Genomic DNA, 63,698 nt, shown 5'->3' on the forward strand with positions numbered 1-63,698 from the left:
AACGTAACACCAAGATTAAACAAGAAGAATCAAACTCAGACTAGACAAGAATCTGTTCAATGGCAATTCTTTTGGAGAGGACAAGAAATTCCATTCAAGTTCAAGCAAAACAGCACTTGGAGTAATTTGACTCATATTCCCAAAGGGCATAACAGACGAACCAAATAGGAATGAAAACTTTTTTTCCTTTTGTTATTATAACAAATGCCAGAACACAAAACATGGCAGTTACACATGGAGATATATCTGGTTTTGCAAAATCAAGAATCAGCGAACACTGTCATTTCTATCTGCTAAATGCATTCTGGAGATGGTCAACAACAAATTGTCAGAAGTCCTTCAGAGAAAACAAGACTTGTATGAAACTCTCTAGGGATTTACTATGAGGTTTCAAATGAAAGCACATTAACAAAGCGAACAATTTGATTCATATAAAAGCTTATTCACAATCGTATTGAAGAAATTGAGAATTGTATTGTACCTAAATTTACTCCAAAACAAAATCTCAAGTGTGATTAGCAGACTTGTGATCTCTGGTAATGTAAACAGTTTAATGATCCAATCCTCTGTCAATCATCATCATTTTTATTCTCTGCATGTCCTCTGATCTACCTGCATTTTCATAGATCTTCATAAGAAGCTCAAAATTATGTTCATTATCTGGCTCCAAATCAAAAAGCTTTTGAGCAGCAATCTCTCCAATAGTGACATTTCCATGAATAGAACAGGCATATAACAAAGCTCCCCACACGGTTGGACCGGCACCCAACTCTATTTTGTCAACTATGAATCCATAAGCCTCTTCAATTAGTCCCGCTCTTCCATAAAGGTTAACCATACAGCTATAATGTTCCATTGTTGGTTTTATTCTATATTTTTCACTCATCAATGAAAACAGCCTCTCTCCTTCCTTCACTAAACTTAAATGGGCACAAGCAGATAATATTGAAACAAATGTTATCTTATCAGGTCTTGCACCAGCTTCCTCCATTTGCACGAAATATGTAAGAGCTTCTTTGTGTTTGCAATGAGCAGATATTACAGAATTCCATGAAACAACGTCCCTTTCTGGCATTTGATCAAATATCCAACGTGCTTGATTCAGCTTGCCATGATTTGAGTACATTATGATCAATGAATTAGCAACCGACAAGTTCCATTCAATTCCTTGCCGAATAACCCATCCATGAACTTGAACCCCGACATCCAGTGATAGCACACCCGTAAGAATTGTTGATATAGCCACTGAATCAGGCCCATATCCTTCTAAAAGTGTTTGCTTGAATATGTTGATTGCCTCAACCTCCAAGCCATGATGTATATAAGCTGTAAGCATTGAGTTCCATGATACAGGATCTCTATGAGGCATCTTGTCAAAAATCTTTCTGGCCTTCACAATATCACCACACTTGGCATACATATCAACTAATGCATTTAGCACAAACCTATCATTCCAAAATCCAAAACGAACCACATGCCTATGCACTTCCTCACCGACTTGAATAGACCCAATTCCCCCACAAGCTTTTAAAACTCGGGGAAATGTAAACAAGTCAGGTTGAACACGCTCCTCCACCATCTGAAAGTAGAGTGCCATGGCATCATCATGGAGACCCACTTCAGCATACCCTGAGATAAGTGAATTCCACGGAAATGCAGACTCATTTCTCTTCGACATTTGATCAAACACGTCGTGTGCTTCATCCATATACCCACATGAGGCATACAGCCTCAGCAGCTTCGATGAGATACCAACGTTTCTACGCAAAAGAGAATTGGGAATGAGGCGATGAACTCGTATTCCATGATCAATGGCTTGCAAATGGTAGCAAGTTTCGAGCAAAGAAGCGTAGATTTCAGCATCGATTTTTATGCCTTTGTCAACAGATGATTCAAGGTCCCTCACAATTTCTTCTAGCGCTTGAGATTTCGTTTGGGTGTAAGGTTCGTGATTGACGAGCAGTGGGGTCGGTCTGGGTTTTGGGAAAGAGAGGGTGCTTTTGTTTTCTTGTATTCGCCATTGTTTCCGTTGTTTCTTGGCCTTCGAAGCGCAGAGGACTGTACGAGTTGGAGGGAAAGGGTGGTTTGGCAATGTGGCTATCATTTTATTGAATAATATCCACTTAGCTACGTAAATAGGCTAATATTTACATCTTGGCATTCGCATGTTGTATCAGTTTATTTATGACAGTAATTTTTTTGACAGTAATATAGAAAAATCTTTAAATTTAAGAGACAACAAAAATGTAAGAGAGAATAAAGGCCCTCCAGGGCCTTAAGCTCATCTTCAGGACCAAGGAGCTACATTTAATTCATTACAGAATTATTATAAAGAATTGGATAGAACATTTAACTACTTGCAAACTTTTTACTGGTAAACTACAAATAATTATTATGGAAAATTTGAAACAAGGACCTAATAAAACTAATATTTACTGGGAAGGATCTTAAACATTATAATTTTTTACAAGGACCAAACCAAAATATAATTTAAAAATACCAAATTAGCCCTAATTAAATCCGTACATTTTCTCTCATGATACCTCCATTTAATATTTTTTTTATGATCTTCTTAATTTATACTAAAAATCGTTATAATTTTTTCTCATCAATATTTACCAAAAACAATTATTCAAATCAAATCACAATCATTTATTATTAATCCAAAATATTTTGTATATCTAAACAAACAACGAAACCAAATTATTCGTTCGCATGGATAATGCTAGCAATAGTTAATTTTCATTTTTGCCTTTCTGCGGCTTTCAGTTGGATTTTCCTCTTTTTTTTTTTAAAATATTTATTTCTTTACTTTTTGTTTTATAAATTTTTAATCTATATTTTTATATGGTCAAAAAATATACATTTTTATAAATATATTTAAATATAAATAAACATATTTTAATTGATTTCAATTAATACAACGGAAAATGACCACAAAATACTATATGAAAATCAAAAAGACAAAATAGGCATCCAAATGAACAAAATGACCAAATGAGCATCAGGCATCAATTTGGAATTTTCACTTTTGGCATAAAGACTAAAATGCCTTGATTGTTTTTGAAAATTGAGGAGTGTATTTGTGTGATGAAGAAAGTGAGGAACTGACTTCCTCTACTTGGCAAAACAAATCCAAGTTCCTCCAGTCACTAAAAAGGATTCTCCAAAATCACATTGCCGCTGTCATAGGAGTAGATTACTGTCGCTGAAGTTGTTTACCGTTGTTGAAGTATATTCCCTGTCTAAAGTAACTCATACTCCTGGGATTGTTGTTGTCGAGAAGGTCGCTGAAGTAATACTGATTGTGATAAAAAAGTAGGAAGCTTGAATATTGTTCTTCATAAAACATTTTCGATGGGTCTCCGAAGCTTAAAATGTAATTGTCTAGCATTCCTCTTTCTAGTTCCATCTTTGTTCTTCGCATATAAGTTACCATACATCGAAAAAAGTTGTTTCCATCTTATTGCTCATGTGTTTGGTTATATACACATTTGGAAATGATTTTGTTTGATAGTTAATCCATATTGGGTGGCTTTGAATTGGAATGAAGGATGGCTTTTGTTGTGTTGATTGTTTTATTTTGATTTGAAGGAAAAGAACAAACTAGAAAGGATAGTTTTGTTGGTGTTATTTGACTTAGCTAAAAAGAGTATAGCTTTCTATGTGGACAAGGTGAGATTTTAAGGAAGTTGAATTTAGTTAAATTTTGTCTGCATGTGTGGCAATCATAGAGTTACTTTCATTTTCATTGAATAGTTTAGGCTGAAAAGTTTGTCTTTGCGTGGCTTAAATTTGCAAAGGCTATCCTATTCTAGCAATTTGGAAATCAGAAATAAATTCTATTAACCGAGTAGTAAATTTAATGAGGTAAGTAGTAAATAGTACTAGTTGGTTTCGTATTGAAATAATAACTATTGGTCGTTCTATATTTGTGTTGGTAATAACAACTTTTCTATAAAATAAAAAAAGTTGACATGTTATTACAGTTGTACAAATTCGTCAATGAAACTGACTAGATTTGTTATAGGAATGACAACATTGTTGTGATGCAAATTCAATTGATTGGGCAATGGTATTTAGGTAATATGTTAATAAAATTTGCTACATTTGTTAGTGGAACTAACTATATTTGTTAATGGAACTGATGACATTGTTATGAAAGAAATATATTATAATGAATGACTATGAAGTGGTGTCATTGCAGTAATGAAAATGGTATTAGAAGTAGAAGGAGATGGAAAGGCAAGTGGAGAAGTAAAGAATAGGTATATGTTTTTTCTCCATGAATTTAAGTCAGGAAAAGAAGTTAGGAATGTGAGACAACAAGGGAGGCAATAAAAGCATGGGGGGAGCTGCCATTAGAGGAGATGAAGAAATATAATGATAAAGTTAAGCAATCAAAGAAACAAGGGACAAAAAAGAAGCGGATGAAAAAAGTTACTTTTAGTACCCGTTGCTCAATTCGGCAATACAAGTTATTAGTAGAATTTATAAATAATGATGAAAAATTGAAAGCCAAGGTACAAAGTTTAGGATTCTCAAGTTTGCTTGACATGGGATGTGAGAGACTCCCTTGTGACCTCATAGTATGTATGCTTAGATTGTAACAGCTCCCGTAACAAGTACACAAATACTTAATTCCAAAATAATAATTAGTTCTTTAAAGATCAATATATAGAAAACAGTTAGCCAAAAACATTTAGGTAGTAACTATGGTAGGAAGAATAAATTATATAATTAAGAACTACCATAGTTATATAAAAGACTTCGCTAATCACTTCAAAAAGTCAACCATGGTAGTAAGGACAAAGCTAATCAAATAGAAATATGTCATAGTCATTAACAATTTATATCCATAATAGTGCAATAGCCACTATTCTAGAATAGCAAAGATAATTAATGTAACAAGAAATAATCAACACTTGATTTTTCACATGTGTATCAAATCCATCATGAATCTCTATGATCCCAAAAATACAACTAAAACCAATCATGAATGAGCCAGAGCATTTGAAGTCCACCAAAATAACTATTACTGCTGCCCATATCAATCGTAACCAAAAATAACATTCACATATATCCAAAAAGGGCTTTGCCCAATAGCACAAGTCTAGAATGAGTTTAACAAAAAAGCCCTAAAGTTTGGCAATATACATCAATCAAAGCATGTATAATAAAACAGAGGCTATACAGAGTAGAAAGGGAAACTCAAGCCTTAGACAACTTTTCCTTAGGACCAACACCTGAACTCTCGCCTGAAAAATATTAAATAATCATGGGGTGAGTCAAATTGACCCAGTAACCACAATTCCAATTCAATAAGTATACATGGAGTTATTACAAGATAGTTAAGCGGGCAAAGTAGTTAATTGGGCAAAGTACAATTTCAAAATAACATATAGGGTAAAAATCTTTACAGAAAACAATATATGATAATTCAAAAAGTAACTTGCATGCACAGAACTTCATCAACCATCCTTATAACCTCCTTGTAACCTCTGACAGAACTCATGGGCTATTCACACATAACAGGATTTGTCTATTTAACAAGACTGCACTAAGCTCTCCAATATGAGGTATAACTCAGCCAAAAGTTACAAAGCCCATATTGGATCATGGATTCCATTTCCTTGGAATACAGAAAGGTGTTATGTCCCTTGGGCTGACCCTTGATCCAGCCAAAGGAATGGTGATATTGAGGGTCCTAAGAATGTTAAAGCCAGTCACTGGACACCAAGCGACGACTATACCACGTGGTATAAATAATCAAACTTTTCACAATTACATTTCAACACAACCCAATACAGCCCCATAAGCATTTCAACCATCCAATTCCACACAATTCAATATTCATAAAGTATTCTCATATTCAATAATCAAATTTTGTTCAATATCAACAAGGTATTCACAAGATAAAATAATTCATGCCCTCTTAACTAATAAATTTATCAAAACATCAATTTTCATATATATATATATATATATCACTTTTTATACATAAATCATCATAACATATAATGATAGCACTTATAATATCAACACATGCTTATAATTACATCAACAACCATACAATGTAAATTAGAAAGTGGTTATCTCAAGTTCTTGACACAAAAATCACAAATGGGAGGATTCAAGACCCAAGAGCCCAAACCAAACTCACTCTACAATAATAAATTTATAAACATATATTAATAAAAAAAACTAATTAATATAACATTAAAATAGTTTATTAATTAAATCCCCATAATTGGCTCACTTAAAGAAAATATCTTTAGGAAAAATAATAATTCATCTATTCCTCCAAACATCCTTCCAAATAACAAATCCTAAAACTTCTTAACTCTATTCCACTTATCAAAATTATTAATAAGGCAATTCGTTCCAAATAACTCAAAAATTTTCCAAAAGTGTTTAGTTTAATTCTAAGAAAATAGCCATATATTAACCATTCCTCATTTCATCATTACAATCCTATTTCCTTCTTCCATTAATCACCTCTCACTCACTAGCATCATTAAATTTTAACATTATTCCCAATTTACTCTAAACACTCAACTTCCACTAGTCACAGTCTCTCCAAAAATCATCAACATTCTTATTCCAACAAAAATCCTCAAAGTTCAAGCATTGAATCTTCAATATAACCTTCAATGAACTAAACTAAGAGATCAATTTCAAAATTAATATCACTATTATCACAAATCACAATTTTCCAGCCAAACCCTAACTTATATTTCCTCAAATCAACTATTTAAGTAAAAACCTAGGTCATAAAACCCCTACTTTAACCCCATAAGCTCCACTAATATTATAAAAATAAGTTAGAAGCCTCAAATATTAAAAATTTAACAAGCCCTAACAAACTTTACTTTTCTGCCAAAAACAAAACAAAATAAGAAGAAGAAGGTAAATAGGAAGAGGTAGGGTAAAAATGGTTTACCTAGATGAGACCAAATAAGACTCCCTTTGTGACAACTGTTCTTTCAAAACCATTTTAGATTAAATTCAACAATTTATTTGAATGATTAACCATGATAGAAAAGAAGAAATCTTAAAATTTTAAATTCGCTATCATGGTTAAAAGAAATAAACTTATATTACAAGCTACATTAATCGTTAACTTGGACCTTGGACTTTCAAAGTCCAGAAATATCATTTAACTGTTAGCCCAAACCAAACTTATACTTTCAAACACACGAACTAATAAAACATTTTAATACAAGTCATGGAGCCCATTAGTCAAAAGTCAATACTATCCAAAAGTGCGTAATACGCAAAGTCTTAAATATCTCTGGCCTTCCAACGACCCCCATATCAGATAGTAGTAATTAAAAGTATTAGTTTACAGCATTAGAGTAATGTGGGCCCTATGTGGCAATATATAACAAATCAACACATATAACAAAATTCGGGAGGCTATACAAGCTATAACAGCACACTATTCCTCCGGAGTCTTCCTTAATGGGTCACCACCTGAACAATCACCTGAAGATAGTAAAAACCACGAGGTGAGACAAACGCCTCAGTAACTAACTTTCCAACTCATCATACATACTAACACGTGCTCGTGAAGTGTCAAGTGGGACAGTTATTAATTCTCGAAAACATAGATATATAATTTCAATCATCCAAACCCTCACTATGGAGGCTAACATACAAGCTACATAAGTCTATCCCTCACTATGGGGGATTAATCAGACATATAGGCCTATCCCTCACTTGGGGGATGAATAAAAAGCCACAAAGGCCTATCCCTCACTATGGGGGACGAAGGAAGAAGCCAACCAATGTGTAACAATGGCGGCCTTACCACGTGGTAGGATAGAACTCAATCCAAAATCCAAATAACAACCAATCATTCACAATATAATAAAAAATGTCTCAATCTTTTCTCAGTATAATCCATAAGATATAAATCATATATCGTTTCCAAAGTTCTCAGCCACAATTCCAAAAGTCCCACAAAACAATTTTCATAGCTCAAAAGATATAATATATCTACTTGAATTCCAAATAACAAATATTATTCAAAAATATGAAAAATACTCACAAATAACATATTAGCACATATAATAAGTGGAAAGTAGTTACCTCTCACCAAAGCAATACTAAGGATTATCACAAGGTCAATCCTTTGCTCAACCAATAATTAATCTACACAATTAATATAACCACATATTAATATAAACTAATTAATTAATTAATTAATTAAACTTCTCTATATTATTTAAATTTCTAATTTAATTAAATTTTTATTCTAAATTCCTGCAACTCTCATAACCCAAAAATTATTAAGTATTTTAGAAATAATTTAAAATTTCTAACAACCCAGATTATTTATTTACCACCTCCAAATTATTTACCTAAATAAAAAGGATTTTCCACAATTTCCAAATATAAAATTACTATGTTCTAAATTCTAAAAAATCTCATTTTCAGTTTAAACCTGAAAATCAAACTCTCAAAAATTCATTAATACTTCAAATATTTATAACTAAATAATCTAATCAAAACTTTAATGGTATAACTACCATATATATATATATATATATATTTTCCATAAATAATAAAATTTTTAGCTACAATAATTATTTTAAAACCTCCAGTCACCCAATAAATAAAACTAAACCGATTAAAATCTCAATAATATATCAAACAATCCAAATAAATTATTTAACTTAAATTTAATCGGTAAAAATATGATATATCCCATAAATAACATATTTTCAACTAAATAAATTAATTTAAATACTAAAACTACCAAATAGAGAAATCTAAACCGATTAAAATTAACCACTCATTTACTTCTAAATTTCTATAGTCATCTTTTAGCAAAACTCAATACTTATATCATATGTAAGTCTCAAAATTTTTTCCAATCACTATAATAATAATGTAAATAGAAAGCTTAAAATATACAGTAAATATTCATAAAGAAAGTTTAATAAAAAGAAGTAATTTTATGTACCTAAAATATCTTCAAAATTTGCCCGTTCCTTCACCGGTATGCTCCTCTCTCACACACACACTCTAATCTCTCTTTCTCTCTTTCCTTCTTGCGCAGGGGAATTGGGTTGTGGGGAGTGTTAAAATAACACTCCCACACATTTATTAGGTCCCCTTATAATTCTCTTCCAACTCCCAACTCCCAACTCTCATCTTTCAACCTTCACTCCTCAATTTCAACATTCACGTTCAACATTATTTTATTTTTATTTATTTATTTATTGAAATTTTTTTAAACCTAAAATAAACTTTAGGATATTACACCCTTCTTGCTGTCACTCACTAACTCCCTCTCACACACTCACTCTCTCATAGCGACGAACTAGAGGAAATGCAAAGACGAAGCAGAAAGGAAGGCTACAGGACGGAGGGAGAAGGGACAAGGGAGAAGGGAAAAGGAATTAATTGTAGTGGGTCACGTGACCCACTATTTCATTCCATTTAATTTGATTTTTTTTTATTAAGGAAGAGCGCATGGGGATCAACCCCCCTTTCCCTCACAACCAAACAGTGGGTGGCCACATGCTACCCACTGTTATAATATATATATATATTTAATAATATATGTATCTTTTTGTTTTTAACAAAATGGAATGCTACATCGATCATATGATCCGCCTACCCATCAATTTATAATAAGGGCAAAAGTCAAGGAAATAGAAGTGATAGATGTTGTAGAATTGTTGGGTTATACTCCACACAGGGAAAAAGGTAAGAACGGATGTGGATGATGATAGTAAAACATATAAGAGGTTGAAGAATGAATATGGTAAAGTCTATTTTACTAAGATACTCAAAGACATTAAATCTAGGGAGAATGAAGACAACTTTGAGTTCTTATTTATGTTGTACACACTTGGGAGTTTTCTAGTTCCTACTTCACAAATAACAGTGAGTGACAAGCCAATAAGGATAATGTGTTGTACTATGAATGGATTTTACCAATTTGATTAGGCCACATACATCGTGAACAACTTGTGAAAAGAGATGGAAGATTATGTCAAAGTGTATAGAAAGGTAAAGCAAGACAATGATGAAGAGAATTGCAATGTCGGAGGATGTATCTACCTCTTATTGGTATGTATTTATTACCTTTATTTTTTTGTTGTTCGTTTGAATGGAGTGGTTGATAAAGTTAATAATTTGGTGTTGAGGATTTGACAAAGAAAGAAAGGCGAAGCTGCAGAGGCCTATTATATTAGGGGAAGGGCTCTAAAGTTAGGGTTGAGAATGAGGAGAGAACAAGTAGAAGTGTAGTTGACTTACACTTGGTATGTGCTTTACTTGGTAATTTCAATATGCATTAACAAGAAAAAGTATTTGACCTTTTTTAATAATGTGATGCAAGAGTTACAGAACTTACATCAAAAGTTGATGGCTATAATTGATTTAAGCTACAAAAGGCTTATTAGTGTAATAGAAGAGGAGCTACATAAGATATAGATAACGATGGAGAAAAATCGTACTTTCAGAGATGAGAGCCCTATTGAAGTTGGAGATGAATATAACGGAAAAGATGAACATGCAGATAATGTTAGGAGAGATGATGATACAGTTGATGATGGTGATGGTGATGATGATAATGAGGGAGATGATGATGATGATGGAGAGGACTCAGGTGACGTACATGATCATGGAGATGACTCGAATAAGGCCGACATGATTGATGTTGAGGAAGAAGGAATACAAATAGGAAATATGGACTCGCCTCAAATTTTCCCCATGGATAAGGCTACATGGCCTAGGAGATCACAAAGGGAGATGAAGTCAACTATAAATTCTCCATGGATTTTGATAAGGCTTGTTAAGAGAAAAAAGAGGACTATGGAGCTTATGGACAAGTTCTTTAACATGATTTCCTGCATTTGTTCAAGTGAGGAGGGTGACAAGTAAGTTATTATTTGATGCACTCTGAACGATATTATTTATAGTTTGTTTACTGATTAACTACACATATAATGATATTAAGAACACATTTTTAGGCCTTTAGTTAAAATATCTGATGAGGGTATCGCTCGAGATCAGTTAAGGAAACTTGGTGGAATTGAGAAAATAGATAACCAGGTAAATTAGCATTGTGCTCTTGGGTTGAGTAGTATAGCTTTTATATTTGATGCTGTGTTTTAGTTTGGGAAAAACTAAAATTTATTTGCATACAGCTCATGTCAGTTATGTGCAAGATTTTAATGGCTGATATGAAGAGCAAAGGAGAAGTGAAGCGACACATTTTTTATGCTGACTTTATGGTAAGGTTGCTGAGATGTTTACAAAACTGTTACTGGTAGGTTGCAAACCCATATCGGTGGGATGCTACAAAAACGACAGAAGCAATTTTTGCTTGAATATGTTGGCTACAACATGGGAGATTGTGACTTGATATTTGAACCTACACTTGTTAGTGCTCATTGATTTTGTCTTGTGCTTGAACCCAAGACAATGAATTTCTATGTGTTGCACTCAATGAAGCCAAATATTCATGCTAAGAAGAGTAACGATAAGGGTACAACTGATGATGATATTATGACTGTAGTCAATGGATGTGTAAGGATATTGTTACTCTTCTTGTGTAAGATGCTGTTTATTTACCAATTTATTTACAAATACAACTGTGTGTTGTGCAGAAGAATCGATTTTATGACATGATTAACATAGTAAAGCCTCATACTATTGGAAAGAAGAAAATGAGTGATATTATTTAGGCCCCTGTATGAATGCTAGTTTATTTTTTACTCATAGACATTGTTGCTATGTGCAGGCGAGACAATGGCATTTATGTATTAATATGGTTGAGTAAATGGGAGCCCGGTGTGATGCTTGACCACAGTAAAGAACATGTTGATGATTTTTGACAAAACCTAATGTGGTAGCTAGTTAATCATGACCTCAATTCAAGGCGTGAAGAAGCATTGACATTGGTTTCATCTAAAGAACCCATAACCAGGAAAAAGCAGCGTGTGTGATAGCAGTAAATTAGTTAAGCATATAGCACTAGTGCAAAAAAATTGTGTTGTCTAAGTCTAATGATGTTTGATTTATAGTTATGTATGTAAGGGAATATGTAAATTGTTTTTAGGGAATGTGAGGCTGCCTGATTCTCTAGTATTGTTCAACCATTTGTCCAGAATTTTACTACACACATAACTAGATTTACAACTTGCATAGTGAATGTGACTGCTTTTTCAGTGGGTTTTACAACCTGTTTTGAGGGGTTGGGCAACTTGTTTCTAAAATCTAATAAAATTTCACATTGAATTTTACAAAACATATAGTAGGATTTACAACTTTCATAGTGAAAAATGACCACTTTGTTAATGGGTTTTGCAACCTATTTTTAGGGGATAGACAACTTGTTTCTAAAAAGTAATAAAATTCTTGAATTTTACAAAATACATAGTGAGATTTACAACTTTAATAGTGAAAGTGACTACTTTGTCAATGGGTTTTGCAACCTCTTTCCAGGGGCTGGACAATCTGTTTTTGACCACCAATAAAATTGAATGCTGAATTTTACAAAACACATACTGGGAGTTACAACTTTCATAGTGAAAGTGATCATTTTGTCAATAAGTTTTGCAACCTATTTTCAAGGGATGGTGTAACATCCAGACTTTTGGGCCTAGAAGTATCAAAAGTAGTCTGAATTGAATAGGCTACCAGACCCTTTTTGAGCAGAAGTCTCAAAAATGAGAAAGGAAGTCAAAGCAGTTTCAGGGACTAAATTGCAAAATAAAAGTTTTTCAAGGGTTTCAGTATAATCAAGGTCAGAGACTCCAGTAAAGTCTCGAAGGCCTAGAGAGAGAAAAGAGACTAGATATAGGCCAAAGGTTAAGTTAGAAGCCTCAAAGAGAGGATTATATGCAGTTAAGTCCAAGCAGGGACTAAACTGTAAATTTAAAAAGTTATGACCAGCAAGAGCAAAAATGGAAGAGTGTACAGAAAATTCCAAGAAAATCCCAAAAAATGAGAAATAATATTCTAAGACTCTTCTATGAAGAGAAAAGACAAAAATACCCTTGAGATAGCTTAAATAGAATTTATGAGGTTATGACCAATAAAAAGTATACTGTTTGAGGTAATTATTTAAAATAGTAAGAGACCTAAAAAATGTAAGTAAAAATAAGGATTAATTGGTTGAAAGATTATACTAATTTATAAAATTAGTCTCACAACCAAAAGGCCAGTGAAATGGCTTTAATAAATTAAAGAGCAGATTATACCGATAAAAGGGTATTTTAGTAAATGGTTTTTATACAAGGCTTAGAGGAAGTGTTATGGCCTGAGAAAATTTATAGATACTCTCTAGAATGAAGGGAAATTTATGGAGTAGACAGAAAAATTTTCTAAACCCTGGAAGGCCATAAAGAAAGTCAGAGAAATGTGAGCCAAGTAAAATAGGAAGAAACTTAAGGGCTAAGTTTAGATCTGACGGTTATGATCTAATCTTCCTTCTCCTCCACCATTTTTGTGACATGTGGCCTCTTCTAGAAGCATGATGCAAGGATGATGTAATAAGGTGATGCAATGATGATGCAAAAGTCCACTTGAACTTCCAAAATTACCCTTACTCCTTCTTCTAGCTACCAAGGGCATTTTGGTCCATTCAAGCCAACTTTTTTGCTATAAATAGGCACTCTTCTCCCCCCCCAATTCAGCCAAGCTGATGAACACTAGGGGAAACTCTGCTGTCCTTGCATCTAGAGAGAGAAATAGCTAATTCTAGTGAGAGAAAGTCAACCTAAGTTTAAGCTTCAAGATCAAGGTATGTGGTGGCTGTAGCATCTGATTTGATACCTTTTTCAAATTAGTTTCTGTGTGTATCTGATTCTGAAATTTTTCATGCTTAAAGTACACTCTGTAAGTTTTAAATCTATGGATAGAACACTTCATTTGGATATGTGTACGATTTATGGTGATTTTTCAAAGTTAGGGTTTGAAATCTGGAAACAGTGTTGAACTTTTGGAAGAGTTTCGAGTTCCGTACAATTCCGATACTGTTCAGCATAGAATCGGTTCCTGAAACTATTTTTAATTTAAATTTAACTTAAGGATCTTTCAGTGAGACTTGGAAGCACTCAATTTTGATTTTTCTAGATTTAATTATAAATTTTCAAAGTTGAGAAAAAATTCTGGAGTTTCTGCGTGAACAGTACCCGCAAATCAAAATTTCTAGATTTGGTATTCTTGAATCTAAGGCCATCTAAAGTGGTCCTAATTGATAAGAAATGGATCTTAAGGATGGGAAATGATAATATTTATATTAGAAAAGTTAGAAAGAAAACCCTAAGACTAAGAGAAAGGGTTGAGGTTCAAGAAAGCTAGTCTTGAACTTTATGTAATCCAATGGTCCTAATGGATTGTGTGATCATTATGGTTATGTTTAGGACCTTTGGAACATCCAAGAGGATGTTTGGTGATGTTGAACGAATGTCCACATGGTTGGAAAGTCAAGGGAGTCAAAGGAAAAGTAAGAGGAAAGCTTGAGGTGCAAGGTAGTGAACTTACCCTTTATGTGCTTGACATGGTATGCTCATGTGTTGATTTGTATTTGTTGTTTGAATGATGTTGTGACATGATGATTGTTGCTGGGAATGCTGTTTTTAATATGTTCCCATGGCCATGCATTTTTACCAAGCATAAAGCATGATGGCATGCCACTAGTTAACTTAAGTTTATGAAAAACTACATACCATACACTAGCATCCATCTTGTGCATGTATGTGGTAATATTTGCTACTGAGATTCCCCTTAATCTCACCCCTTCGTAACCAACCATTTAGGTCAATCAATGATGGGTACTAATGGCATGAGAAGCAAGGAGAAGAAGTGGAGAATTATTGATGCTAATGATTGATACTAATATTCAATGTATAATTCTCCTATGTTATAATTATGTTGTGAATGCCATGTATTTAATTATAAAGCTTATGGCATGTAGAGGAATTTATGAGCATGAATGGGAAAAAGTAAGCCCATGTTAGGTATGCCAAAGAAATAAAAAGAATTAAAGTAAAGAGATGTTAAGGGATAAAACGTAGGTCATGGAGCAGTTAGTTTCAAGCTTCAGTTTGACCTATCATATGAATGAGTTAAGCTAAAAATTTTGGTACATTTATAGTACACATCCCAAGATTTAAAATGAGTTGTGAATCACCTCATTTGGATGTGTATATGAAGATATATGAATTTTCAAAGTTAAGGCATAGAATCTGGAAAGTCCAGATTTTACCAAACGAATAGTAATCTTAATCCAATAAACTGTACGTTTTCAGTGAGGGTGAGTTCAGTTGAATATTTTTCCCTTAAAGATCATTGAAATAGCTTTTTGTAGAATTTTGGAACACCTCCATATGATTTTTCTAGAATTAGTTATGATTTTTCAAAGTTGGACTTGTAATCTGAAAATTGAACAGTGAACAGTAATTTTCCGAAAAATTAACGTCCAAATTGAAATTTTTAAGTATAAAACCATCCAACATGGTCTGGAATGGTTCTAAATGAATGCTAAGGTACTATATAAGTAAGGTGTGACAATGGGCAACCTGTTTCTAAAAACCAATAAAATTTGACCCTAATTTTACAAAACATATCGTAGGATTTACAAGTCACATAGTGAAAATGACCACTTCTTCAATAGGTTTTGAAACCTCCTTTAGTGGGATGGGCGACCTGTTTCTAAAAACTAATAACATTTGACCTCAAATTTTACAAAATATATAGTGGGATTTACAACTCACATAGTAAGAATGACCACTTCTTTAATGGGTTCTGCAACCTCCTTTTGGGGGATGGGTAACCTGTTTCTAAAAACCAATAAAATTTGATCCTAAATTTTACAAAACATATAATGAGATTTACAACTCATATAGTGAAAATGACTACTTCTTTAATAGGTTTTGCAACCTGTTTTCTGGGGCTGGGCAACCTATTTCTGACTACCAATAAAATTCCACGCTGAATTTTACAAAACACATAGTGAGATTTACAACTTTCTTAGTGAAAGTGACTACTTCTTTAATAGGTTTTACAACCTATTTTCAAGGGATTGACAACTTCTAAGCATAAATAAACCATTTAGTAGACATGTAATTGAAGTACATCACAGTAAACATTGAACCATTAACGTTCATACTAACTACATGTGTAATGGAATGTACCATTCACGTAACAGTATTTACCAAAAACCAATAGCCATATGACAGCAATTACATTACATATATTGAAATGACTGCACTTGAAGTACATCAAAGTAAGCATTGAACTATTAACTTTTTTACTAACTACATGTGTAATGGAATGTACCATTCATGTAACAATATTTGCCAAAAACCAGCAGCCATATAACTACAGTTACATTACATATATTAAAATGACTGCACCTGAAGTACATCATAGTAAATATTGAATCATTAACTTTCATACTAACTACATGTGTAATGGAATGTACCATTCACATAACAGTATTTACCAAAAACCAGCAGGCATATGACAGTAGTTACTTTGCATATGTTGAAATCGACAAGTTAACATTAAGATTAAACCAACACCTAATGTTTTCTTGTCATTCAACCCATAAAACATATGCCATTCATTAAACATTATATACAAATGGGATACCTTGTCTACTAACCCATCGCTTAAAGAAATTAAGAAGGGTTCAAAAGTCATTCCATTTACGCCAAAAAAATAACCATATCTATTGACATCTAACTTCAACTTAGATTTGGATTCTTATATGTTCTTCTTGTGTGGCCAACTTGTTGGTATGTGCGACAATGATAAATCTTTTTGTTTTGAAATTATGACTCTCATCTTTTTATTTTAGGCCTTCGTGGTAGTTGACTAGTCAAAGGTGATGCCAAGAATACTTGACTTGCTATATTTTTCACCCACTAGTTGTTAGAATTTGGCATGTCTACTGTCACTACTAGAATTATAGTCTTCCCATAAATCTTTTACTTTGATGTAATCTTGTAGCATTCGTCAACAAATTCATACACATTGCAATTGACAGCCTTAATAGCTGCACAGGTATAGGGAGATGGAATGCCTGACATTTACCAAACTGCACAAGTGTATTCACCTAAACCAAAATCAACATGTACAACTCCTTTTGCTGTATGGACACACACCTTGTCTCCTCCATAAGGTACACTCAACATGGGTACTGATCTAGTGACATGATCCACTAATTTTGCATCTATGTTTGGGCCTACACTATTTTTCCAATTACTCATTGCTATGCTTATTGTATACATCTTCTTTGCCACTTTCTCACGATGCTCATGTATAAGTTGGGCAACATTATATTGCCTATCCTTCAATATCCAAGCATTGAATGACTCACCAAGGTTTGTTATGATATTATCTCATCGTTTAAATGAGAATTTACTTAAGGCTCACCTTTCCATATCACCATGATTAAGAAGCCACTCAAATAATTGTAGATTGAACTTTCTCATGTTATCTATTACACCATCAAAGTCAGTGTCAAGCCTTGCATATGCAATAGCATCTAGGTATTGTAGACCCTCCTCCCTTGCTTTCCCACTAGTCTTCCTCTTTTCTCTATTTAATTTAATCATTTGTACACTAAAGTTTTTCTTAACATGTTTGTAACAACATGCATGCCTCTCACCGCCAAATATTGCTTGCACAGCACCTATAATTGCATTGTTTCTATATGACACAATTGTCAATTTCATCGACTAAACTATCTTCTTAATCATATATAAGAACCATGCACAATCTTTAAGTGTCTCTCCCTTTACAATCACAATCACAAAAGGTAACAATTCATTGTCAGCATCATAAGCAGAGGTTGACAATAACATCCCCTTAAACAATCCACTTAAATGACTTCCATCAATATACAGTACAGGTCGAGCACCAACTATAGAGACTTCTATACAACACCAATATGCTATGAATACACGCTCAAATGTGTTATTAGTACTAGCCACCCATTTGGCCACAGTTTTGTCAACTTCACGCCATAATCTTTTTCTAAACTCTTCCTTATATCACTTGGATGGCTGTCTATGTGATCATTTACCTCATCAATTATGATTGATAATGTCAAGTTAGCTGAACCACCATATGTCACGTGAAGATTGTCTTGAGCATTATGAACATACTCATTTATGAATTTCGACACACATAAAAAGGGAGTACTCTTTCTACCTACTCTTGCACTTATCCTCCATGGACAACCTTCAACCTTACATTTCACATACATATTTACCTTACAATTTTTCACATACTTGTACTCAAACTTGTTTGCAATATTGAACTTATGTACTTTCTTCTTGAAATCTTCTGCATGTGCAAAGGTCTGGTTCCGTCCTAACAACACTCTTCCATTTCAAAGAATTCATCCCCGACAAAGGTGTTGGCGCACTCACTACTCCATATGGTAGGTTTACACTAGGTCTTTCATTGTCTCCATAACTTGTATTTTCTGAAGCATTTTCCTCTAATGTAGGTTCATCATTCTGATGTGATAGTCCCAACATTTTTTAGATCCTGCATGTATAATTACCAATGTCATTAACAAATTTACTATAATATTATAATAATTATCAACTTTCGTAATAAAAAAATTGTCACTTACATTTTTAGATCACCTATTTTTTCCTTCACATTGTCATTACCTTTATATGCTATATAAACATGTGCATTATGGTCATTATGTTCAAATAGATTATCAACTTTACCATCATTTATAATACTCCTTTGGTCCTTAATATAGAACCTAATCGTTGAGTTAATTTTGGTCCTAAATATAAGACCTATTTTTAATATTTATCAAATTTTTCTAATTACCCATATGGATACTTCCTCAACCATAATCAAGTAGAAAAGGGAGGGAGGATATTAAATAAGATGATTATAGTGTTTTAGGAAAAACATGTTATATTTCTTATAATTAACTAACTTACCTAACTTCCTTAATCTAATCAAATTAGTTAAATATGTCTTATATGAAAGACTGGAGGAGTATCTACTAATATCTTGTCATCAAAACTCAAAGTGTATTTACTATCACGACTAGGACAATCTATGCTGAACCATTCTCCTGTCATTGCCTTGAAATCTTCAAGTCTTGCACCCTCATTTATTACTCTTACTCTAATAATCCCACCACAGTATTTAACTTCACCATTGCCATTTTTTACAAACTTCCTACTTATATGAAAATAACAAGCAAGTCTTTTTAAAGATGTTGATCCAATGTTAGAAGACATCACAACTTGCTAACCTGCAACAAACAACAATAAATAAAAAAAAATTAAGTTCACCACCAATCAATTGCCATCAACATGCATGACAACCAAAACACACACATACACACAAACTTTTCTTCTATTTGTAACTTTATTATAGGATTTCACAATTCCATTATTGATTTTAACAACACTAATCACTTGGACGCAAACTTCATGGCTTCGTAATTGCTTGCCACTTTTTCTGACTTCCGCTACGTCATTCCAAATACTGAATATAAACCCTCATCTCCAACAAACCCGTCCCCATTTTGCCATGAAGTAGCCACAAAAATGAACAACCCAACCCCACCATCAACTTCTACTCACTTATATAATACCATATGTTCACTCCCTCTCTTACTACAAGCCCTCTTACCCACAACCAAAATCTACTAAATCAGCAATGTCAACAGAACGGTGATGCGGAAGAGTAAGATAATACCATTTCCAAAGACTACCGACTTAAACTTACCTTTTTTCAGGTTAAATATGTTGCTCCAAGTTGCTCTAACATTCCTCTTTCCGTCTTCACAGGTTTCATCAATGTCTTCCTCTGTTTACTATCTTTTCACCTTCAGCTTCTTTTTCCCTCACTTATCAGGGTATTTCAATCTTTACGCCAAAAGTGAAAATTCCAGATTGGTACCTTATGTCCATTTAGTCATTTTGCTTATTTGGATGCCTGTTTTGTCTTTTTTATTTTCATATGATATTTTGTAGTCATTTTCCCTTAAAATAATTAAAAAATTTATAAATATTTTTCTTAAGTTGTTATTAATTTCAATTTCTTAAAGTTATAAATATTTAGATATATAATATTATTCAAATTTATTTTTATATCTAAAATTTTCCATTCTCTTAATTTTAATAACTTTTATTTTAATTATGATTCACTTTAACTGACATATCAAATAAAATAACAAATTATGAAAAATAATTACGGAGAAAGAAATTAAAAACATAAAAAATTTTATGAGTATCGTTGATTAATTCGACTTTTATGTTATTTGGATTTCACCCTACGTCTCCTCAAAAATGACATGGAACTGTTTTTTTTTTTTTTGGTGAAATATAAAACCAACCTGTGGAGCTCAATTTTCTACTTATTTATTGATTTACTTAAAAGCAATAAATTTTTACTTTTAATCTAATATCATTAAAATATGAAATATGATGTATATTATAGTAGTTGATCCCCCAAACATTGAGTATATGTAAGATGCGATTAGAGAAAATTGAGGAATTTAGCTAGGGATATTTTAGTATTTATAAGTTTATATTTTGATATTTGGTCCCTCTAAATACAATTTTTATGATCCTTTTCAATATTAGTTTTTTTAGGTCCTTCTCTTCAATTTTCCCTATTGATTAAGCCAAGGAAAGTTTAAAAAAAAAAAAAGTAGGCTATGTTATAAATAATGTATAAAATAAAGAGAAAACCATATTGGAGATACCTATACTTTTTTTCAATTTTCAATTTGGTACCTATGTGTTTTTTGTTTTTAACTAAATTTTTATTTTTCCTCTATTAACATCATTAATCCTTATGTAGAGACTAAAAATATCAATAAAACAGAGTTATAAGAGCTAATGTTGCTAAAAGATAAAATTAAATGTTTAATTAAAGGGAAAAAACACATAGGTACCAAATTAAAAATTGAAAGAAAGTATAAGTACTTTCAATATGGTTTTCCCTAAAATAAATGGTTAAAGGGCATATATACTCTTCAACTATTTTGCGAGCAGCGCTTGATATCCTTAACTATTTGTTAGAGCAATGCTGTCTTTCAAATGTTAAAAATGTAGCAATATCACTTTCTAACTAGCGGATGGTTAAGTTGACCATTAACTCCTAAAAAGCAAAAGGACCCTCAAAAATTTATAGAAGAGAAAATGGCACCCTAGAATTTAATAATGGTGAACAATTGGTAGGCATATTTTCTTTTTATTGAAGCATGTAGCATCATGTTTATGGTGACACATGGCTTTCCAACTAGGCATTCATCAGCGGAAAAAAAAAAAAAAAAAAAGCGGTATCAACCCGCATTAATAGTTAACTAGCAATGTTACCAAATGTTATACGTATGTCTATTTTGATTTGCTAGCTAAATACTCGGTTAAAAAATGGGGGTCTATTAGCCAGCACTAACTGTCGACTAACAGTATCCCACAGAGTGCCAAAATGTGGTCCAATACCAAATATGATTCTGAAAAACAAAATTGCAAAATTTCTGCCAATTACTATAGGATCATGCTGGAGAGGAAAACAAAAACCTCACCTCTCCCATTTTATTTAACTAGTTTCTCACTTGTTCCAGACAGTTCAGTTATACCTGCATTTCATTTCCCATGTTACATGAGGTATCTAGCCCTATGAAGAATACAAGGGAAAAGAAACATCATTCTATGCATTCAGTAATGCATATGCCAGTATATCTTCGATGTACGAGACTCAATGGTATGAGTATTGGTAAGCTGCCAAATTTCCAGAGAGATCTTTGGCTGGGAACGGCATTCAGAAAATCACCAATGTCAAAGAAGCACACCGAGGTCAACAAGAAGTTTTCCCTGCCTTTCAGTGCTCTCAAGTCTCAACTCATAGTCAGCTTTCATTTAGCTTCCGCTGCAGAGTATAATGCAAGTAATAATCAACATTATCAAACAACAATATGCACACAATCAGCGACTAATCCTACTACTTATGTCTTGGCACTTGGCAGTTATTAAGGGCAGCTTTAGGCAGAGACTCATGCTAATTTGCAAAAGCCTATAACTGGCAGGGTTAAACTTTAATGAATAAAACTGCCTTGCGGTTGAATCAAGGGGGAGGCGTAACATGGCTTTTCTAGGACTGGAGACTTGCTCGGTCCTTGAAGGCAAATGCTGGGGAGCACTTGAAAAGCTTAAAATGGTTAGTCTAAAAGATTCAGAACGATTATTCTTGAAAATGATTTCAAGCTCATTATGAAAGGTCTCACCTTTAGTGTAATCATAATACAGACCTCCACGGTATTTTTGAGAGTCCAAGGCTAGTGGTAAGCAGAGATTGGCAAGTCATAATTCAACATTGATGTAAACAAACTAAAACGTGTGCTTTATCTTCTTGCTGAATTTAGGTTTCACTCGTGATCTTGGCCAAATCATAAGTAAAAATAGCAAAATAGCATGTTCCCTTTGTTGAATTCTGATATAGTGGGAATTTGATATGCTGTGTATAGCTTCAGCCGAACCTTCTTTGAAGGCCTTTTGACTTCCATAGTTCACCACACACACACAAACATGCGCGCGTACACATAAATAAGGGGAGACAAAAAACCTAGGAAAATTTGTTTCCCTTTTCTCTCTTCCAGTCCACCCATGCAAATAAAAAGCTGGTTAAGAAAACATGGCATGCTCACAAATTAAAGTATAATAGGAGGCAACTGGAAACACAAGGACCATCTTAATACATCAAATATGAGATGATATAAAATATACCTCACATGCAGCAAAAACTGGCCGAACTTGGTCAAATATCTCATCTACTGTTCCCACTGCACTGATCTGCAGAAATTAGCTTGTGTTAACATAACTAACAGTTTTTACATAAAATTGAATCATATAGAAATGCCTACACAAAATAACCATTGCAGTTCTTTGCTGTGAGTGTACATGCAGACGAATTCTCACCCTTCTTTAAATCGAAACTAAAGCTGTAGCTTGTGAGAATCATATAAGAATCTTCATTGGAGTAATCTAACAGGAACCTCAGTGCAGCGTTGTTCCAGGAACACATAAATAATAGATCCTTAACTGTTAGCGAGACAAACTATTCTAGATCAGATTACATGTAAAAACTGCATTACCTTGTGAAGTTTCCCTCTCTTTGCATAGTGCTCTATTACTGGAAGATTTAATTCCTCAAATACTTTTAGACGTTTTCTGACTGTATCTATGTTGTCATCAATTCGACCCTACAAGAATAAAAACACTATATATCAGTAGTACTAGTTTCTAATTATTTGTTGCAATTCAAAACAAAACAATTGGATAGGAACCTGATTACGACTTAACACTCTTTTCACCATCTCTTCTTCAGGGCAGTTAAAGAATAACACTATGTCTGGTTCAGCTCCCATCTACAAATTGAACAATATACTTAATTTCCCAGAACAAAACACGTGATTAAAATATATAGCTTCAAGAAATTTCTGGGATGAAAATAATATTTCTGTCCTTGTCATGCAGGCGTTGTCATCAATTTCCTAAGTCATACATATATGACATGCAGTAATTCCTCAATTTTTCAAAGAGATTGGGATAGGATATCAATATCTATCATTAATTATCAAATTCTAACTATCTAATTAATTTCCCTGAGCATAAAAAAGTGAATAAAATGGAATTAATCATTCTTCTGAAACTGTTTCAAGAATTTTCTGGTAAGAAAATGATATTTCTGTATTCGTCCATTGACGTTGTCATCAATCAGATTAGTTATATACATAAATGCAGCAATTCCTTGTCAAATGCGTGTGTATGGAAGAACGATCACAAGGCGGAGGTAACTTGATATGATAAAATATCAATCGAGCAATACCAAGAGCTCCATGACAGGTTGTGAATTTCTACAAATCCATGAATGCAAGATCAAGAGCTAAACTCACAATTTCTTCAAAAGCTCTGCGGTTCTCCTCGCTTCTTGGGAAACCATCAATAAGAAATTTACGATTGTCACTTAATTCCATCTCTCTCCTAAGCAATTTGACAGTCACCTCTGAAGGAACAATTTTTCCTTCTCTGATTGTGTTTAGAATCATTGAACTGTTGTTTAATTACCATTATTAGAAACTTGTAGTGCCCTGAAGAAACAAAATGCAAAACAGGATAAGACGTCATCACCCATATTCGCTGTCAGAAGCTATCTCCTTTCTCAGGAGATCTCCAGCACTCAGATGTTTGAATCCAAAGGTATCAACAATTTTTGCACACTGAGTGCCTTTTCCACTGCCAGGCCCCCCTGAGAATATAAGGAACAAATTTTATCACGTACGAAAGCAAACAAATAAGCCTGGGTTCAGAATTTTTCTAAAAGTAATACTTTAACATATACAACCTTTTTCTTTTCGTTTTTTTTTTTTGAACAAAAGATAACCATAAACTTGTGGTTACTCAATATCTATTAATAAACTTCCTATAAAAGCATTAGCGTTTCAAAGAGCAAAACCAGCGGCACTCGTAGGAAGAACCACTCAAACATACTAGGAGTTCATAATGCTAATGAGTGACATGTAGAAAGCACTTCCAAGGTTTTGTGTTCATCCCCTGCCTCCCATTTCTCACTTACTGAGATAACTGTTTTCTAAAGCAACTAATATACATTGAAATTATGTTGGAACTAGGGAAAAAATCATCATATAAATTGACCCAGTATTTCTCAAAGATTTCTACTATCTCTTTTCATGGAACATGCGATGTTCCATGGTGCAAAATCAGACAGTTTTAAATGCTAATTTCTTTTTCATTTTTGGTTAATAAAGTACAGTTTCCTTTCCAGCGTCTCATTCAAATTAAATCTGCCATGAAAGCTGACATTGTCACACCTAAGCTGACGTGTTATATTCTATTAAATATTCAAATCATTCCGTATGAACTCATGCTCAGATGGGGGGTTAAAAAGTTATATAATTAAGTTCCTTGCTGGAACGAAAATATGGCCAGGTAAGAAGGACATTTATCATTATTCTACTTTTTCCAATTGACTCATCCTTTTATGAAACACTGAGTAAGCTTTTTTCTGGCAACTTAAGACTGGTTATTGATAAGTAATGTCTGAATTTCTATATGAAAGACACAACCAATTATAACTAAAATTTTATGTTCTAATTTTCATTACTTAACAGAAAGTGATTAATTTGTATAATTTCTAAATTAACAACCTAGTGCTTCAATCAATCTTGCCGAAGCTTCCACACTATTAATATATGCAGACAAGACATGATTAACATTCGGCAGTCATTGTTAGCACATGAATACTATTTCTTTTTTCAGAGCACATTTTCCACAGTCATGCACTTCAGCAATCTATGACCCAAATCTCGATAAAACTGCATATGATATGAACACCTTATTAAATTATTCCATAGAGCAGAATTGTTACCTAAAACAAACGTTATAAATGGAGCTCTATGCGTGGGGCAAATATTACCTTTTTCCTGCAGTATGGACCGAAACAGTGAAGTAAGGAGATTATTGAAGTATCATATCTAAAATATGGCATTAATAATCTGCTAATTCCCTGACTATAGAATTTCGAAACACACCAAGAGAATAAGATATGTTTTAAATAAAACAACAAACTTCTAGCACATAGCAAATAATGAATGTAGCAATAAACATCCAATTTTGACGTGCTCAACATTCTACTAAAAAGAAGTTATAATATTTCAAGCAAAATATCTGATAACAATAGCATGATAAAAATCAGGTTCGCATGGTCATACAAACAGGTTATTCGTTTAAACATCCAACAGTCATCCAGACTACAAAATTGGGAAGCAGAAATGTGATAAGGCCATCACTGCTTATTTTGGACAATCACAAGCCTGAAAGTTCAAGCATAAATCATATACGAGCTCACCATCATTCTACAAAAAGCACCATAGATTTGATGATTTCCAATCCGAACATGAACACGTTTCTTATGCAAAGTTAGACAAATGGGGTCAACCACTGGCAAGGAACACTTTGACAACTCCCCAATTTAGTCACAACAGTTTTATGTACAAAGTTAAATTCCTACCTACTAGGAAAGTACATAATGAATATTGGCCTGCCATCACATGAGATATCAGCATATTAGCGCAATATGTTCATAAAATTTAAGAAATTAGGAAGTGCATAGTACCTGGCAAGGTATCCCTGTAGTAAGCATTTCCCACATCTTGTGTTTAGAAGCTTCCTGAAGCCAACATACAAAAGAAAAGTCTAAAGTAGGTCAACAACTGGACATCCGTCAGATGAGCTGAGATAACAGAAATGCTTGTAAAACTTCAAAAGGCGATGAGGGAACAAGATTTACCAAACCTTTCAGCTTTTAGGACCATCACAAAGCCAGACTCATGAGATTACTTAAAAACTAAGCCAACCAAAAATAAAAGAAATACATATAATCACGGACAAAAAATAAATTTCCTTGACTTTAACACCTTTGCTGAATGGGTATTCAAAAATCCAAACATGGTACAACGCGGGATGTGGGTCGTTTCGCTCGTAAATCAAAGGCACAAAACAAAGTGAACAATAAACAAACAACAAACTAAGCATATTTGCAGACCGAAAGATGCTATTACCTGAATGAAAAAGGACGATTTGAATGAAGAAATCAAAGGAGAAAACGAAGTCGCACGCCTCCACATTTTTTGCAGGTATTGGTGAGCTTCTTTCTGAGTTTACGATCTATATTGCAGTTTGATTATTACTTGAGACATTGCGTTGAACAAGAAGCGTGCTGTCCAAAGCTAGAGCGGCGGGAAGGGAGCAAATGGCGCTTTCGCTGGCTGGGGGCGATGGTGGTGGCATGGTCAATTGGTCACGTGGGGTTCTCTTGCCGCTACTTCCATCTTCGTCGGAGCGGAGGTACCGCAATCTGTCTCATTTATTTATTATTTATTGGGAAAATTACACACAGATCCCAAATACTCCTCCTGTGCTTAATATAAGACCCATTTAACTAATTTGGTTAGATTAAGGAAGTTAGATAAGTTAGTTAATTATAATAAATATGACACGTTTTTCCTAAAATACCATAATCATCTTTATTAATACCCCCTCTCTCTTCTACTTGATTATAGTTGAGGGAGTATCCATAGGGGTAATTTAGAGAAAATTAATAAATATGAGAAATAAGTCTTATATTTAGGACCAAAACTAACTCAATAATTGGGTCCTATATTAAGGACCGGAGGAGTAACACAATTTATTAAATTAAGATTCCAAATCTCAAAATAAATAAGAGCTCCCATGAGACCTAACTACAGGCCGGCCCTGACGGGTTTAAAAGGACTGGCGGTCAAAATTTTAAAAATATCTCAATTTGCTAGACGTGATCCTTAAGCTGACAAACTCAGGGCCAACTCGCCGGATTTCGACCTGATTAAGAAAAAAATTTTATTTTTCATATTTATCACATTTTTTTATAAAAAAATAAAAACAAACGGATGAAATTATTAATAAAAGACATCAATATAAATAAAATTAAGTCATAAATAAAAAAAATCATCATATCTAAATATCTATTAACATTCAAAAACATCTAAAACATTCATCAACAAGACAACAACATTCAAAAATTTTATTAATAGTGTAAATGTGCAATAGACAAACACTATTATTAATTTTTTGAAACTTCATCATTATTATAATCAATTGTTCTTCTTTCGTAACAAAAATATCAAATTTTCTTCTTTATAGAAATTTCGCTTTTAAATTTTGCAGTCGAACTATTATTTTACTTTAGTGTCAAAAACATTGTTGTGGAAATTTATAGATTTCATATTCAAATTATAGAACCACAAGTTATATAAGTATAAAAGTACTTTCTTATCAAATATATATAGTTTAAAAATATCAACATGTATAATATAAATCAAATCATTATTAAAGTTTAAATCAACCCATTTCTAAAAATTTAATTGGACAAATTATTGTCTAAAACCAAATAAATCAAATCATTCTGTAAAATTTAATTTTAAAATGATAATAATAAGTAAATATTTGAAATATCATTAATAATGTCAAAGAATTAATAATATTAGAATTACATAAAAAATTAAAAAAAGTATAAAAAGGCCTAAACGAGTAGAGTTAGCTCATTTAAGCCCTCAGCTCTACAAGACCAGCCCTTTTAAGCCCATTTTTCATTTAAAGGGGAAAATTTTAAGCTCGGCCCTTACAATTTTAGGGCCTAAATGGGCTCGGCCTGTTTTCTCTACTCTTCTTGAGAATAAGATATTCTAAATAAAAAATTATGTTATTGTCCCTATCCCAATTGACAGGCTCATGGTTGTAGATTAGTAAGTTTATGAGAAGCTATTGACAAGTCCAGAGTATTAGTTGACAACTAAATTAATTGAATAATATAACATTTACATAAGATTAAATTATTATAAAAGAGTATTATATAACAACTTTTAAGTTAAAATCATGTATGACCAAAGTATACATACTAATATTAGATGAAATGATGGGTTTATATCATAATTTTGTTGTGGACAGCCATTAACAAGTTTACAGGTACAGATTAACAAGTCAATAGGGAGCTATTGACAAGTTAGGAAGTGTGAGTTCATAACTAAATTTATTGGATAATATAACTTCCATATAAGACAAAATTATGAAAAATTCTTATATTCTTTTGTTATAATTTGATCTTATATGGAGATTATATTATCCCATAAATTTAGTTGTGAACTCACACTCCCTGACTTATTAATAGCTTCTCTTCGACTTGTTAATTTGTACCCATAAACTTGTTAATGGCTGTTCATGGCAAAATTATGATATAAACCCATCATTTCATCTAATATTACTATTTATGCTTTGGTCACACTAATTTCAGCTTAAAAGCTTGTTATATAATGCTCTTTTGTACTAATTGATCTTATATAAAAGTTGTATTATTCAATTAATTTAGTTGTCAACTGATATCTTTAACTTGTTAATAGCTTCATATTGACTTGTTAATCCATAACCACGAGCTTGTCAATCGGGATAGGGACAATGATATAATTTTTTATTTAGAATATATTATTCTCATATCTCATAGGACTTCCTATTTATTTTGACATTTCAAGGGACCTTCGATTAATAAATTAGGTTACGTGAGACCTGCGTGCAATTTTTCCTTCTTTATTTATTTATAGGTTAATACAATTTTTGATCTCAAGTTTGCTCTCATTTTGATTTTGAATTCTCCAAATTTCAAACCATAGATATTGGTCCTTCAAGTTTATTTCTGTTTAAAACATTGATCCGTATAATTTAGTAAAAATATGGTCAATTTACTCTTATATGGACCAAAACCCATGATTTGAAATTTAAAGGACTAAAACCAAGATTCATGTAAACTTGAGGGTTCCAAAGATTATATCAGCTATTTATTTATTTGGCTTGTTGTTTAGTAGTCCCTGCTTTTCTTTTCTTTTCAAAAAAAGTAATTTTGAAGTAATTTAAAATTTAAAATTTGTTAATGGAAAAAAACTGTTCTATAATTTATCAAAGATATGATCGATATATAAATATATGACTTTATGAAGATTAATTATTTTGATATTGTATTTGATATCGATACTAATATTTTAAAAAGCGAGTTTTATTGGGTACTCTAAACAGTTGAGTTGTTTGTTAGAAACTGGAACTCATTAGTTGGTTGATTTGGATTTGAAAATTTTCTTATGTTTGAACTGAGTTTAATTGGAGTTGAACCGCTATTGACGCATAACCTAAAATTAAACCAAAATTCTTAACGATTTTTAAAAAATTAGACTGGTTTTGGGTTCAATGAACTAAATGCTGAACAACTAAAAAAAATCGTCAAACAGATTGACCCTCTCAAAGAGGCCAGTTGAGAATCCATGTGCAGTCATCTAGTGTTAGTTTATTGAAATTTTCATACTCCTCCGGTCCTTAATATAAGACCCATTTAACTAATTTGATTAGATTAAGAAAGTTAGGTAAGTTAGTTAATTTTAAGAAAAGTGACGCATTTTTCCTAAAACACCATAATCATCTTTCTTAATACCCCATCTCTCTCTTCTACTTGATTATGGTTGAGGGAGTATCCATAGGGATAATTTAGAGAAAATTGATAAATATGAGAAATGGGTCTTATATTTAGGACCAAAACTAACTCAAGAATTGGGTCCTATATTAAGGACCGGAGGAGTATATTACATTGTTGTTGTTGTTATTATTATATATATGCATGTATTTTGCCAGCTATTATATGTATATACTAATTGCAAAGTGATTTTATGGATGGTGTGATAGCACATCATAAAGTCTTGGTTCTTGATGTGCATGTCAAATGCATAAAATAAAGGCGGCAACAAGTTCTAAAACTAGGTGGTGGTAGTTAAAGAGGAAGCGGGAATTGTCGAGAGAAGCCATTTAGAAGAAGGGATTTGGGAGTATTATGGTGTTGTAATGTTGAAAATTTCATAGGGTATTTGTAATTGATGTGTGTATGAAATATATAAAATATAATTCTTGACAATTTTTAAAAAGGTCAGGCGGTGTTAGTTAAAGAGGGAGAAGCGGGATTATCAAGACTCTTTTACAAGAAGGGGTAGTTACAAGTAAATACTAGCTTCATGAAGAAGGAAATGATTAAGAAGGCTTAGAAGGTTCCTAAAGCAATTTTAGGAGAATCAAGAGGTCTTGGTCAATAATATAAGGAGATTTAGTGGTTGAGTGAGAATGTAAGAGAAAGTAAAAAATAAAAGATATTGTTTTAAAGCTGTATACTGTGTACTTGTGTCATAATGCTAAAAATTGAGAAAGATATTGCTTGACTAAAAAAAGACTAAGAAAACAGTGAGTAAAGCTTTTGTTCTAAAGTTAAGAAATTTTATAAGAAGTTAAGTACTAAGGTTAGGAAACGTAAAATTTGTAGGAGTACAAAGAATAAAGAGAGAAAATCAAGAGACTTGGATCCAGTGAGATATATAAAGCACGAAGAAGACAAAATTTTGGTTACCGACTATCGAGGGAGATATTAATGATAAACGGGAAGCCTATTTTTATAAGTTATTCAATTATGGGAGTGCTGGCCAAAAAAAAAAAAAATTATGGGAGTGGATGATTGACTTGTGAGTTGGAGGATTCGATCATTGGAGAAGGTGATGAGTACAATTTGTTGTTCAAGGCAGTTCTTAAAAATTGAAAATTAATAAAGTTGTTGGACCTGATAGTATCATTAATGAGATCTTACACTGTAAGAAAATGCTTGACAATTAGAAGAAAAATACTTTAATCCTTGTTTATATGAATGAAAAAGATATTCAAAATTGTGCAAGTCATAGATGGATTGAGTTTATAAGTTATGCCATTAAATTATGGGAAAATGTGATTGAACACGGTTCAAGAGTGGAGAGTTGTATTTCTGAAAACTAAGTTTAGTTCATACCAAGAAGGCGCACAACATAAGCAATATATTTACTTACTAAGGGTTAATGTAAAAATAGCATAAGAAAGAGACCGAGGTTAGATTTTCATGTCCACTGGCAATAAATTAGATGGGCTCTTCTTATAAATAGTTTTGTTTCTTAATATTAGATCCACTTTATAATTCAACTTTTTAATTACAGTGTTGGAAGTAATAAAAATAACATTTAATATCTATTAACAGGGCAATTTATTTCTTTTTTCTTTCCCCTTAAAAAATTTGCATATCTATTGTCAAGGTTTTAGTAAGACACACAAGCTCTCATTCATTTGCTGGTGTTGGGTGACGTCTGGTTTCTTAACCACTAAACTTTATGTGAGTTTAAAATGTTCTTTAGAATTAGGATAGACTGTAAAATTCGAAAGTGTTTACAAAAATGTTTATAAATGACAAAATCTTTATATTTACAATGGGATTCTGATACATATTCTTGAAGGTACGAGTCATATTATTATCAACTACACCTCTCATTAGCAAAAGATGACATCATTCCTAACACAACGCAGTCTATAATTTCAAAAACTAACTTTATCTTCCTTTTTTTTTTTTTTTTGGGAGGTTGGGAATTAACTTTTGAGAATTTCACTTGTAAAATATAGTGTTCGGAAGCAAAACAAACAATCATAACCTGAAGCTAAATTTCAGTCTAAATGACAAGCCTACTATTTCCCTTCTAAACAGTGCGAAATTGGAAGCTTAAAAGTATACATACCCTTTATTTGGGAGGCATAATATTTTCTAATACCTCAAAAATTCACACACAACAGGGAAAAAAATTCCTCCTCCAAGGAAAAAAAGTATCAAACAGCTTGAACTTAAAAGTATAATATTTGTCACTCAATTTCAAGTTATCTAACACTTTTCAATGCTAAAATGCAATGTCATCAAACTCAGAAAAGTATAATATTAGTGCATCTGCATAATGCTTAAAAAGAAACCTGAATTGTTGGCAAAAAAAAAAAAAAAAAAGAAACCTGAATTCTATTTATTTTTATAGTGAACTGCTCAAAGAATAATTATTTTCTTGTTTGAATGATCTACATGTACACACTCATTTATACTGACCTAATACATTCAATGTTTTATTTCCGAAGTATTATCAAAAGAAATTGTTAAACCCCAGGTTGCTAAGAGAAGAACATCTAATTTATGTGCGTGTGTGAAAGAAAGGATTTGCTCGCAGTTTCAACTTTCAATCTCTAATCCCTATACTGAAGCGAAGAGTGGCAGCAAACAAGAAATGTAAATTCTTGAGCCACACCAGTCACATTGCCTTTGAAATGAGACCCATATATTCAGGGAGTAACACCAAGAAATTGGAACGTGGTTCGGACCAGTGTACACTCCTAGTATGTGATTTCAAAGAACGTTTCATCTTTTTTCTCTGAGGAATCACCTGATTGAAGTCCGTTCTAAAAATCAGAAAGTTGCAAGGTGGAACTTACAACCCTCCAGATTTGTCACGGAGCAGATGGCTTGGAGTCATCGGATGATTCTTTGGCGTTCTTGATCACCAAATCATAATTGATAGATGCTAACTGAGACAAGTTCTGTAAATAGAACATAGATCAAAACAGGAAAAGAAATTCTTCGATCTAATCCGCACAGAAAAGTAAACATCATCTTCATTTATCATGACAACCAAAGAAAAAAGAATCAGTACTGTTAAATGTTTAAACAATTAAGTGAGGACTTGCAAAGAATAACATTTTCAGCAGCAACACATTGAGTATAACAAATTCAAGGTTTCAGGTGTGGCTTAGTAGTAGAAGTATGCAAACAGTTGGAAGAAATCTTGAATTCAAACATGATCTTTCCTTCAAGTAAGGATTAAAAACAAAAAAATTGAAGGGAGTAAATAACAGGGTAAAAGAAAAAGAACAGAAGGGTCTGTTTTTAGATAATTAAGCAAACAGTTCATAATAGTTGAAATTAAGTGCATGTGAACTTGCAGAGAGAGGGTCAAAAATATTCTTCTGTATTTCATTGATTTCAAACGAGGGGATATATACAGCAGAGGCTAATCAATCTGAGCCGAAAAAATAAGGACACAGAGATGCAAGGAATACAAATAGAATCCCATCAAATCTCTAATAAATGTAAATATTTACATATTAAATATCGGATTTCCATATAACTCGAGACCATAGATCCTAATGACCTAGAGAACACCAATGTCAAGCAAGTCTTACCTTAAAGGAGAAATTACTAAATGAGTACTGCACTTCAGTAGGTGGTCCGCTAAAATCTGCTAAGCTACCACATTCGTCCCCCTGGTCAGCAAGCATATTGTAAAATAAGAAAAGGGTGTTGCAACAACAAATATTCAGTTAAATGTTTTAAAAAAAAAAAAAAAATCATCCCAGACTAGCCCGACTTGGCAGGGCAAACTGCACCGTTCAGTTGTTAAACAAAACCAACACCTTGAATGATGATCTTTGAACAAACTTGCAAACTCCAATGTTTTATCTTAACTAATTTTTACATTCTCCAAAACTGAACAATAAGATACGTTCCTTCCAAAAATAACCAATCTATTTCATGTAAATTAAGTTTAACATGCAATGAGACAGAAGCTTCGTACTTCATCTACAGACAGATGGAAACACATAATATAACATCAAGAAATCGTGTCATGTCTGCTGAGTAAATATATGTTGACATGGAAGTATTAAGAACTTGGAATCTAGCCAGAACAACAATTGATTAGGGCTATAGGAAAAAGAAAGTGATCTTACATCTTCATCTACAAAGTCGCTGCCTGAACCACTGAAGCAAGAATCGGTCAGGTCATCAAAATCGCTACCTCCAGTAAGATGTTCATCCTCTGGGTTCCATATGTAGCGGCTCATGAAATAACTCGTGTCATGATTTTCAGCTGAAGGTATGAACGCAGCCTGTGACCAATTGGGATAGATTTCAGCAGTCATAATTCATAAATATAGGTAAAATCTACCAATGGATTCATCAGATAATAATTACACTAAAGGCCTTTGAAAACTAAAATCCTCTGAACTACTCAAAGCCACCACTAATGTTTTTAATTATTTCTGATGGTGCTTTCCAGGTTTACAACCTCACACAAAGATGTTTTGGATTTTTAACTATAGATAACATCAGTGGTAATTTTGAAAAGCTCCACCGGTAGCATAATCCTCCAGAAGAATTTTAATTACGAAGGTTCTTTAAAAAATTACCAACTCATATGGATCCTTAAGTAAAATTTTTCTGATAAATATTGCATAAACATATAAATTTAGTAGCAATTAAAATTATGATGACGACCTTCTGTCTTGCTAGGGTATCCCAATTAATATCCTTGAAGAAAGGGTGACTTTTAACCTGCAACAAAAGTAATTGTTGTTACATTTTTTAGCAATAGAACAGTTTGCATGTACCCATGGGTAGCAAATTGTAAGCTTGGGGTTTTAGATTCCGTTCTAATAAAGTTTTAACTAAGTTTGTAACCATTTATTATCCATTCAAAAAGCTAAATCATTAATTGCAACGTTCCATTATAATTTAACTGTTTTCTCATTATTTTAATTTTTTGAATCATTAAATTAATTAAATAAAAATGATCTTTTACCTCAAGTTGTTCATAAATTTGTTTTATGTTGAGTAAATTACATAGACCTCTTTCTTATTTTTTTTTTCCCACTTGAACTAATACAAACCTCTTCTATATTTTGCTAAAATAACACATCTCTTCTTATTTCCAAGACTTGGACTAATCTCCTTTGAAACAAACCAAAAGTTACAAAAACATCCTCTTGCATAGACCTCCTTTATATTTTTAGAAGTATATACACAAAACTTCCCAAAAGTACAAGGGAAATCTAAGTAAACTTAACAAAACTCAGAATAAGTCTGTAATTTCAACAAATATAACGGAAGTTTATTCAATTACTCTTGGTTTTCAAGAGAGATTTGTGTAATATTTCAAAACATAATAGAGCCATTTGATTTTTAGCAAAACTCGGGAAGGTCTGTGTAATTTACCATTTGTTTTCAAGAAAAGTTGTTGAGTTTGGAAAAATAAAGGGGGAAATTGATAACTACAACAAAATTCCTAAGAAGTCCATTCATATTTATTCTTTTAGATTTAATGTATTTTAGTTTCAATTTTTTATTATAAAAAATTAGATTTGTTTGGGTTATAAATGTATCATTATATTTCATAGCCATAAAGATGGTCTGATTAAAACGAATGAGGCAATATGGAGTGGGTTAATCCCTACTAGAAAATTTGTGTAATTAACCACTCCATTCATCAATTCATTGAGACGACTGGATAAGAGTGCGTCATAAAAATGTTGGGTTAGGGCAGTCCAACTGTCATGAATGATAATTGGCAACCCTAAACATATTGTTCTAGTCGGAAATGAACTTACTTCACCAGCTCCTGTTGCTCCCAATCTTTGGACTGGATTCTCAGTGAGTAATCTGAAACAGAACACACTTGTGGTCATACTCAATAAAACAAGATAGGTCATAATGTTTAAAATATAATAAGTATTCACCAGCCGATACCACAATGACCCTTAATGTTGGCTATCAGAGTACAACCAATAATAGCATACTAGAAAGCAGTACATGAGAAGAGGGGTATTCCAATGTGAAGGTGAATTGTTTAACTACAAAGCAATTAGACCTCTACTCAAAGATAGCAGAAGTTCACACAACTTTCTGAATTCAGCAATGCTCATGAAGCTGAAGCTGAATGCAAACTAGATCCAAGATACATGCAACAACTGGGTTAGCTACATGGATCATAGAATGTCATTACGTCCTATCAACAACTAACTCTTTAGAGACATGATTTACCAAAAGATCCCTTTCGATAGATTTGTTCTTGCTTCTTAGTACATGTCCAAATCACTTCAAGTGATTTTCTATGATTTTCTCCAATTGGGAAAATATGATTGATTTGGTACAGTTTGCCACATAGAGAAGATCCATGATTGATTTGCATAAGGTAATGAGTTTTATATTAAACAAGAGGAAATATAAGGTATATGGACAGGATACACTACATAGATCAGATAATTGCTTAGAAGTGTACTTTATATACTGCACGTCTCCGAACTGCTTCTTGACAAAAAGGAAGAGTTAAGGTTACAGAAACAGTGGTTAGAAATTAGATTGGAACAGCTACTATGGAGTTTCATTGATGTTCTTCAATAACCAAAAAGGTTTCAGTCTTTCCATGATTTTGATCACTCAGTCAATCTCAGGAACGAGAAATTATATGTCCCTACAAATATATGGTCCATCACAAAAAGATGCACCAAAGAAAAGTACCCTCATCAAAAAGCCTTCACCTATATCAGTTGTACCAAAAAGGGATACTAACAGCACTTATGGTCTTGTAATTGGAAGTGGAAGCATAGATATGAAAGAGGTGAAGCAGTACATGAAGCTGATATAGATGTTGTTAAGAAGGAAGAGAATAAATGGAGTCAGAAGAAATTTCTATCAAGTACGAGGGCATGAGTCTTGAACTAAATCAGGAATTAAAAACGGTGGCCAAAAATCATGAGTCATACAGTCCTACTGCACATCACCCTCTTGCTTCACTACAGGATTGTTTTTTCATTTAAGGATCACCTCTACAGCTACCTTATCCATTGGAAAGGCTTTTCAAATCAGTATGATCAGATTGCTCGTTCCCCAGATTAGATTTTACATGGAAAAATTCCCCAGATGGCGCTTCATTGGAGTTATATCAATACCTTCACTCTCTGGAGGAAAGTTCCATCAAGCAGGGGAAAATTGATAGAAAATATGGGAAAACTGACCCTAGAGAGAAATGAAATTGCTTTTTGTTTTCAGTTTTTCTAGCAAGAGGCAAAGCAAGTTGTAATCCTTCGTGATTAAGGCATCTTCTACAAATAGCCTGGTAGGATTCACTAGCAAGAGAGACTTTGGATGAATGAGAATTTGCTCCCTATGAGAATTCAGTTTGCTCTTTTCCACTCCAAGTCCTAAGCTCTGTCTTGCCCCACCGTTCTGTTCCTCCTCAATATTCTCCTCTGTTCGGATCTGTGCAAGTGTGTGAGAGTGTGTCTTACATCATTCATACTTAAGCAATGTTTTGCTTCTTAATGATTGTACCCAAAAAAAAAAAAAAGCAATGTTTTGCATGCACAGAAGTGCTTTCTAGAGGAGACGTAAGAAAGTGCATTGCCTCATGACTGCCTTATGTTCTAAGGCAATCCACTTTCCTTTAATGTTGAGAACAAATACATAATCCAAGGAAACACAACAGCATAATAGGGTTACAACTTATAAGCCAAGCAAATACCTTTTCAGATGGTAATGGTAGAACTACCAGGTGAAGCAAGGAGATGTTGTTGGAATAGGTGGTGAGTCAACATGAAATCAATGGAGTTTGCAGGAGGATCAGAGCATGTTGATGGTGATGGGTCTGAAAGGAACGAAGATGAGTGACTTTAGGGAAGCACTATAGGGAATTGGGAGAACTTCAGACATACAAATGATTAGCAACTCCAGAAGAAAAGCAAAAAGATGTCTCAAAGAATGTCATATTCTTAGAGTTAGAGTAGCATCGTGTTTGAAGCGTAGCATAAATAACTTTTTGAAGGTGAATATACACAAGGATGATACATTTGATGGACTTGACACGGAGTTTATCGTCGCCTAGGGTTAGAGCATGAACGAAACATATCCAATAAAAAAAAAAAAAGGAAGAAGAAGATGAAGAGGCTCATTTGGAAACAAAAGGGGACTAGGAATTTGATTATGTGATACAGATGAGGCACATGATTGATTAAAACAAGATGCAGTATGTATAGCATCGCTTAAAAAAAATATTGCAGGGATACATTAGACAAGGCACGACTAGCAACTCTTATTCTTAACTTCATTTTATCGTGGTTGGGTGAAGAATTTTTTGAGAAGAGTAAAATTGTTCTCTAAAATTGTTCACATTAGATATAAAGATGCCAAATTGTTTATGGCTTTAAACAGAAAAAGACTGAAAAAAGACAAAAACCTTGAAAAAAAGTTTCAACAAATAGCCAAATGCAGTTAGAATTGTCACCAATAAAAGTGACAGTGATGTGAAGGCCAGAAACCAGAAAACGAAATTGTAGTCACTTCCAATCTGATTCCAAATTCTAAAATTATAGCTAATAGACATGAGGACCTCTGCAGAACCAGAGCTTGTTACTCTGCTGCATGTTGGTGCCTTCTGCACTATCCTGACAGCATACGGTCCTACTCATTACTAAGGCTGACTCAGCAGGTTTGAACAATCCTACTTCTCAGCTAATACAACCCAAACACCACAAAGACACATAAAAATACATCAAACATAGATATAAATCTTGAAAGAAATATTATAGAAAACTAAAATAAAAATGACAACTGTTCCAAAAAACATATCACAAAGACACAAACTATTAGAAATCTAGATGAGTAGAAACACAACATAGATCCATACACCTGGGATATCTAAATGAACAAGCTCAAAAGGATAAGGTAGGAAAGGAAGGGACTACCTTCTGGAGTTTGGAAAGGTTAGGCTAGGATGAGCAACTATAAACAAGATATGAGGGGAAGAAACAATGAAGGGGAAGTAGGAGGTGGAAGGTGGTAAAGACTATAAGACTAGTGAACCACGCAAATCACCCATCCTTTACTCCAGTCTTGCACAGAGAAAAACCAATTGAAGATTTTCAGGAAGCAATGACTAAACGTTTTTATTTTATTCATGGGCGAAGGTGAAATTATATCAGGAAGCAGATGATCGCAAAACTGCAATTTAGCTTCAGAAAAGTAGCAGCAATAAAGCAACCATACAAAGGAAGCAAAGCACTAGTCTGAACATGTGAAAAAACAAAACAGAATTTGCATTAAATGACAATACGAGACAACAAAGCAAAGACTATAAAAACGAAAAAGATAGATGATAAAAGAGATCAGTGAGGTCTGATCACGATAACACAATAGGAAAATTTGTGCACGCCTAATTCTTGAATGCTTACTTGTCAATCAAATCATATGCTTCATAGCTCATCTCCTCGGGCACCTTTGGCCACTGTATGTCTCTATTAATTATTTTGTCAAAAATTTCCTGCAGTACCGAATCAATAAGAATTAGTTTTAAGCTATTCATCTATATGTTCAAATAATAAAATTTTTTTTAAAAAAAAGTCTTTAAGATCCAATAAATTAAAACACAAATTATCATAAAGAACATCAAGCATAAGTGAATTATGGTGGACAATAATCATTACCCTGATTAAAAGGTGGCTGTAAACAAGATGATTGACATTTGGTGGGGGAAGAAAACCTTAGTACAAGAATATGCAGAAGCCTACTAAACGGTTGAACTTCTTTTTGGGGCAGTCAAATTGTTGAAATTATTGACAGGCTTTCTGCTGTAGAAATATAAAATAAAAATAAAAAAGTAGGTAGTCGGCGTTTGCCTAAGGCTATAAATATATCCCCTATTCAATTGTATTTCTCAGAACTGTGAACGAACAACAGGTGCGCATTATTCAGAATTCCTCTCATCTCTCTATTGTCCTTCTCTCAAACTCCTTTCTGTGTCTCTATTCTTCTCAGTTCTCTTTTATTTTTCCTGTTCTCCTCTTTCCCTATTCCCTTTCCCCTTTTTCTTTCTGTCTGAGTGCTAATCGTCCATCACTTTACTGCTCTCTTTAGTATATTTTTCCAGTAAAATAAGTTGTTCTTATTCCCATATGGTTCTCATTTGAGTTATGCTTTAATATCCGTGATCCGTAAGAGTAACACACAAAATAAAATTTTTACTTGAAAAAAAGAGTAAGACGTTTTACCCTTGAAAGATTACAATATTATCAGCTTGGTTCTTCAAAGTGTACGCCTCTCAATTTCATCCCCAATAAAATTTTCCACCAATCTAGTTCCTCTATGTCCTAATATATTGAATTTGGGTCTCACCCAACAAAATGTTTATGCAGTCATTATGCTGATGAAATAGCGATACATGGTCCAGAAAAGCAGCTGATAATCCATGACTTTGGTGACTTTGATCCATTAAAGCTTTACTAGATGCTTGACACGGTTCCTCCATCAGTTTGATAGCCGCATAAGCATTATCCCAGACTAGTTTAGTTTAGGGATCTTAATTAAATAACTCTATGTTCAAAGATTGTCTTGAAGAATTTTTCCCTAATTTTTTTTAATTTATTTCAGTTTTTAATTTCTCTTCATGAATAGTCAATATAATGTCTTAAAGGACTTTCTTGGTCCAGCACCTCATTTATATTTCGGCACAATGCCTGAGATCCCTTAATGTGAAACCCAAGTCATCTCTCTATCCCAACATATCTACTCTGATTTTTTCAATTAAATTTCCCACACCATATCTGTACACTTGACTAGACATTGAAGATTACCTAGTTGCTGTAGCCCTTGTAAATTACCTTAAAAACTTGTCCACATCCTTATCAAAACTAGGAGTAACTGTTCATATCCCAGGACAACACCGTTATACGATTGTTTAGTACTAAATAAAATAGAAAAGAATACTATCATCTCTCATATTTTTCTTTAAACTTTTCAGAATATTACCGGTTTTTATATCAGAAACAACTACCTGTGGATGTTCTGCATTAAATGGTGGAATACCCACAAGGAGCTCATAAAGTATAATTCCCACAGACCACCAATCTGCAGTTGCACCTGCAAGAATTTAAATTAAACAACATTAATTCAAAAGAAGCAAAAATTGAAAATCACTGATTCAAAACATTTTATTTATAATAGATGTACAACTTAATCAGCCGATAATGCAAACCATGTCCCATGCCGAGAAGTATTTCAGGTGCCAAATAATCTGGGGTGCCAACAACTGACTGCTTTTGACGTTGTTCCACTTTTGAAGAATGATCTTTTTTCGGTTCATCATTTCCTACAAGATCATCAGTAGAAAATGATGAAGTTGACAAGTCATCCGTGCTGTTAATAAGACCAACCTTGGAGAGCCCAAAATCTGTCAACTGTCATGAAAGGGATTAGAATTTATAAGAAGCAGCAACTATTATTTTCATTCGTATACCGCAATATGCAAGAAAAGACAAAATTCAAAATAATAACATCAGAGCAAGAGTAAGCATGGTGCCTATCAAAGAGAAAATGATTGAACACAAATTGGAAGCATCAGTGAGTAAGGGAGATCAGTGAGCAAGGGAGATCAGCCAGTTTGAAGTCCTTTAAAAAAAAGCAGAGGAAGACCAAGGAGAATGCTCAATAAAATCATTGAATAAGACCTTACAACCTATATAAAGATTTAGTTGTTGATAGAGCACAATAGAATCACGCGATCTATGTAGCTGATCCCAGCTTGTAGGATAAGGCTGCCTGTTGTTATACAATTTTAGAGATGATCAGATATTTTATTCAGTCATGCCTTCTCGCAGCATTCATTTCTGTGTGTTGATAGTCAACCAGAGGTGTATTCTCCTTCGTAACAGTTATTTTGTACGTCACATGTTGATGACCTGTTAACTTAACTGTTGACCAAAGAATTGCTCTCTTTTTATTTTTTTTAGCATTTTTCCCCCTTTAGTCTCCCTGATTATGTTTTGATTTGGTCTCCAGTTATCTTGATATATCTTGCCGATTTTATTTCTCAAATTGGCTGAGACTTTGAATTATCAGTCGTGCATCTCTATTTGAATCAGACGCACCAACTGTTGTTTGAGCACAAGTCGCTCACCGGTTCGATGGCAAAGGAAACTAGGGGCATGTGCGAGCTCGAAGGAGAGCCTGGCAGCCACGGGAGGACATAGATGAGATGAAGGAAGAGCTAACAAGCCTTAAAAATTTGGTAACTCAGGTTGAAGCTGCGGCATCAGATTTTGGCCTCTCAACCATTAGAGACAAATTAGAATGTAGAAGAACTGTCACGAGTAGAGAGCGAGATCTCGGTGAACTTAGCTCGACTACCAGACGACACCACTTCTACCACTTCCGGTCCATTTTTGTTCCACGACGTTCAACACACTTGTGGAGTCTCAGCCACAATAGTCTGACAAAACACACCAGGTTGGACTTTCTGAAGTTTCTAGAGGTGATCATTTCAATGCAGGCAATTCTTCGACGTGGACCAAAAACAATTAGAACAGAGAACCAAAATGATTAGCATCCACTTAAATGGAAAGGCACGGCAATGGCACCAAGCATTCACCATACAAGCGGATCCCACGGCAAAGTTGAAAAGTTTAAATTAGAAGACTTCAGCAGCGGAGTTCACATAGAAGTTTGATGAACTTACATAGCTCTAATCCACATCCCTAAACCATTAACTCTCAGCTAATGCCTTGGAGGACTAAAATTGGGGGCGGTGGCTTCAATTCAGAGTTCAATCGACATCCGCTGCTACAAAGAAGCCGGCTGCAAACCCGAGGTATCTTCGAACTATTTATGCTTCACTGCAAACATGTCTTTCAGTTTCGAGTTATATCGGGCCCAAGAGTGGGTCGTTGCTCCGCTAACTGGAGTATGGGGAAGGGAGAAGTTAACCCAACTTCTGGGAAGGCCTCTAAAGTACGGTGCGACGTATCTCTAGAAACTGGGCAAGAAGGAAATGGAAGACGAGGACGAAAGGATTGTGCTTCCGGTGCCCGGAGAAGTTTGTGCCTAGTCATAAATGCCAAAACTCTGCCCAAAGCATCCTGTTCATGGCCACCCAAGAAGAGGACACTAACCTCCAGGAGTGCACCAGGGACAAGCATGTGATGGGAAATCAGTTGGTTCTTGCACAATACGTCGTTTTATCCACTATTTGGAGGAAAGGTTAATGAACGATGATTACGAGAAGGTTCATTAAGAGAGAATCAGCAGGCATACAAGATGGGAGCAAAGTCCTAAATGGCATACAATCTTCAAAAGGACGGCCAAGTTAATCCAAATGAAGAAGTCAATAACTAGAGAAAACCTTTGCCTAGCAGATTAGTTTAGGAAATCCAAGAAAAAGAGCCTATCCAAGGCGCATCGTGAGGACCACTTATTTTCAAACAGTAGTTCCCCAGAAACATAGCCACAAAAAGAAAAAAGATGTTTGTTTCTGATTGCGTTTAAATTGTATAATGCTGACCTTGATGTGACCATCTTGACCAATTAACAAGTTATCAGGCTTCAGATCTCTATGAATTACATGTAGGGAATGCAAATATTCCAATGCAAGCACCTGCCAAAGAATCACAAACAGAAATGAAAGAATGAAAGAAAATGAGAAGTAAAGCATAAATCATTGTAAGAACTGAACTGAAATACAGATAAATAAATGCAAGATTAACAAAATACAAAGATTAGGACGCTTACAACTTCTGCAATATATACACGTGCCATATCTTCATCTAAACAACCTAGATTTCTCAATAGAGAATAAAGGTCTCCACCATTTAAAAATTCCATAACCAAATAAAGGTTTTCCCTACACGTGAAAGAGTAGAAAAATCGAACCTGTTCATCAATAAATTACTTATATTAGATAATTATATTCATATGGATAACATTATCATATCAATATTCAATAACAAATTGTAAGACCTACTCATTACTCACCACAAAGGGATTTCGGACTGATATAAGGATGTCTCGCTCAGCCAAAATACTTTCAACTGCATTTTTACGGATCATATCGGCTTTTTTCAAAACCTACAAAATATTAAAAATATTAACAATTTTCTCATCACCTGATTAATTACTTTGGCAACAAGACTTACAATAGAAAACCATAACCAATGAACAATGCTGGGCTGAGAAAGGGGGGGCAAAAAAAAAAAAAGAAACTTCAATCGTAAAACATCGTTATGCCTATATACTTTAAATTAAACGTCATGTTCTCCAAGGACTAGCTGGATAAGTACTCCAACTAGTAGTGTGCTAGCAAATACAATAACACATGCCTACGTTTAATCAAAATAATAAGATTGTTCTGAAGTGTGAGCAATAAACCCCTCCTAAACTTCTCTTTTTCTATTTCCACATTCATATTACACTGTTGGTGAACATGTGACTCTACATATGAGTGGGCACGTGTTTATTGTCTTTCCTACTTCAGATTTGTGTAATTTATTGTATATTCCTTTTTAAATTCTCTTGCATTTCATGATATTTATCATGTATTCAAAATGTTTTGATTCATCGATTGAATCAATGTTTTAAAAGCCGGACCGGAAGTCGAACCGGAAAGATCAACGGGTCATGGTTCAATCGGTCGGACCGGTCGAACCGTTTGGTCGGATCGGTGATGCAATAATTAATTTAAAACAATATTATATACATATAATTAATATATATGAAAAAATTAAATTATTAAATAATTTAGAAATGTATTTAAATGATCCAAAAGTATAATAAAATCATTGAAAATGACTAAAACCTTATATATATATATTTATATTTATGTATGTTTAAAATATTTAATAATATTAAAAATTATTAATTTATTCAAATCAAAAATTATTTTAAAAGATAGAGCAAACATCAAAACAAAAAGACTAGTGATTGAAAATTTTAATATCACAATATGTGAAATTTTCAATAAGATAATACTATATGGTTATAAATAGTCTAAAAATATGTTAGGATATTGGAGGGGGTCAATTTTTTTTTATTTTTTAGTATTTTTTTCGTCAGGCTAAAAAACCGTCCGGTTTTCTGAAAACCGTTCCGGTTCCCGGTCTAATTCCAGTTTCCGGCTTAATGGCGGCTCAACTCCGGTCCAATCCGGTTCAACTACATAAACGGTTTTTCGGTCCAAACCGAGCCGTTAACGGGTCCGGCTGACGGTTCAACCGGTCCGACCGTCCGGTCCGGTCCGGTTTTTAAATCATTGGATTGAATGATATTTTATGCCTGGCTTGTTAGCCTATATTCCTATTTATGTATTCCAAAACCTATGGAGCAAAACCATGAATTACAGAGCCATCCAAATCTCATTTTTTTCCTACATGGCATCAACCAGATTTGGCCTTGTCTCTAGTATGAAATGTTAAAAACAGGGTAGGCAAAACAGAGTTCAGAGGCTGCTTACTAAAAGCAAGTCACAAAATAGAAGATGATTTATAAATTCTCCATGGGCTTGACTTGAACTATTAAAGAGTTCAGGAGGAGGCCAGGACTACAGGATCCCACCCACTTACTGCAGTGTTTCTATATGAAAACAGACATCATAATTCTACCTATCGAATGAAGAAATTTACATACGATCAAAGAAAGAAACCTTCAAGGGAATTTTTGTTTTGTAAGAAACCATTTCTAACCTTTATGGCAAATAAATCTCCCGTTGCTCTTTTCCGGGCAAGGAAAACTCGTCCGAATGCACCTCGGCTTATTGGTCTTATTATTTCAAAGTCTTCAATGGAGGTTCGATCCCTAGAACTATGATGAATTGGGCTAGCACGAAGGCTTCGAACATTATCATCTTCCACTGAACTCTCTTCTTCAGCCAATCCATTCGATGAGTCTACCTTTTCGTTGTCTATTTGATGACAAAGAGATAGATATTTTTCCCTGTCAAGAAACAAGATGCATATGAACAGATTATATATAGACACGTGTATAAGTTTTTCTTGCGGCAGTGTTTTTGATTTTCTGGCCAACTTCTTCTAGGGATTTAGAACATTCGTGCCCCCCCACCTTCTTGTTTTAAGGTGGTAGATGATGATACGATGGGCGTTACCGCTTTGGCAGGCCCATGTTCATGCAATAAATGTTGATGAACACCACCACCACGAGATGTACCAGAATTGAAACATTAGGTAGTTCATCCAAACAAATTAAAAAAAAATTATTCTAAATTAAAAATATGACAAAGAAAAAGATAGAAACAGAGAAGCTCACACTACAAAAATACTCACGACAAGAGAGTCTCTATGCGTCGCCCAAAAGTTTCGACAATAAGAGCATCGACTTTTCTGTCCTGAATGGTGAGATTTAGTTCTTCTACGCGACGACTTACATAGTTGTAGTCATTCACATTTGCAACAGAACGAGCAATTTCCACTAGTTTGATAATCTGCCATGACAAAGTCGATATCAATGTGAAAGTAGTAAAGTAAGAAAAATTACAAATTCACTCGAGAAAAAAAAAAAGAAAAATTACAAAGAATGATAGCAGGACATTATAAAGGAAAGTTATCAACGAAATGTTATTTCCTCTCAAGTAATATAAGTAGGTAAACAGCCCCGCCCCCCCGGGGGGATTAATTTCCAAAGAAAAATTTTGACACTTCTGCAATACACACGCGCTACTGAAAAATGAAATGTGTAAAAGAAATAGATTCTCCAGCCGTGTAGATTTGGATCATTTTTACTTTTATTTTTTTTTAAGTTTTAATTTACAATAAAACTATTTTTATTCGCATCCTTCATCATGTTTCTTTCAAAATTAATATATATATTAATATTTTAAAAATTGTTGATAAATAAAAAGGATAATTATTTTCCGGCTTTAAAGTAATCCATAGAGTATATATATTACTAGTAATATTGGGCAATCACTCATGGTATCTTTTTGTGTATAAAAGCCAGCATTATAAGATTAAGAAATAAGAGTGGACAATATAAAGATCACAAGCAAAGAAACATAAGTGATTGATCCAAGTACATTTATTGACGCAGAATATTTGGTTTTATATCAGCTAAAGTTTTTAAGTATATTCCGTTGTCCAAAGAATAACAACCACAACCAAAGTTTACCTGGAAATAACTCTCAAGCTCCAATATTGTTCTTCGCCCACTTAATAACATTTCTATTTGGCTTGTTCGTGGGGTTAATAACGGTGATCTTGGTGTCAAGCTTCCCACCGAAGACATCTTTGAGCATTGATCATGTTTGATATATGTTTCACATGACATTTTTGGCAAAAGGCTCATATCATCCTTAACAAAAGCACTGTCATCTTCAGGAACAGAATCAAGCAGGTCTTGTGAGCCCCTGCGAGATAAGCTGTTCCTCTCAAGAGATAAGTCGTTGAATTCATCATGCAAACTTGACGTAGATACTCTCGCATTCTCAAAGTTTTCTCCAGGACCATCAGTGCTTTTCGGGGTGCTTTTAGGTGTGCTTCTAGGCGTCCACGATTCTACTATCTTTTCAATAGTTTCAGCAAATCTTTCAAGCCGTTCATTTACTGTAAGGCCTTTTAAATCGCATCTATCAGCAATAGTACATATTTGAGAGTGCTCCTCCACATATACAATTGGTATCTCAACCTCACAGATTCTGCAGATCATTGAGTTCTCATATGTTAGATTGTGGTGATCTCCCCAGAATCCCCAGTGTAGCTTTTGGGCTCTGGAGGATAGTTCTGATTGTTCAGGATTGGATGAATCAGTATCCACGTTTTCGACATTTTCTTCTTTGACTTGAACCTGATCCTGTTCTTCCTTGGAAGACAAATCTTCGGCCTCGTGACCTTTATGTTTAGACTTCTCATGACTTGGAAACTTTTTCCAAGATGAAATCTTATAGCTGCTTCCAGTTGAATCACCACTTCTGGCAGTGTCAGTTGCAGTACTCACATGCTGATCAACTTGGATTTGATTTAATATCTGATTGTCTGGTTCTTTTTCATGGGGCTTTATTAGCTGCTCCTCATCAGCCATATCGTTTCCACCCATGGATTTATGTTCTACAGCATGCAAAATTTGCTCTCTATATATACCAAGATCACTGAGTTGGTGGAGGCCCAGAATGTGATCCTGTTCACAGATGTTCTCTTTGTTGAACTGCACGAGACGTGTGCATCGAGTGAGGATAAACAGTAGGCGTGTATGAGCTTGTTTGAGAATCCCCATCGGTAACTCTTGACGTCTGTCATCTAAATTCTGAACAATGGCTTCGCAGTTCATCCAAAACTCGCTGGGCGACATCATTGCACACTGTTGGGCAATAATTAACAGATCCTCCAAGCTCTCTCTCCATTCCGGATGAGATTCTGAAATTTTTTCCAGGAGTCCCACCAAATCTCCGGCAAAAGCATTTAATTCAGAATCAACTTCTTCCTTTAGCTTTCCAAACTTAGTTCTGATGGCCACCGTGACCTCCTGAGATGAAATATAATATTCATGTTAGAACCATTAAGTGCCCAAGATATATAAACTTTTCTAAATAACCGATTGATAAATGCTTAGGAAACTTCTAAATAAATATTTGTTTCAGATGCCCTACAATCACGAAATTGATTGGACATGGTATATTTGAAAATAAAGTAAAAAATAAAGTCTTACATATACCACTCGGACTACACACTATCAATAATCAATATGCTCCCATCATTCTCCTTACCAGGAAATAAACTAAAATAATGTAGTAAATGGATAAACAACTGACAGAAAACTCCATTCAAAGGATTAATTATGCACCTCGATATGCCCCAACGCACGATTTTTCCAAACTGGAAAAGGTCTGAATCCTTTTGAGTTGAGCTCATGAGAGTAGCTTTTGAAGAAATCAACGGGTTTCTTCTTGCGTCCACTTGTGACACGCAGTATTGCTTGAACACGCGGCGACTGCAGTTCTTTGGCAAATGTATCATCGTTACCCTACGCATAATATGCAACGTGAGGAACCTGAGCCACCTACATTCCTCTAACTCAGCTAGAAAATTATTGAGTTGAAACAACTTTATTGAATAAATCCGAATTGATAATGAAGACTGTATTATCACCTGCATGAGAGGAACAGCATGGGAAGGAGCTCTTGACAATTTACATTGAGTCCCATATATCCTCTTTCCTAGGAGTAGAAGAATAACGACGCAAGTAACAATAAGTAGTTATGAGTGATCGTTTCAACCGTGAGGTTTAAAAGCAAAGATATATATGCCAGATATATAACAACTTATATTATTTTTTGCTCAGAATAATCTTATACCAAGATCCGTTGAAATAATGGATTTGACGTTGGTCCGATCGTCAGTTCCGACAAAATCCTTGCTCGAACTGGGAGACGCTTCGGCCAGGGACGGAAACCGAAGAGGCGAAGAAGCCGAGCGAGTCCGGATGTGATTGAGCCCTAAAGACGATGCAAGCAAAATAGAAGCACTAGCATCTTCGATTTGCGCCTGTTCTAGTTTACGTACCGCCTCCTCATTTCTTTGCTCGCCTTCTTCCTCTATCGCAGTAGTCCACCGATTTGGAATCGGAGGACTTTTCTGGAGCTTGGCTCGTGATGACGCCGGCGATGATATGTTCGAAGTGGAATCATTGCCGGTGGGATTCGTCTGCGATACGTCGGAGAGATGCGATGACGGCAGGGAATTGCTCGACATCGATCATCAGTTTGGAGGTTCTTCATGGCATTGTGCACATCAGTGTGAGAGAAGGAGGGAGAGAGATCGCGAGAGAGAAGAGAGAAGTGAGGTTTTCGCGGGAAGGAGAGCGAGTCTAGATCTTAATGGTGGAAGGATTCGTCCGTGGTTCAAATCAAATTAAAAAATAAATTAACCTTGATATAAAACTGACTCGAAGAAAGAGAAATCTTCATGCACACTTCGATTTCGATGAGCGGAAAGAGAGAGAGTTATAAATTGCAAGAATTTGGACGCTCACAACGAACGCATTGGCTTCTTTTTTTTTTTTTGGTGTGTGCACATATTAGCCAGAGTACTAAGACGTTGTTATTCAATTCTTCTGAAAGTGAGAGACAACACTTTTGGCCCAAAAAAGTGAGATAATTCTTGGACAACTGCCAACTTGTTATTTAATCCTACTTCCCGTGCTTAATATAACGGCTTATTTAATTTAATTTTTATTTTGATTCTAAATATAAGATTCAAATATATTTTGTCTCTTATATTTATCTATTTTTTTTCAAAGTAGTCCTTATAATAATAGTAGTCCTAGCCAATATATTTGATTAGCAAGGATATTTTAGAAAAGACAAGACATATTTATTACAAATAACTAATTTAACTAATTTTCTTAAGAATTGGAGGTACTATAAGAGTTATATAAATAATTTAAGTAAATTAAGAAAATTAGTTGAGTTAGTTATTTGTAATAAATACAAGTTGATTTTTCTAAATTATTCTTTTTAATCTTGACTACCCTTAGGTAGAAACCTTTGACATATATAATCCATAAGGATATTTTAGAATGAATTACAAATTTGAAAATAAAGTGAGTTGATATCTTATATTTAGAATTAAGTTCAATCTCCAACTAGCTCTTATGTTAAGAATTAGAAATAGTATTTAATAGAAAAATAAAAATTTATTTGATTTGATTATAAGTATAATTAAGATCTTAATCTATTTTATATCCTAAATTTATAATTTTTTCAAAGCATCCTATTGATTTGCATGCCGTAAGGAAATTCCTATTAAAAAATAGTTATAATGCATGTGATTAGAAAATGTATTCTAAGAAAAGCAATATACATTTGTTACAAAACAACTAACTTAATAAATTTTCTTAATATTTATAAATTAGTCATTTAACTCTTATATTAAAAATTAGAGAATTAATATATTTCTCTGCACTCAAATCTAAATACTAATCATCCTTAATGTAGATGCGAAGCGATGAATCAGGATGTTGTTCTAATTACCTGCTATTAGCTACTATTTTTTCGGATTTTTATTTTATAACAAGGAAAATAAAAATGAAATAAACAAATATGATATACAAGCTCTTACAACAAGTTAGAGGCCTATTTATATGATATTCCTAACGTATTTCATTAAAAATTAGAAAAACTTTAAACCTCACTGACTTCCCTTAAAATTTAATAGGTCGCCTCATCAAACTAGTCCTCTAACTGTTTGGGTCAAAAGTTAAATTTTATTTTGTTATTTTCTTGTTTAACCCAAAATGATGTTATTTTAAGTTAGAAAAATAATAATTCGGTCATGTATATACTTTAATAACTCTATTTTATTGAATTATGTATAGTTTATTTACTCTTAATATTTTTATTTAAATATTTTTCTTTTCAAATTTATATATGAACAACTTTTTAATTAAATTAAATTATGTTATTTTAATCATTGTTTGTTTAACCCTAGCCAGTTCAACCACCATCCTTGGTTCTTGAACTACTATCAACGATTTTCCGTTGCCCGATTCACTGCGCATTACTTTCACTGGTTTCACCTGCTTAATTGTAAAGCTGCATGTTTGGCCGCAAAAAAACAAAAAGTCGAAAACTGAATCAATTGCAAAGCTGTTTGGCCCCAAAAAAACAAAGTCAAAAACTGAATCAAAGTTATGTTATAATTTGCATTATTATCCCCAGTCCCGCCTGCTGTTAATTTTAATCAGGTTTTAGAAAGATACTTTTTGCTCTTTTAAAAAAAAAACTCGGTCAGTTATCAAATTATAAGTCATATTTGAGGAAGATTTTTTCGTTATCGAATATAAATCATTATGAAAAAATATTTAATGTTATCTATATAAAAACTTCCCTTAAAAATACTTCAAGTTATTGCACCCAACTTTTACTCTTCATTAATTTGTTGGTTTCAATGTATAAAAGAAACTATTTTCTATACATCTATCATGCGTTTGGTTTTGTTTATTTTTGGTTTGTATATGATGGTTTGTAGTTTGTACTGTATCCATCCTTATAGCAGCGCTTATTCCTTACAGTACTTTTATTTTTCTTTTTGGTAAAAACCAGGTGATACCTGTAACATCCTAAATTTTAATCCTGAGGTTTAGCAACCCCTAAAGCTTTGATTCGAGTAGTTGAGTGCTTAATATTGAGTTTTGAGGTTAAGTTTAGTTTTGGGGGAGTTGAAGTTGGAATGGAGGGTGAATTAAGGCGAACAACCTTGTTTTGGGTTTTTCGCTGCGGCGAACCTTGCTAGGGAGAAAGAGAAGTGTCTTGGGTTTCTTCACCATGGTGAAGGAGGGAGTGTGCTACGGCAGAGTTGGCCAAAGTGAGTGAGCAACCCTTTCTACATAATCTTTTATTGAGACGAAGGCATGATTTTATAAATATGGAGGTCATGTATTAGTTTGAAAAATTAGAAGTTTTGGAGGAGGAAAGCTTTATGCTCTGCTTGGGCTTCCATGTTTCAACCTTGGAAGGTGTTTTTGAGGTTCTAACACCTCAAGTAAGTGATTCTAACTTGATTTTTACTTTCTCTCTTGAAATTTCAGATTTTGGATGGTGAATTCTAGGTTTTCTTGAGGTTTTCGAAATGGGTGAAGTTTTGACCTAATGTTTTGGGTTTAAATGAGTTATATTGATTAGATTAAGTATTTAATCAGTTTAGATTTCTTGTATTTAGAGTTTTAGAGATTTTGAGCTCAGAGTTCGGTATTTATTGAGGATTTTGATGGTTATTGTTAATGTGGAGATTGAAAATGAGTTTTGGTGGTTGGATTATGCTAATTTGAGTTAGAATTGATATATAATTTTTAGATTGTTGATAAAGCTTGAATTGCTCAAATGAGTATCTTGAGGTTGAAGACCAAGTGTGTAAATTGGGATTTTGATTTAATTGTGTAATTTGAGGTTAAGGAATGGTTTAGATAAGTTTATTAAGCTATTGTGACACTTAGTTTAGTATTGAATAGGTTGATTTATTGTTATGGTGAGTTTTAGACACCTAGAGGTTAGGACTTCTACTACTTATTGTACTAAGCCACTTTAGTATTTTTTGTATTTGATTGGTGTTCATGGTTTATATATGTAGACCACTTATGAGTTTATGGCTCGAACCTGAGGTAATTGTGGTATATTCTTCTCCTTGCTTTGGTAAGAGGTAACTATTTTTTACTTGTTGTGTATGTTGATATGTGTTTGTGAGAAATTGTGAAATTGTGTATATTTATATGATTTGAGAAATGAGATGATGTTAGAAATAGTCTTTTAATAGAACTTGCCTTGTGGGAATTGTTTATTGAATTGTGAAAGCATGATTTAGGAGTTTAATCCTATTGATATGTATCGCATAAATGCAATGACCTAGATTATTTTGTGAAACCCCAATGATGTGCATGCTAAAATGATTGGTTTGGATTGGTGTTAGGTTAGTTATCCTATCATGTGATAAGACCCCTATTGGTGTATAATGGTTGGCTCAATTTTTGCTCCACTGGTTCAACGAGGGACTACCCTATTGGTTCAATGAGGGCTACAACACCTCGTCCATATGATGAGAGAAAGACTCATGGTTTAGTTATGTGCTCTGGGGATTTTGGCTGGTCCTCATCACACGTCTACTGAGTTTTTGAGTGGCCAGTAACATAGATAGATACTTAGCTCATATGTCTAGTTGGAGGGAATAAGGTGATTCAGATGGCTTCATGGGAGGTTATTTGGTATTTTATAACCTGATGAGCTATGAAAATTATTGAACTGATAATTCTATGACTTTTCTTGTATTGATCCTACTTGGCACCCCACAAGCACATATTAATATACATGATGAGTTGGAATGTCTACTAAGGTGTTTGTCTCATCTCATGGCTCTTAATGTTTTTCAGCTGGTAGTTATGGTGCCAGTACCTTGGGAAAGGGTTCGGAGGCATAGATTTGTGATATCTATTGTATAGCCTCCTTCTCTTTTATTTTCTAATGACATTTTATATATTGCCACCTAGGTAGGGGTGTTCATCAAGCCCGCTAGTCCAGTGTACCCGCCCGAGCATGAGAAAAAATCACCTAGCCTAGCTAAAAAAAAAAGCAGCAAAAAAAAAGGGTACTTTTGGGTTGGGCATATCATAGGCAGGGTATACTACCCTATCTGTTTGGCCCTACCCATGATATATATTTTTTTATAATTTTTGTTTGCCAGGAATATATAGTTATAATATATAATATATATAATAATATATATTATTCTCCCCTCTCCATTTGCCCTCATACATTTATTGGTATACATAAATTCTTCCCTCTTTCTTGTTATAAATAGAAACAATTTTTTTTCCGATAAAAAAATGTTTAGGTGAAGGTAATCCTACATGATAGGTACTATTTATAACTGTAATTGTGTTAAATGGTACAGCTTGAACTAATGACTAGTTTAGATGGTCAAGAACGATAAAACTTTTTTTTTAATTGGAGTTTTAATAAGACTTCCTCTACCTATTAGTAGATCCCTTCTGTCTAGTATGCAAATAAGAAATTGATTGATGTATTCTTACTAGTATTCTCCTATCTTTTTTATATTTTAAAACAAACTTAAATTTGCTTTTTCTTACAAAATTGTGACTATTTTTTTTTTATAGTTTGGTGATGGCCTTATATTAGTGAAAATATTTGCATATTGTCATCATAGCTTGTTATGTTATTGTATTATTATAATCTTTTGCGGTGCTTTTGACTTTCAAGCATGAGATTTCACTACTTGTTATGTTATTTGTTATGTTACCAAATTCCATATTATTGTGTAATGTTATTCTTATTAGTAATTTATTTGTGTTTTATCTTTTTAAAGCTATGAATATGCAACAATTACAAGAGATTATTTTATTGAGTTTTTGTTAGAGGATACAAATGAAAAGATTAGAGTTGCATATAACTATTGCAATGCACATTTTGCTTGTGACTTAATGAAGCAAGGCACAGTGTCTTTAAAGAGACACTTACCAAGGTGCCACAAGAATCCACACAAACCATGATGTTACGTTATGTTTGAGAATTTTGTTTATTCAATTGCTGCAATCACATGTTTGAAAGTTTCATTAGAGGTTGTTTTTGTTGAAGGCTTTGGATTGATTTCTTTTTTTAATGTTTTTCTGATCTTGTTTAGGATCTCTTAGTTTGTTTTCATTGTTGGCTGTCTTGCAAAGATGCAAAAGCAAGCTCACTTTGGTGTTTTATTAAAAGATATATCAATTTAAAGCAAATCAAAGCTGTTGCTTTTTTAAATTTATTGTTTATTCAAGTATTCATTTCTTTATAGTTGTTATAAGATACCTTTGTTTTAATTAGAAATTTTTTCACTAAGGCATCACCATTTGGGTTTGGAAGCTCCCCTGCCTAGCTTGCTATTACCCAGCTCAAAATGGTTAGGGTTTTTATGGGCAAGGTAGGGAAACGACATCTTTTGAGCTAGGCATCGGGCTGAGGGCATGCCCTGCCTAGCCCTGCCCATAAACACCCCTACACCTAGGGCTTAAATACTCTTATTTGTGTAACTAAATGCTTTTGATTAATTGTTTTGATAGGAGTGCTTGTAGAAGGTTAGAGGCCTCTAGTATTGTATTTGACGTTATTTGAAATCTTTGCTTTTGATTAATAGAGCCACATAGCATGTTTTAGAATGAGCGTGATTATGTTATTGAATTATTGATTAATGATTTGTGCTGGTGTTATTAGAGATTAATTCTAGACCCTGAATGTCCAAGGCCCAAATGTATCGTTTTTAATTGTTGTGATATTTTGTTCAATAAGGGGCGTGTTGTATTTGTGAAACCATATTAGTTAGGCAGAGCCCATACTAACATGAAGTGTTTGGAGTTGTAAGTTCATTTCTTTTAATCATGATAGAGGTTTCACGAGTTTAAGGATTATCGTTTTCTATCATGGTTAACTTTCCATTAAAATGGCTTTCGCTTATCTTAAAGTGGGTTTTAGAAGAACAGTCATTATAATACCATAGCCAATAGTTAGAAACTAATCCTCTCGAGGCATAGAGATCACCAAGGTGGGTTTTGCCTCTCCCAGTTCCTTGCAGTATTTTTTAGAAACTAATAACTGTTTTACCTCCCAAGACCAAAGGAGGAAAGAATAATGATGTGCTTTCTTGAAATTCAACTAATGATGGTAATTTTACAGTGAAGAGTGCTTACTTTCTGCTAGAAAGACCTCCAAACAAATTTATAATTTCATTTTCAGAGCTATAAGGAATTGAAAAGGAGTTAAGTGCATTAGAGTTTTTATGTGGATTGTTTTTAATAATCGGCTCCCAACAAATTCTTGGAGGAGTATGTAGTCTCAGGCTTCTCTGTCCTATTCTTATTGTGATGCTGGCTGTGAGGATGTGTTGCACATACTTGTAGGGATTGTGAGTATGCAAGAACACTTTGGCGTTCAAGCATTCTTTCGGATCTTGCAGTGTTTTCAAAGCTTGAGAATGGGCTATTTTCAGAGGTCTTAGGTTGTGTTTGGATGACATTGCAAACCATGGTTTGGAAGGCCAAACCATGGTTTGCACAAAATGTCATCCAAACAGGCTGACAAAATAAGCAAACCTTGGTTCAGGTAAAACCATGGTTTCACCAGGTGAAACCATGGTTTGGACGGAAGCTACTCTCATCTGCTTCTCGGGTGCAATTGCTAAAAGTAACGGTGGGCCCCTCCACAAATGACCAAAGGCTCCCATTATTCGGTGTTTAATAATTGCTCTCCTTCCTCTCCTCTTTCACGCCTTCTCCCGGTCTCCCCAATCGGTCCACACACACCCCCACACACACCATCCAAAATGAGTCGACAGTCTTCCTTTCCTCCTTCACAGAATGAGTCGCCGCCGGTGAAGAAGTCGTTGTCTAGCGACGGTTTGAAGGTGCCGGTGAGAGAAATCGCAGCTCCATGGTTGAAGAAGATTGCAGCTATTTCTGGCACTCAGGTTCGGTGTGAAGCATTTGGCTGTGGTCGGTGTTCCTTGGCTCAGATCCGTCACTCAGGTAAGGTGGCTCAAATCCGGCGTTTTCTTCTTCTCCATAGCCTCTGTTTCTTCCTCTATAAATTATTCGGCGTGTTGCGAGCTGGAACTTCTGCTTCTAGGTCTTCTTCTGCGTTCTATGAAACCGAAACATAACAGGGTCTTCTAGTTCCCTTTGTCCCTCACCTGTTCGGCGCCTCACCCATAAACTCCATCAATCTCTGTTAGCTCTTTCTCTCATGCTCCAGCTCTACCTTTCGATCTCTCAGTCCGTTTTGCTCACAGCTTTGTCGAGTTCGATTAATGTGTTGGATTGTTTTATATCTTCCGATAATTGATGTTGGATGGTTTATTATACTTTCAGATAATTGATGTTGGATCATTTTATATCTTTCGATCTCTCAGTCCGTTTCGCTCACAGCTATGCCATTTGTCGTTGATGCTTCCTGGGAACTATTGCCATGAGAGTTTTTACCCGTTAATTATCGGTTTGGAAAAATTCAAGAGCAAGGTTTTGATTAGTTGAATATTGATGTTGTTTAGTAATCTTGCTTATTAATATTAGGTTGGTTTATGCGTGGCATAGGACAAAAATTATTCGGTTGGTTTGAGCCTAACATATGGTATTTTCGGTTGGTTTATAATGTCTGAATTTTTTTTTAGGTTCTGAGATCTGTTTATCTGACGCACAAATATACCAAATGCAAATTTTTGTGTTTAATGTTTGAATCATGATAACAAAAATGTTCAACATTCATAATTTTTGTCGCATCACGGTTTGTCATCTGACTATAGTAAATTTTTTCTTTCAGTGCTGGCTTGGGGTGTTTGGTTGGTGCTGATTTTGCTTCGTTGATAGTTGTGGCTGACATTTTGCTTTCAATGGTGGGTTGATTTTCATTCATGGATTCATTTGTGTAGCTTGGTTTATCTGATTTCGATTTGCTTCCTTTGTTGAAACTGAAACATCATGCTACTCTTAGGGATGGTCTTTGCTTTCAGGGCCAGAGGATCAGTTTTCGGTTCATGTAGTTTGACTAGTTTTTCTAGAGATATATTTGTAATCCTTATGTTTTATTTTTTGTAATCTTGTTTTAAACAAAATTATAGGATGTTGTATTTGTGGTAATTAAAATTAATTTATTTAATTTTTTTTCTAGTCATGAAAGGAATGGGAACATATTTTCATTTTATGTTGGACTAAAAAAATTAATTACATGTTATGAAAACATAGAATGAATTTCTTTGTGTTTTAAATAAAAATGAAGGAAAGAAAAATATTAATATGATATTCATAGTTGATTTGGGTAACAATGACACTTGTTATTTCAATTGATTTTGAGTTGATTAATCTGTGATGACTGAAGAGCTGTAATTGTGCTATAGCATAATGGGTAAGAATACCGTGAAAGCTTCCTGGGACCTACGAACCACAAAAGTGTTTCTTGACCTATGCATTGAACTTGTGCAACAAGGGGAAAGAAAAGGTACTAGTTTAACAAAGAAAGCTTGGGATATTCTTGGTGATAAATTTACTGCCAAAACTGGGAGAGTGTATAAAAAAACTCAATTTAAGAATAAATATGATTCCCTACGAAAGGAGTGGCAGACATGGGATAAGCTGCTTCGTGAGACAGGATTGGGATGGGATACTGAAAGGAATACTGTCAGTGCAACTGATGATTGGTGGGAGAGGAAAATAAGGGTAATTATTGAACCTTTTGATCTTACATTTTCTCTACCTATTAATGTTTTGTGTATATTTACTGTTTTTTGAATATTTTATGATATTATTGCTGTCTAATGTGCAGGAAGTTCCAAACTACGAAAAATTCAGAGAAAGAGGACTTCAATTTAGGGATCAATTAACTCAACTATTTGGGAGTGTGGCTGCAACTGGTTCACAAGCATGGGCACCTTCTTCCATGACACTTCCAAGTGAAGGAATACCGAATGAAGATTTGGAAGAAGGGTCCGGAGATAGTGATGAAATTTTAGGTGCACCAACTGGTATAAGTGGGGAATTTAACTCAGTGAACTTCAATGAGAATAGTGGAGGTAGTGGGGGCAACACTGAATTGAGGCAGGATAACAGTGGTGGGGGTACGAGCAGAGGTGGGAGTTGACCTAGTAGTTCACTGGGGGTCAGAAGGAAGAGTGAAGTCATGAAGAAACGCACATCTCCCTCTATGAAAATAGTGGATGCACTTAGCAAGATTGCTGAAACAAATATTTATGAGGCTGAGCGTGGCAATGAGGTCATTTCATGAGTAGAAGCCAGAAGGTTGTTAGAAGAAGCTAGAAGGTTGGAAGAAGAAGCGCGGGCTTATGAGATTTCAATTAGGGGAGTCCTGTCTCACCTCAAAACAATTCCTAAAGTTGTCAATGATCTTGATTTCTCTAGACGATGCACACAACTCCTCATGGAACGGCCGGAGGTACGGGAAATGTATGCAACTCTGAAGGATCAGAAGGAACAACTTTTGCCTATTTTGGAGTATTACACTAGGAATTTATGACTTGTTTATTATATTAGACAATTCCATATGTGTATCGTTTTATGTGACTAGTGGATTGTTATATGAATCAGACAACTCTGTAACTTTTATAAATATTTTGTAATTTCTACGTAAGAATTCTAAACTTTATGTGTATGTGCACAGGATAAAACGAATATAAATGATGAAATTAAACATGTGGAAGAGCATGCTAAGGGATGAAAAAAAAAGGGTTAACAAAGTTGCAGCATTGGTTGGTGCATACGCTACTTTGAACTTGTGTAAGGAGCCTCGGCATACAAGTGCTTATACAGGCAGCTTATGGGTAAGGGATGTTTTAGATGGCAACCCCAGTCATTGCTATAACATGTTTAGGATGGAACGGGATGTGTTTTTAAGTCTGGTGGAACAATTGCAACAACATGGTCTAAAAGAAACTAAAAATATAGGGTTACATGAATCAGTTGCAATGTTTTTACATACCATTGGCCATACACTTAGTAGCAGAATGCAACAAAAAAGATTTCAACATTTAGGGGAGACAATTAGCAGACATTTTCATAATGTCCTAATGGCATGTTGTAGACTTGCTATGTCTAATATCAAACCAAAAGATCCAACATTCCGATATGTTCATACAAAAATTCGGTTTGGTAAGTACTGAACTTTTTTTAAACATGCTATTGGAGCAATTGATGGCACACATGTTTCCTGCATTGTCAGTGCAATAGATCAAACTAAATTTATCTCCAGGAAAGGAACACTATCACAAAATGTCATGACGGTTTGTGATTGGGACATGTGTTTTACTTTTGTCTTGGTTGGATGGGAAGGTAGCGCACATGATACTCGGATATTTGATTATGCCCTCACAACTCCTTCAATGAACTTTCCCCATCCACCTAAAGGCATTTTTTTTATTTCCTACATTTTATTTATATTTAGCTTAACAGTAGAAACATAATTTACAATAATTTCATTTTTTATATAGGAAAATATTATTTGGTGGATGCTGGATACCTAACACCGAATGGATATCTCAGCCCATACAGACGGGAGCGTTACCATCTGTCTGATTTTTGAAGGACATCTGGGTTTGAAAATGACAATGAGGTCTTTAATTATTTCCATTCAAGTTTAAGGAGTACAATTGAAAGAACTTCCGGAGTTTGCAAAAAAAAGTTTGCAATCTCACAAAACATGCCATCCTATGATTATGAAACACAAGTTAAAATCGTTTGTGCAACAATGGCTATATATAATTTTATTAGAACGACATCTATTACCAATCCTGGATTCATTCAGTTGGAAGAAGAAGGTACTTATGCAGAAGAAGATGATGATGGGGTTGGATTTTCACGTATACATTCATCAATTCAATCTTCATCTTACATGGCTTAGGTTCGTGACAGCATAAGAGACGAACTTGTTAATTCAATACAAGGATAGTAGTCATGTCTTATTTATTTCCTTTTATCATAGATTGTAATATGTAGTTAAAAACAAAACCTATTACAAATGCTTTGTATCGATGCATCATCTTAATGATTATGACACTTCTTTATTTATATTTCTTTTATTAATATTAGACCTTATATTCTCAAGCTAATTATTACTTACTTTAATAATTAATAAATTGTTTTAAGATGTGTTTATTCTTTTTTTCAAACAATATTATCCCATTTTATGTTTATAATCTTCATGGAAAATACATGATTTTCTGTTTGCAACAAAATAATTCATCTTCTCCAAAAATATTTTCACTCTTATATTTTATTAATATTATATGTGTGGTGACAATTAATTAATTAATTGTATTAAACATCAGAGGTTATTATACATGTAGTATGTTATTACAAAAAGTAGTTGTGAAAAAATGTTATGGGATTTCACGTTTAAAATCTTTAAACAAAATTAATATTTTTCTGTTAGCAAAAAAAATTCATTTTCTATAAACATATTTACTATTATGTTTTATAATATGTATTAATTATATTATCTTACATATTATTAATTATGTTAGTAAAAAAATTTTCATTCACAATTTTATTTCTTCAAATCAAATATATCATAAAATCTATCCCTTATATAATTATCATATTAACTTATACCCTTTTTGGTAATTTCCACATGTAAAAAGTGCTTCTCGTAATAACTATCCAAACACTCTCACTTTTCAGAATCACTTTTTCTCAGAATCTATTCTCCACAGAATCTATTCTCCAGAATCACTTTTCCCAAATCATGGTTTGGTTTCATCCAAAACACACCCTTAATATCACTTGGGGCTTAGGATTCAAGATAGTCATTCTTGAGTCGGATGCAAGAATTGACTTATATGATGCTAACGAAATTTTGATGATAGATGCAGCTTCATGTTGATGCAGATAAAAAAACTTATGAGATTTTTGAGCTGTTATATTTCAAGAGAACAAAACAAGGTGGTTGATCAACTTGCGAGAGTATTTCAAGCTCCTCCTTATTGGATGTCGTTCCAATTTGAGGACCTTTGGCAATGAGTTTATGGGATTTATATCCAAAACATTTTAGTTTTATATATATATATATATATGTATGTATAATACATGGTAGAAAATTATTATTAATGCTGTCTTCACTATTTAAAAAAAGCTAGGAATGCTCTGTGGCAAGCTACAAGCCTTGCAGTAGCCAACTTAAACCCGTCATGGCTCAACCCACCAACCCAGCTTCTTTGTTTTTTTTTTTTTTTGAAAAAAAAAGAGATAGCACATACAAAAAAACAGCTGATTATAGCAATAGAATTTGTGACAGAAACAAATTCAATCGCTACGTGGCAATTGGTTGAGGTGCCATGTAGCATTTATTTTATTTACTTCTTAAAAATTCGGATTAGCGACAGAATTTTTCCGTCGCTATTTGGGACAGAAATTTTTGTCAAGAATTAGCGACGGGGAATTGCCGTCAGTAATTAGTGACGGAAAAATTCTGTCACTAATCCATCGCTAATTAGTGACAGAATTTTCAATTCATAAAGAATTAGTGACGGAACTAATTCCATCGCTAAATTCTGTCACTAAAGCATGCTTTTTTTTTTTGTAGTGAGAGCTAGGTGAGAGCTGAGAGAAAAAATGGAAAGAAGAAAGAGATAATAGCATTAAGAAGGAAACGAGTGGGTTAAGTCTAGAAGAATGGGCTAATTTCTCCCACTGTAGTTAATCTAAGGCTCAAATCCTTATTGAAAAAGATGCCTATATTAGTATCTAACAATTTGTCAAAACAGGATTGTCTCCAACAAAAGTCATATCTATGCGTAGGGGGGGAAAAAACCACTTGACAAGAAGTTAAAACTGAAGACATAGAGGAGAGAACCTCAATGATGTGTTGGGGAAAAACCCAAAGGGGAAAAAAGATATGGGATTGATTTAGCTCACTAATTAGCCCAAGTCAGAAGCGCTCCATGGATTAAACAGAAATGGATTCCACATCTTCTTGTCGATTGGATTTTTTATCATCATTTTCGAATTTTGTTTCAACTCGTAGGATCTCCATCGGAACAAGCTCCCTCCGTTGACGGCGATGTGGTTTTTATGCGCGATGGTCTTAGCGTGGTGAGTGGTGGTTGGGGGTTTCTGGCTGTTGATACTTTATAGAAGAGTTTTGAGCCTGAACACTGAATGAATGGAATATGGAAGTGGGGTGAGGGATATTAGGTTTGAGAAATTAATATTCTTAATAAATAAGAAATATTAAGTTTTTTAGATTTAAAAAAGCATGTAATTAATTACCCTGCGGTTGGCAATGAGAGTTAAAACTATGAAAACCGCATCTTGACAGGTTGGCATTTAGCCAACTTGAGCCTACCACTTGTGATCGGGTTAAACCTGTATTACAAGCTCTAGTTATTAAGATAAACATGTACACAGCGGAGATCATCAAGAAGAGAAACAAAAATTATTAGTTCAAATTGACATAAAAAAAACCTATTTTATCCATTGTTTTTCCTAACATATGTATCTTCTTATTGGAAGCAATCTTGTGAGCACTTCTTTTTAGTGGGAATTCAAATTTTAGTTTTTAAAGACTAACCCTTTCATTGGTAAAAATAAAACAAGAAATGTTTTACTTAAGACTGAAAAATGTACCCTCTTTT

General features: G+C 33.8%; 3 protein-coding genes across 4 annotated transcripts in view; all 3 read right to left on the reverse strand.

The window, feature by feature from the left end:
* Nucleotides 1–2,104, reverse strand: part of LOC114752799 (pentatricopeptide repeat-containing protein At4g25270, chloroplastic-like) — a 2,445-nt gene extending 341 nt beyond the window's left edge. Inside the window, exon 1 of the mRNA XM_028941502.1 lies at nt 482–2,104. Coding sequence (XP_028797335.1) covers nt 551–2,104 — 1,554 coding nt within the window. The 3' untranslated portion in view covers nt 482–550. The remainder of the gene's footprint in view (nt 1–481) is intronic.
* A 19,355-nt stretch (nt 2,105–21,459) lies between these two features.
* Nucleotides 21,460–26,867, reverse strand: LOC114752796 (UMP-CMP kinase). Of its 2 annotated transcripts, XM_028941499.1 has the most exons (9): nt 26,606–26,867; nt 26,161–26,214; nt 25,414–25,468; nt 24,156–24,273; nt 23,921–24,077; nt 23,312–23,392; nt 23,120–23,227; nt 22,752–22,817; nt 21,460–21,897 (listed from the first exon to the last, which is right to left on the reverse strand). In XM_028941499.1, the coding sequence occupies exons 1-9, from the start codon at nt 26,669–26,671 to the stop codon at nt 21,877–21,879; spliced, it is 726 nt and encodes a 241-aa protein (XP_028797332.1). In that variant the 5' UTR covers nt 26,672–26,867; the 3' UTR covers nt 21,460–21,876. The 2 variants fall into 2 exon arrangements, with proteins under 2 accessions (XP_028797332.1, XP_028797331.1); XM_028941498.1 differs by lacking the exon at nt 21,460–21,897 and having other exon boundaries at nt 22,582–22,817.
* Nucleotides 26,868–32,448: 5,581 nt separating this feature from the next.
* On the reverse strand, nt 32,449–49,778 carry LOC114752800 (probable serine/threonine protein kinase IRE). Its single transcript, XM_028941503.1, has 17 exons — nt 49,382–49,778; nt 49,176–49,243; nt 48,871–49,050; nt 47,203–48,552; nt 46,362–46,519; nt 45,765–46,014; nt 44,062–44,154; nt 43,819–43,959; nt 43,592–43,684; nt 41,291–41,492; nt 41,090–41,175; nt 39,492–39,580; nt 35,874–35,925; nt 34,765–34,821; nt 34,218–34,376; nt 33,672–33,752; nt 32,449–33,029 (listed from the first exon to the last, which is right to left on the reverse strand). Exons 1-17 carry the CDS (start codon nt 49,776–49,778, stop codon nt 32,940–32,942), a joined length of 3,546 nt encoding a protein of 1,181 aa, XP_028797336.1. The 3' UTR covers nt 32,449–32,939.
* Nucleotides 49,779–63,698: the final 13,920 nt, after the last annotated feature.

Source organism: Neltuma alba, unplaced genomic scaffold (assembly GCF_004799145.2).
Source record: "Neltuma alba isolate B1F8T4 unplaced genomic scaffold, ASM479914v2 tig00007552_pilon, whole genome shotgun sequence".
Taxonomy (NCBI): Eukaryota; Viridiplantae; Streptophyta; class Magnoliopsida; order Fabales; family Fabaceae; genus Neltuma; species Neltuma alba.

Coding starts and splice junctions, on each gene's coding strand:
- LOC114752796 (XM_028941498.1), bottom strand. CDS start 26,671: ATGTGGAGGCGTGCGACTTCGTTTTCTCCTTTGATTTCTTCATTCAAA. Junction 25,469..26,160: donor CTACAGGGATACCTTGCCAG/GTACTATGCACT, acceptor TCCATACTGCAG/GAAAAAGGTAATATTTGCCC. Junction 22,818..23,119: donor AGAGAGGGAAACTTCACAAG/GTAATGCAGTTT, acceptor TAATTTCTGCAG/ATCAGTGCAGTGGGAACAGT.
- LOC114752800 (XM_028941503.1), bottom strand. CDS start 49,778: ATGTCGAGCAATTCCCTGCCGTCATCGCATCTCTCCGACGTATCGCAG. Junction 49,244..49,381: donor CATTATTTCAACGGATCTTG/GTATAAGATTAT, acceptor TTCTACTCCTAG/GAAAGAGGATATATGGGACT. Junction 34,377..34,764: donor ATACCCTAGCAAGACAGAAG/GTCGTCATCATA, acceptor AATTGGTCACAG/GCTGCGTTCATACCTTCAGC.